The following is a 72,089-nucleotide window of genomic DNA, read 5'->3' as shown; positions in this document are numbered from 1 at the left end:
TAGTAGGATTTTCCTGACATTTACTCAGTTGCCTGCTACAGCAAAAGCCATGGTTCACAGAGAGCTTACAAACCATCAAAGGGATCTCATTGTTCAAAGGTATCAGTCAGAAGAAGGGTAAAAAAAAACTTCCACAGCATTGGCTATACCATGGAACACAGTGAAGACAGTCATCAAAAAGTGTAGAAAATATGGGACAACAGTGACGTTGCAAAGAATTGGACGTCCCTCCAAAATTGATGAAAAGACAAGATGAAAACAGGTCAGGGAGGCTGTCAAGAGACCTACAGCAGCACTGATGGAGCTGTAGGAATTTCTTGCAAATACTGGTTGTGTACTACATGTGACAACAATCTCCCATATTCTCCATATGTCTGGCCTATGGGGTAGGGTTGAAAGATGGAAGCCTTTTCTTACACAGAAAAACATCCAGACCCAGCTAAAATTTGCAGAACAATACATCAAGTCTCCCAAAAGCATGTGGGAAAATGTGTTATGGTCTGATGAGAGCAAGGTTCAACTTTTTGGCCACAACTCCAAAAGGTACGTGTGGCACAAAAACAGCACTTCGCATCACCAAAAGGACACCATCCCCATGGTGAAGCATGGTGGTGGCAGTATCATGCTTTGGGGTTGCTTTTCTTAAGCTGGAACTGGGGCTTTAGTCAAGGTGGGGGGAATTATGAACAGTTCCAAATTCCAGTCACTTTTGGCCCAAAACCTTCAGGCATCTGCTAGAAAGCTAAAGATGAAGAGGAATTTCACCTTTCAACACACCAACACAACAAATACCCCAAGTATACATGCAAATCAATAAAAGAATGGCTTCACCAGAAGAAAATTAAAGTTTTGAAATGGCCCAGCCAGACCCCAGACCTAAATCCAACAGAAAATCTGTGGGGTGACCTGAAAAGGGCTGTGCGCAAAAGATGCCCTCGCAATCTGATAGATTTGGAGCACTTTTATAAGGAAGTGTGGGCAAATATTGCCAAGACAAGATGTGCCATGTTGATAGACTCCTACCCAAGAAGACTGAATGCTGTAATTAAATAAAAAGGTGCTTCAACAAAGTATTAGTTTAAGGGTGTGCACACTTATGCAACTAGGTTATTGCACATTTTTTATTTTTTATATTTTTTTCTCCTAACAGATTTGTTTGTTTTTTAATTGAATTGTACAGGTTATAGATCATATTAAAGGTGGGGAAAAGTTTTGAAATGATTTATTGTGGTCTCATTTTTTTATATCACAAAAACCTGGCATCTTAACAGGGGTGTGTACACTTTTTATATCCAATGTATGTATATCTATATATATATATATATATATATATATATATATATATATATATATATATATATGTATATATATATATATATATATATATATATATATAAACTATAAATGGTCTTGCAAGGGAAGGAATATTGAAAGTTGTTGAATTGCATAAAAAAATCATCCCTAAGACTCAATATTAGAATCTACCCAGGTACCGCTTTAGATATTTATGCAGCTACTATGTTCTTAAACCATTTCTTATGACTTTGGGACTGGCACACATTTAACGTGTGTGTGTCTTGCAGATAAATTGCTTACAACAGGTTTTCATACAATAAATAAAATATATTGTTTTAGTTTAAAAAAAAAACAGGGAATCCCATTTACAATTTCAGGAAATTAGTTTCATGATTAAACCATAGCAAAACAGAGTTAAATCTAATTAAGTAGAAGGGCATTAATAAAATAGCCCATATAACACATTGATATCCTAATATCCATGCAGCAATGTTATAAAGCCCTTTTTCCTATGGGTTTGAAACAAAATATAGTGAAACTGAAGGACCTATAAATCAAGACTTGCAGTGTACGGCAAACCTGTGGTAAGAATAATCCTTCTATCCTGAAAAAGAAATGCTAATATAAGAAATTCTGTAGTCACAACTGCAGTCCTCCTCCCAGCCTTTTCACAGGCCTAATATATACTGTCAATATCTCAAGACAGTCTGAAAGATTTATTTCCTGTATGTATTAAAATATTAACAAATAAAAAACAAAGGAACTAGTGGTCTTAAAACTACATTGATTAGCTCAGTCACAATAATTTCCAAAAATTATGAAACCCATGTAGTGTTCCAAAGCAACAAGCCTTGATTTGTTGCAGACAAGTGATCCTCAGTAACAAAAATTCAGAAATATTTTACAATGTTAAACATATCAGCTTTTATACACTTAAAAGTAGGTGTGGAAAATGTATGTATTGTTTAATTTTCAACCAGCCTATTCATGGTAAACAATAAACAGGCCCGTAAAAGTGCATTTTGCTGTGGTAGCGTTGTCGCCTCACAGTAAGACGCTGTCCGGTTCGATTCTCAGCTAGAGCGTCTTCTGCGTGGAGACATGCGTGAATGGGCGTACCTTCATTGAAGGTTGTGCGTCAGGGCTGATAACTCAGCACGTAAAAATCAACTACCAATCATTAGCGGACCGGAGTTCCGCTTTTGCGACCCCTAACTGGGAAAAGCCGAAAGTCACATCAACAACAACAACCCACCACCACACACTACTACTGATTAGATCAAAGTAAATCCTAGTTAAGGAAAACATTACATATCTATTTGCAACCCACATTCCAAAAACAGGTATTAAGAAAAGCATAAAATACACATAAAAAGACTTTTACCTAAAATCACTTTTGGCTACCTAATGCAATAAAACCTTAATCAGGTCTGTGACAAGAACTAAAATCAAGAAAAACACATAGCTATCTAACCATAAACATAATCTAACTAGAACACTATAAATATAAAAATACATTTGCCTAATAATATCATATAGTAAATATCCATCCATACAAATTAGTGTGCAGAAAAAACTAAGTAATTAACAGCTCAGAAAATATGTCAGTGCTTTGCAAAAAAAAAAAAAACTGTAATGACAGTTTTCATGTTTAAAGCAATGTCTTTTGGATTTTCCTGGTTAGGGGTCACCACAGCAGATCACCAGTCCACAGACTGATTGGCAGTGAAGTTTTTATGGTGTTGAGTTGCCAGCCCAGCACTCAACCTTCACAGAAGGTACACACATGCATGCACCTAACTGCATGTCTTTAAAACTCACTCGACCACAGGGAGGACATGTAGACTCCACACAGAAGGCTCTTCAGCTGAGAATCAAACCAGGGAACTTCTTGTTATGAGGAAACAATGCTAACCGCTGCAGCACTGCGGCCATTACTAGTTTACTTCATCTTTTGTTTTCTGTATTTTTGTTTTTTTTCCACCAGTTTTCATTGCATAAACATGTTTTGGGGCTGTAAACAGGACATATTTCATGTTTACAGCTCCAAAACATGTTTATACTGTAAAAACTAGTAGAAAAAAATACAAAAATACAGAAAACAGCAGATGAAGTAAACTAGTAATGTATAAAAGTGTGCAGGTGTGTGCATGAGTGTGCATGAACATCTACAGGTATGGTAAATGGGGGAATTATACCAATACTTCATGGTAACAGCAGCATGAAAAAATGTGTGTTTTGAATTGACCATTTAAATCTCTGGTGTGATTCAATAAAGCACACTCATGCACACAGCTGCACACTTTTAGACATTACTAGTTTACTTCATCATGAAACCCAGGATCGCTCGTCTGTGACGAATAAAGGCTTGTTGCTTTGGAACACTACCTGGGTTTCATGATTCATGATTTTTGTAAATGAGTGTGACTGAGCTCATCTGTGTAGTTTTAGGAGCACTAGTTTCTTTGTTTTTTATTTTTTCTTCAACACTTATGGTGGTGAGGTTGAGACTCAATGGATTCCAGTGCTTGTTCATTTTTTCTTTTCAAATTGCAGTTTTTATTATCTTGTGCACCAAGTACATCAGGTCAAACGTGAAAGAAGACGAAAAATTACAATGCACATTTTTTACAATATTAACTAATGCTACGCTAAAAAGACTTGCATTACTACTACACAGTGATGTTAAAAACTGTCACTAAACACTGTTCCAATAATCAGTCACCACAGCGGGGAGCTATCGCAATAAAACTGAGGGAATCATGTCTGATGTTTAAAAGAAAAATGAGTGTAAAGAAAAAATAAACAAGCTGGTATCATATCAGACTCTGAAAGCCACCAAACTAAACTTTAAATGTATTGTTTTACAGTAAAACTTAGAAAAGCCATACGTGTCCCAATAAAATTCATATAAAAATAAACATGTAAACTTAATAACAGTATAAATGTTATGCCTTCCATTATATTAGCCCAAGATATGCAAACTCAGTATTTATCTTAACTTAGTTTAAAAAAAAAGAAAGAAAATGCAGGAAAAAGTATTATGTCAGAAAGGCTAGAATAGATGCACATTAAAGCTATATCCCAAATCGTGGACCAGATTCCAAAAGAGTTGCTCTCAGTGTAAGTCTGCCCTGATTCTGAAAGACTTGCTCTTTTTAATTTCTCCAAATGTTTTGGGTTTCTAATACCATAACAGAAATGAACCCCATTCCTAAGTCAAAGTGCAGTTAAAGTCCATGAGATTAGTATTGTTTCAGTCTTTGATGTCAGCCAAAAGTGTTCTTCGCAGCACCCGCAATGTGCCCAGTAATGATCCCTTCTGCAATTCATATGCAGTTACATGCATTGGTAAAGTATTTAAATAGGATTACAGATTCTTTTTTATAAGACCCGTTGCTCCTACCACTATTGGAACTATCTGGGTATCTTTCTTCCACATTGCTCTCGTTTCTGCTTGCAAATCCTGATATTTTATAACTTTGTGTCTCTCTGCAAGCAGGACGCTGTAGTCACTGGGTGTGATGATTTCAATGATCAATGCTACTTTTGTCTTCTTTTCATGGACCACTACATCCAGTTTTCTAGCATCTATCTTTTGAACTGTTGGTAATGGTTGATCCCATTTGATGCAGACTTCATAATTTTTTATGATGCTTTGTGGCTCATGTTTCCAGTGTTTTTCAGCCACTTCAATACCATAATGTTTGCATAATCCTCAGTGCAACAGCCTTGCCACATTATTATGCCTTTCAGTATACAGTCCTTTAGCCATTCGTATGTCACAACCAGCAATGAGGTGTGCAACTGTTTCCGATTTGGTTTTACAAAACCTACATTTGTCTGTTTCTCCCACATGTTCAATGGACTTTGTAAACCAGAGTGTATATAGCCCACTATCTTGAGCCACCGGTATTAACCTTTCATCACTTGGTTTGAATCTGCCTCTCCTTAACCATTCCTGCATTCGTTCATGATCAACATGAGGTTCTTTCATAAGTTTTCTATACTTGGAACTATCTTTATGCATTTTCCACATTTCTTCTTTCTCATCTGATCATTCACCTTATATTCTTTCTTTTGTTTTGTTTTTTTAGAACATTCAGTTGCTGCCTGATTTTTATCTACTTTTGGTTTGATTTACATTCCTGCCTGATGCCAATATGCTTCTGCTAGATTAAGCAGAGAAGTCATTTTAGATTTATTCTCCTCATGTTTCAAAACTTTTACTACATTTGGGTCTTGTGAGGTCAGCAGATATGTGTGGAGTCCCACAAGTGCAGATCTATATATATAATCAGTTTCAAGGAGGCCTGTACCTCCTTCGGAACGGGGAATATATAATCTTGGTATGCACTGATTTTTATAAATCATTTGGTGAGCATGAAGCATCCTTCTTGTTTTCTTATCTAATCTATCCAACACATTTTGGGGCCAGTCAATCACTCCAAAACTGTAAATCGGGAAAGGAAGAGCAAATTGGTTTATAGCTTGAATTTTGTTCCTAGATGTCAGTGTTGTTTTCAGGATTAATTTAAGTCTTCTAAAGTATTCCTTACTAAGTTTTATTCACATTTGTTCGTGTTTTATTGTTGCTTCTTCATCAATTCCTATATATTTATACACTCCCTCTTGCTCAAGTTCTTTTAAATCACATTATTGTCCTAAACTGATGTTTTCCTGGTGCTGCAGTTTTCCTGCTTTAAAGGTTGCTTTTGCACATTTATCAAGACCAAATGACATTCCTATATCATCTGAAAAATGTTGACAACTTGCAGTTGTGCTTTCAGTTCCTCATCTGATGAGCTATACAGTTTTAAATCATTGACAAAGAGAAGATGAGAAGTCTTTACACTTTGTTGTTTCTGGGAGTCAGATTATAGCCATTGCCTAAGCTGTTACGTAGACAGCTTAATGGGTTAAGGGCAAGGCAGAATAGCAGCGGTGACAGTCACCCTGGAATATCCCCCTTTGAATTTTTATCTCTGGGATAATAATTTGTCCTTTATCATGGCTTAATTGCAAACTGGTCTGCCACTGTTTCATGGTCACTGCAATATGTTCGATCAGTGTAGGGTGAATCCTATACATTTCCAAGCACTCTTTTATCCATGAATGTGGGATACTATCAAATGTCTTTTTGTAGTCAATCCATGCCATACTTAGATTCTTCCCCTTTTTACAGTTCTTCACTATGACTTTATTTAACAAAAAAATGATCCTTTGTTCCATATGACTTTCTTTTATTGCCCTTTTGTTCTACTGCCATAACTGAGTTTTCTTCTAAATGACTATAAACTCTGTCAGCATTAATTTCTGTATATAGTTTATGCTTCGTCGGAAGGCAAGTTATTGGTCTATAATTTTTAGGGTAGCTTGCAGGTCCACTCTTAAGTAGGAGCATTATTTTTCCTGTTGTTAGTCAGGTTGGTGTCTGTTTGGGGTGCACATATAAATAGTTCTTACTCATGGCTAAATCTTCGTGCAAAGATATTAATACTTTTAAGCAAAACTTAGGTACTGCATCTGGGCCTGGGGTTTTCCAATTCGTTGCTTTTCTTAACTTTATTTCAATCTCTCTGGCCGTTACTTCATCCCATTTCATATCCTGTACCTTTAAACTTCTTATTCTTTCTTTTACTTTTTCTGTCCATTTAGCATCTTTGTTATGTTCCACAGGATCTTCAGATACTTTTCCAAAATGTATCTTTTTCTTCTTTTTTTGGCAGTTTTTCAATTCCTTTTACCTTGTTTCCTAATTTTCTATAAAACTTTTTTGGGTCCTCAATAAATTGCATATTTTGTACTTTTCCATTATACTTATCTGCGTAGCTTTTAAGTTTTTCCACCTGTGCTGAGATTTTTAGTTTGTTATTTGCATAGTGCATGATAGATCCTGATTTGTTCTAATACTGCACACTGTTTTTATCACATCTATCTTTCTTACTATTTTTGTTGATCTGTTCCCTCTTCTATACTCGTATAACAATGACACTTCTTATCTTAGTTGCTTTATAGTTTTCTCTATTCGATATTTCCATGTTGGTATTCACTTTCGCCCCTTCCTTTCCCTCACTACCCTGCCTTCTTGTGGTAGAACTTTATCAGTTATTAATTTAGCTGCACAGTAATATATCCTGTTTACTTCTGTTATATCACACGGATCTCTATGGACAGTCCTAATTACTGTGTTCATTTGTTTTATCAGACTTCTGACTTTTTGGGTTTTATTGACCTTCTGCAATTTATTTATTTCATTGATCTTAATATAGCTGTCTGGTCTATTAAATGAAGCAACTCTTCTCTTAGCTCATTTTCTTCTAAACTGAGGGCACATTTTTTTGCTCTCATTGTAAGTGACTTACTTTGGTATAAGGCCTATCTATAAACAGACTTACTATGGGGTACAGATTCCAAAACACCTGCTCTCAGCCTGCTGTCAATGTAAGTGGTTATTTACACTGACAGCAAGTCTCTTGGAATTGAGGCCCATGTCAAAAGCCAAAAATCACTGCTCCTGTTAATGTCAGGGAATAACAAAGCAGTGTTCATATAAAATTAACACAGATGGTTAAACAAGGCAGTGACATCAGTCACTAAGTTAGATGAATATGTTGTATTACCCTTTAAATAAATAACGAAAGATGGGTAGGCTATATGAAATCTTTTAAAACCTTTGCAAATTTAGGAAAGTAGCCCTCAGTTTTGTTTAACTTCTTGGAGGAGCTCCAAAAAATAAAAATTGTATTGTTCAGCCAAAAGTAAGGCTGATATTCACAGAGATGCATTTCATTCTGTGTGTGTGTGTGTGTGTGTGTGTGTGTGTGTGTGTGTGTGTGTGTGTGTGTGTGTGTGTGTGTGTGTGTGTGTCTATGTTGGGTGCTTGTGTCACTGCAGTGCAGAACAGATATTAATAACTAAACAAGACCTTATTACATAAAAGCTGCACTTTAAGCAGTTAGATGAGGTGGAATGGAAACATCATAAGTGAAGAAAATTAATGTATCCAAGAGCAGCCAAAGAAGGACAAAATAGTAATCTCATGCCTCATTGTACAAAACTCATGACAGCATATAAAAGAGCTATAGCAGGCAGTGTGAGCAACAGCAGGTTGCTGCTGTGTACATCAAAGAAACATTATACAGTAGCTATGAAAGCCCACTCAATAACACCCAGCATCATATTGGCTCTATAAAATGGGTGTAAAAGGGAGTACAAAAAAGTAGGAAAAGGGGTACAGTATGCAAAGGAACATGCAGCTAGAGCACAATAAGGTAAGGTAGGCATGATGGAAGGAAGGAATGACATTTATGGGTGAAAGACACTCATTTTATATATATCGTTAGAGTATGAAAGGTGGGAGGGATAAAATGCATGAAGGTAAGAAAAAGAGGGCAGGGTAGACAGTAAAAGCACAAAAATACACACAAAAAGTACAAATGAGCAGAGTCAGATGTGCATACACAAGAATGGAGGCAAGTGATACAGACAAGCAGAGAGTAGACAAATGACTGGGGGACAGGATAGGGCACGGACAGCTGCTAAACAGCCCAGAGGAATACTAATTGGGCCTAATACATGTAGGGCCCAGAAACAGATGACCACTGACATGGGCCGCCCAAACCTTGGATGGCCTGATGCCATCAACCATCAGGTCCAGTGAGTCCAAAACCTCCTGCAGAAATGATTGCTGCATGGCAACCCTGTGTGCTATCACCCAGAAATCCACCACCTAACCACATGCTCTACTCCAGATGAGCTGGGTTTAGCAAATGAGGTTGGTTACAGAGCACCTTTAGCAAGACACTCCCACCCTAGTCATGTTTCTCTGCAGCAGCTTTGGCCGGGGTGGCTGCAGGTAGTGACAGATGCATCTGCAACTCACATGGACCATCATGACCTGGAGAAAGGAGACAGAAAGTGAAAGGCACCATTAGTGAACAGGATGTATTGTGGTACACTATACATAGTACAGGTATAGAAAAAGGATGCCACTAACCACGCTGCCACCTTTAACAACCAGCAGTGTTTCTGTCTTACTTTGCCCATACTGAAAGACAAAAGGAATATGGGAGCCATAACATATAGGTATCTTTGAGATATATAGTACAGCGTAAAGCTACAGTTCCATGTATACATGCAAAAAACAGAAACCTGGGATGGTGCCTGCAGCCCCCAATACATGCTTTTCTACCAGGCCTATGTACAATGAATCAGAAGTAGGACATGTTGCTCACAACCAGGGCAGCAATCCATAATGCCATATGTAGGTAAATAGAGCTGAACCAGTAACACTGCTACCCATAATGCCATATGTAGGTAAATAGAGCTGAACCAGTGACACTACTATCCATAATGCCATATGTAGGTAAATAGAACTGAACCTGTGGCACTACTATCCATAATGCCATATCTAGGTAAATAGAGCTGAACCAGAGACACCACTATCCATAATGCCGTATGTAAGTAAATAGAGCTAAACCAGTGACACTACTATCCATAACGCCATATCTAGGTAAATAGAGCTGAACCAGAGACACCACTATCCATAATGCCATATGTAGGTAAATAGAGCTGAACCAGAGACACCACTATCCATAATGCCATATGTAGGTAAATAGAGCTGAACCAGTGACACCACTATCCATAATGCCATATGTAGGTAAATAGAGCTGAACCAGAGACACCACTATCCATAATGCCATATGTAGGTAAATAGAGCTGAACCAGTGACATTACTATCCATAATGCCATATGTAGGTAAATAGAGCTGAACCCGTGGCACTACTATCCATAACGCCATATGTAGGTAAATAGAGCTGAACCAGTGACACTACTATCCATAATGCCATATGTAGGTAAATAGAGCTGAACCAGTGACATTACTATCCATAATGCCATATGTAGGTAAATAGAACTGAACCCATGACACTACTATCCATAATGCCGTATGTAGGTAAATAGAGCTGAACCAGTGACATTACTATCCATAATGCCATATGTAGGTAAATAGAGATGAACCAGTGACACTACTATCCATAATGCCGTATGTAGGTAAATAGAGCTGAACCAGTGACACTACTATCCATAATGCCGTATGTAGGTAAATAGAGCTGAACCAGTGACATTACTATTCATAATGCCTTATGTAGGTAAATAGAGCTGAACCCGTGGCACTACTATCCATAACGCCATATGTAGGTAAATAGAACTGAACCCGTGGCACTACTATCCATAATGCCATATGTAGGTAAATAGAGCTGAACCAGTGACATTACTATCCATAACGCCATATGTAGGTAAATAGAGCTGAACCAGTGACACTACTATCCATAATGCCATATGTAGGTAAATAGAGCTGAACCAGTGACACTACTATCCATAATGCCGTATGTAGGTAAATAGAGCTGAACCAGTGACATTACTATCCATAATGCCATATGTAGGTAAATAGAGATGAACCAGTGACACTACTATCCATAATGCCATATGTAGGTAAATAGAGCTGAACCAGTGACATTACTATCCATAATGCCGTATGTAGGTAAATAGAGCTGAACCAGTGGCACTACTATCCATAATGCCATATGTAGGTAAATAGAGCTGAACCAGTGACATTACTATTCATAATGCCGTATGTAGGTAAATAGAGCTGAACCAGTGACATTACTATCCATAATGCCATATGTAGGTAAATAGAGCTGAACCAGAGACACCACTATCCATAATGTCATATGTAGGTAAATAGAGCTGAACCAGTGACACTACTATCCACAATGCCATATGTAGGTAAATAGAGCTGAACCAGTGACATTACTATTCATAATGCCGTATGTAGGTAAATAGAGCTGAACCAGTGACATTACTATCCATGATACCATATGTAGGTAAATAGAGCTGAACCAGTGACATTACTATCCATAATGTCATATGTAGGTAAATAGAGCTGAACCAGTGACATTACTATCCATAATGCCATATGTAGGTAAATAGAGCTGAACCAGTGACATTACTATCCATAATGCTGTATGTAGGTAAATAGAGCTGAACCAGTGACACTACTATCCATAATGCCATATGTAGGTAAATAGAGCTGAACCAGTGATACTACTATCCATAATGCCGTATGTAGGTAAATAGAGCTGAACCAGTGACATTACTATTCATAATGCCGTATGTAGGTAAATAGAGCTAAACCAGTGACACTACTATCCATAATGCCATATGTAGGTAAATAGAGCTGAACCAGAGACATTACTATCCATAATGCCATATGTAGGTAAATAGAGCTGAACCAGTGACATTACTATCCATAATGCCATATGTAGGTAAATAGAACTGAACCAGTGACACTACTATCCATAATGCCATATGTAGGTAAATAGAGCTGAACCAGTGACACTACTATCCATAATGCCATATGTAGGTAAATAGAACTGAACCAGTGACACTACTATCCATAATGCCGTATGTAGGTAAATAGAGCTGAACCAGTGACACTACTGTCCATAATGCCATATGTAGGTAAATAGAACTGAACCAGTGACATTACTATTCATAATGCCATATGTAGGTAAATAGAGCTGAACCAGAGACATTACTATCCATAATGCCATATGTAGGTATATAGAGATGAACCACTGACATTACTATCCATAATGCCATATGTAGGTAAATAGAACTGAACCAGTGACATTACTATCCATAATGCCATATGTAGGTAAATAGAGCTGAACCAGTGACACTACTATCCATAATGCCATATGTAGGTAAATAGAGCTGAACCAGTGACACTACTATCCATAATGCCATATGTAGGTAAATAGAGCTGAACCCGTGACACCACTACAGATGTTTGCAATGAAGTAGAAGCATAAAATGGTGGTCACAACCCCCAGAGGCACCCTTCAAAACAGCAGAACTCCACAACAATACAGCTGCCAAAAACAACATGCACAACACACAGCCAGTTATGCACAGCACACAACCTTGCATCCTGTGATCCATCTGACGAAAAAAATCTTATTATTAAAACAGCTATGAAAAAGAAAAAAATAAATAACTGCAATAAGAAGCACACTAGAAATGGGAAACACAAACCAAACTATATGTGCATTCCCTACCTCACCTCTGATTTCCATGAGTGGAGATCTTCATGGTGGTGGCAGCACAAGTCATTGTACCCATGCCTGCATTACAGGGGATGCCGGTCACCCTCTTCAGTTGGTCTGCCAGGTCACAGCAGGCATCCAGTTTATGGAATGGACTGCTTAAGGTCCCAGTATCAACTCTCTCAACTGGCTGTGTAGAATAAATAGCATTATTGTCCTTTCCTTATCACACTGGGCAGACATTGTCTACAAGACACTAGTTTGTGCAGTTACAAATCTACAGCAATACAAGACAGCAGGCTGAGAGTCACACCCTACATGAGATTTTGACTCACTTCTAGTACATCATACTATCAAGATGTAGTGCAACATCTGCATGTGCACACACACACACACAGACACACACACACACACACAGACACACACACACACACATACACACACTCGCACACACACACACACACACACACACACACACACACACACACACACACACACACACACACACACACACACACACACACACACACACACACACACACACACACACACACACACACACACACACACACACAGACTCGCATACACAGACTCGAACACAGACACACAGACACACACTCGCACACAGACACACACACACACACACACACACACACACACACACACACACAGAGCCTATCAGCAGAAGGAGATGTGCATGGTATATTGTTGACAAGGGGCAGAGCATGTGTATGCCTTGTTTCACTGATGTCCTTCTGAGAAAAATAGTGATATATTATCACGGAAAAATCTAGAAGGTTTAGTGTATATATGGTATAAACTATCTATTAGTGACTTTATGGTGAATCCATCATGTTTGATGTCAAAATGTGCAGAAAGGAAGAAACAGCAAACTTATCTGAGCAGCTTGAAGGATCATCTGTCAGCACAGAAGAAGCAGTTGAAATTTCAGTACTCCAAATGCCAAGTGCTGACATTCTAGAAAATAACAATCGAAAATAGTGAGGAATCCAGATGAGGTATACAGAGGTCCATATAAGTGCGTTAAGGGCTACTGCAGCAGTGTCATATCAATGTGAATAATAGTCTATGAACAGCCTTTTGTAAAGATATTGTAGGTATGACATGGGCAGTACTATACCTGCCTGCAACATGCACCTGTAGCTATGGAGTGTGGAGATGAGGCACCTTTAATCCTACAACTGTACCCAGGAGAGGGCAGCTGACATTAACAAGCCTACCTCCCAGTCTGGCCTAGACTGTATAACAGCATTGTTTTATACCTGTGTGCGCTGCTTGGGACTAGGCAATGCTAACACTACTGGTTACACAGCTAATTACTGGTTTGGATTCTGTCAGCCTGCTATGATAGCTGTGAGCATTTTAAGGACTGTTGTCCCCTCTCCTACCTGCTCTCCATATAATGTGTTTGTCATGGATGCAGCTGATAAGGCTATCCATGCAAATATTAGCCCTGGCATGATATCACTGCCCCCTTTACCACTCACGGGACCCTGTAATCCATCAAGAAGTCACCACCCTAACCAGGTTCCAGTGGACCCCCTCTGTGTTACATACCACAGCTCTATACCTGCACATGTCCACCCCTGCCACTGCTCATCTCGGTAATCGCTGGGATAACCCAGTGTCTAGCATAGCACCATCTCCTCATTGCAGTCTAACCCTGCCTTGTACTAAATAGCCAGAAAATGTATTCATGGTAGTGCTACCTCACTGTACCCAAACATCACCTGCCTACTAATATGGTCTACTCTCTTCCTAGGTGTACACATGCCTTCCAAAGGCAACAGAAGACAGAGGTTAGATAAGTTCATACCAGCTGAGAACAAAGTCCTACTGCAGGCACACAGGATGCATAGGTGATACCTCTTTGTGAGAGACTTCATCCAGTGGCCTTTGCTTGACACAGTAGTCCACGATGTCAATGGTGTGGGTTGGAGGAATTTTCAACACAGCAATGGTAGAAGTGTATTCATGGCATAATTAGGCACAACTCACAGAAGGCATGCAACATAGTGTTGTAAGGGGGTGCAGTTGAAGAAGTAGCTATTACAGATAATGAGTCATTCCTGGCATGTATTTCTTTATTTTATTTGAGGCTTATTAACTAGGTAAGTGAATTGCACCAAGGACCCTTTTTAGCCACAAACTCAGCTAAGTAGACAAGGGCAGTAGACATTAACAGCAATATTAGAATTAGTCTATCATATACATTAATTTACAAATCAATAGGTTTGTATCTGTCTGTTTATATAGCAGTATGGTTTTCATACTAGTATAGCATGTTGGTGTTGCACATTTTTGCAAAACTTGAGTTTCTACGAAGCACTGCAGTTTTCATATCAGTGCAGAAATAAACCATTCTAAGACCACATATTTTCTTAGAAAATGTAACTATTCAGTAAGGTTCCAGTGCCCTGTACTACAAGATGCTACAGCAGTAAAAATGTTTAACTTTAGTACATTTCAAAAGTGATTGCTTGTCATGTAGTTAAGCACAGTAATGTGTGGAATAGTTTACATATCAATACAGCAGTACAGCCATAGGAGACCACAAAGTTTCAAAACAGAAGTGAGCTAGATGACAAGCTCAAAGTTGACGTTGCTAAGTTTAATGCCACTGACTGTCAAACAACAATGATTAGGAAATGGAAATTAGAATCTAAACAAACTGTAACTCTGGGGTCAGCTTTGACAATGGCTGGTACTTTGAGCCACTGGTAGTCTATCATATGGAAGGCATCGACAAGTCCGCTGTGGTGGGCTGATCTGCTGTCCAGGGCCAGTAACAATGGCAGTACTGTAGGTCTCAGGGGTGTCCCCTTGAGAGGGATGGTGATCAGCTATGCTGAGCATCCTCTAGGCCAGCCAGGTGGGGGGGGGGCAGAATGTCACTCCAGACAGTGGGTGAAGGATCACCCAGGAGGGATACAGATGATATTATTGTGGACTGGGACTATGACTCAGTTTGTGTTTGCTTCATCATCATCACCATCATTCTCATTTGTATGTACTGATATCAACCTGTTGCCCTGGCCCAGTTTTACAGGTCTCACCACAGCAGTGCTCTGTTCTGTGAATACATAATGTATGAAACATGAGAGTGACAGCACCACTCCAGAAGCAGTGATGCATCGCAGTGTTCATTCAAATTCCAGGGGGTGCATGCTTGTAATTATCAGAGACTAAGCTGTTGTGGTGGTCCTCTAAATCCGAGCATCTGATATACGTATGAAACACATAGGCAGTGGTTAGTGCCTGCTCCCTCATATCAGTTTTGGCACAGTTGCTGTATAGGGTCTGCACCTTTCTCCTCTAGGCTTTTTGAATACTGGCTAAGGCTTTGTCTGTCCCATCAGGCATTTTTTAGTCAATGCCAAATTGACAAACCTACTGACATAGCAAAATTAACACAACAGAACTTCAGTGTGTTACCACTCAGTGCCAGGAATCTAAATTAAAAAACTACATTCCCTCCAAGCCCTCTCCACACTTGAGAATATAGACATTTCTGCAGTTATCGAGACATGGTTTAAAGCCGCAGAGAGTACCCTGGCAGTAAAAGGTTTCAGTGCTTTCCACACTTTTAGACTAGTAGCTGCACAAACGAGGGCTAAAGGTGAAGGCATCTCAATATACATCAATAACAAGCATACCTCTAGTGTGGTCAAACAGGATGATGGGCTGGAGTTCCTTAGTGTGCAGATCACCATAGTCAAAATCCCATACCATATCTTACCCAGATATAGTTCACCCTCCATGTCCTAAGAAGCTCACAAAGCATACTTGGACCTACTAGAGACACTTACCTTCCAACCTGACATCCTACTCATGGGAGACTTTAATTTATAAAAATCAGTGCATACCAAGATTATATATTCCCCATTCCAAAAGAGGGATGGGCCTCCTTGAAATTGATTACATGTATAGATCTGCAATCATGAGACTGCACACATATCTGCTGACCTCACAGGACCCAAATGTAGTGGATATTTTGAAACATGAAGAGAATAAATCTAAGATGACTTCTCTGCTTAGTCTAGCAGAAGCTTATCGGTGTCAAGCAGGAATGGAAATCAAACCAGAAGTAGATAAAAATCAGGCAGTAACTGAATGTGTCAAAAAACAAAAGAAAGAATATAAAGTGAAGGATCAGATGAGAAGGCAAGATATGTGGAAAATGCATAAATATGGTTGCAAGTTTAGAAAACTTCTGGAAGAACCTCATGTTGATCAGGATCAAATGTAGGAATGGTTAAGGAGAGGTGAATTCAAACCAAGAGATGAAAGGTTAATCTTGGTGGTCCAAGATAGTGGGCTACATACACACTGGTTTACAAAGTCTATTGAGCATCTGGAAGAAACAGACAAATGTAGGTTTTGTAAAATAGAATTGGAAACAGTTGCACACCTCATTGCTGGTTGTGATATACTATTGACAGAAGGACCGTATACTGAAAGGCATAATAATTTGGAAAGACTGTTGCACTGGGGATTGTGCAAACATTATGGTATTGAAGTGTCTGAAAAACACTGGAAACATGAGCCACAAAGCATCATAGAAAATGATGAAGTCCACATCACATGGGATCACCCATTACCAACAATTCAAAAGATAGATGCTAGAAAACTGGATATAGTAGTCCATGAAAAGAAGACAAAAGTAGCATTGATCACTGAAATCGCCACACCCAATGACTACAGCAGTGGCGGATCCAGGAATCTGTGAAAGGGGGGGCACAGTCTGGTCAGTCAACTACCAGGATGGGAGTGAGAAAATGGGACACTTTTTTTTTGGGGGGGGGGGTGGTATAAAGATCACCTTAAGATGCTCTGACGTGTAAAAAGAAGGCAATATACATTCAGTTGACCGATAAATTTATGGATGATCTCTTAATACAAAGTTCCTGCTCATAATTAATACTAAAAGGTATCTTAAGATACCAAATATAACTGTAGTACAGTAAACAAATGTAGTAGACAGCTGGGGTAGTGGATAGGCTGTGTTTTATCCCCTTCTACACTCAGAGACAATAGGACACCCTGAAGTAACTGCAAACATTCACAGAGCTGAGGAATTTACTCATAAATTAGCCACTATAGACAAAATCCCTACTGCAGATTAGGCGGTACCACTGTAGCTGGGATGTGTGCATGTTGCGGATTCTCCTTGCTTGCTTAGTGGCTATTAAAACATTTTACACCAATATCAATATCACTTTTTTCACATTCAAACTTTTCACCACATTTGACAGGGGATAAAAGGTATTTATAGTGACTGTGTCACATTTACAGATTAGCTAGGAGTCATATGATGTTATCCTATGTGCTAAGAACACACCTTTCCTACTTAACTTCAATGCCTTCTACTTTTGAAAGTCCTTGTGGCTGGTGGAGGGTTGTCTATATTTCTCCAGAACTCCATCATATCTAGGCTTATATAGCAAAATAATGACCTAGAAATACTCCATGTACTGTTAATGTAAATAAGATAATCTGCTACATGCTAGCCAATCACCAAACTCCTTTCATCTCACCAACGCGTGAAGCATACATAAACTGAGGTCACCATACCTCTCAACCTGCAGACATCAAAAATATAGATAAAGGGTCTTGGAAAGCAAATATATCCAACCAAAAATCTGAAACCTAACATCATAACTTCCAACTTAACTATGAGTGTAGGATGGTATCACTCAGAAACAAAGTTTATAAAAAAGTTGAGTGCTAAAAATGACTCCAAATATAGCACAGTTTACTCAAACATGTGACATAACCTAATAATTAAGATAAGCAGTATTTCCATATCTCCGTAAACAAGCACCCTGAAAGATAGGTCTGGTAGAATTTACAAAAGTCAGAATCCCTTTTTTCCCCAATGTACATCTAAATTAATTTGCAATAACTATAAGAATATAGTAACAATAAAGAAATTAGAGTTCATATAGTTGATTTCAGAAATCCGCACAATTAAACAATCAGTTTTTTTTAAAGGAATGATTTAATTATGTAACAAAAACATGTACATCTTGAATGAATCAAAAAGTTTCCATAGCATGCAAGCCTCCTCTGAATGTTTAAAAGTCATAATGAATGATTTGGTCCTTCTGCTACAATTTAGAGGCAACCTTTTTTCACCTTTTATCACTCATTCATCAAGCATGTCTGCATTAGTTTTAACTGCATGAACAAAAGTGGATAAAACTTCTCAAGCCAACATAAACATTTAAATTAAAAAAAAAATACTACTTTACAGTTTTCAGACTTTTACTGTATAATAAAGTCAACACATTATTTTGCACAACAAGATGTATTTATTCCAAAAGCGTACAAGGTATAAACTATGTACCATATGGGATTAGATGTTGCAACTCTTTTGCATCCCCCATAAAACAAACATCTTTGCACAAAGCTCTTCAGGAATACGCATTTGACACAGTTTATATTCATTCATGCCCCACATTTTACATTTTACATTTTACAAACTCACTACACATACTCTGCAAGAAAAGTATTTAGAAAAGTTGAAGTTTTGATGGTAATTATGTAGTTACTAATCCAATACAACAAACTTTCCCTAATGTTTTAAACTCAGTGTGCCCTTCTCATACATTTAAGATCAATTTGTTTGCTGTCAGCTCCATTCCTTCCAAAATGGCAGCCATCAAGCAGGCAGGTAGACTTTGTGGATTAAACCAAGTTATAAACAGAGAGGGAACAAAACAATATCCATAAGGGAACACAGCCTAAATACAGAACACCCCCACATATCCTTAAACTAAATGGACCATTCTAAGTGACTTCCCCTACACAGGAGCATCATCACAGCAACGAGACACAATGTGTTTTAGACAGTTTTGTTATGAGCTCATTGAGTCATGTAGTTTCCAAAAAATTCTTAATAAAAAAGTGTATTTGTTTCACTACATTATTGTCCCTGTGAAAAAAAATGGCAAATGTCCAGAGATTTTCTAACAAAAAAAATTCCTAAGTTTTCTTTAATAGTTGCAAATACAATTTTGTTGTATCTGAAACACATACATGTTATATGAAACAGCATAAGCATCAAGCTCTGCAAAAATAAGTGTTTATTTTGGCAAAAAAATGAAGTTCTCTCTTTTGCACTAACCATGGGTATTATTTGTCCTGCAAAATCTCACATTTCTACTTTGTGCATTTAAAAAGGTGGCAACTCTAATTAATATTCACTTAGAAAGGTGACAGGACAGGAGAATTTATAAGTCTGTAACTGTAATGATTTGAATTATGTATTGACTATAACCCTCACTCATTCTGCCACACATTCTCAAATTTATGAGGTACAACCCAAAATTTACAGGGAAAACCAAGAACACTTGAGAGGTTATGTTACTTAGAACACTGATTCAGTTGCTGCTAAAGAACATGCGGATGTTGCTGCACTTTGCCACTCAAAGCCATAAAGAGATACTGCGCGTTTCAATATTTAACAGTTAGTATGCCTGAATATACCCTTGAATGTGAGACAGGACTACTATAAGCACTAGTGCCCCAGCACTTGTCAGAACTTTTGCATCTCTACTTACTACAAGAAACAGATGTGACAGAGCTTTTAGTGAAGGCAGTATGAGGTTAAACAATAACATTATTACACCCAATAAAATTTTCTGCTTCAGCTCCCTTTCACCTTTACTGACATCACAGTAGGCACAGGGTTTAATCTGGGAGTCAGAACAATTCCTCACCTATACAAAAGGCTGATTGTGGCTACATCCTTTCAGTTATCTTACCTCAAGTCCCTAGATAAGGATGTCAAAACCATGTTGCTCAGTGAAAGGACAGAGACGGAAGGCTAAATGTACAAGATAACAACTAAAGGGGGCAGTTGCTCCAACAACTTGGGCTCCCTTCACTCAAGCAGTTTTTGGCCACCCACAGCAATGTGGGAGTCCAAATGATGAATGGACCCTGGTATCAGATAGGGTGGGGGCAAAGCCTGGGACAGAGTGACTGGCATTTGTATTTTCTTTGCACGGCTACTGCTTAGTTTTCAGGAGATGACTGCTGATTTATTGGCCTCATTGATGTTCATCGTGTTACACTGCTGCAGTCATTACACTTGGGTTATCCTGCCGTCAGGCGGTTCCCCAGCCGGCCTGAGTTCCAAAGTCTTGGTCCGGCGTTGGTTGCTGTCACTTCCTCCCTGACGTCAGTGCGACAGGGGTATATAAAATGCAGCTGACGCCATTTTCTTCAGTCTTTCTTGCCACGCGGTGCCTGAAGCAAAAGCAGTTCGCAAGTGCCGGTCGGCCGACTCCTGAGATTTTCATTCCGAATCCAGAACCAAAGTCTTCTACAAAGCTAAGTACCCCATTGGAGAAACTTTTTCTTGCCTTAGACCAATGTCAGTAAAAGTTAATAACTGTATTTCTTGTGGGAAGCAAATACCTCATAAGGATTTCCATTCTTATTGTATCCCATGCCTAGGCCCAGACCACAACGTCACTGGTTGTTAATTTTGTGCTAGGTTTAACAAGCGCACCATTAAATGTCGGTTTGATTTTGCCCGACATTACTTTGGCAGAAAATTTAATTATACCATGCCGTTGGAACTTCCAATGACCGCAATTCATAAAAAGCGCAAAGACAGACATCCGAGGCCCAAAACTGACAAAGCCTCTTCTAGGCCAGTCGCCGGTTCTCCGGTTTTCAGCGAGGCACCTTTGCAGCCCCTGATGACCACTTCCACAGAACCACAGGCGGCCACCAACTCCCTAGTGGAGATGGCTGGGCCATCGGACACACAAGTTTTACAGACTACCAAAACCGACCCTGCTGAGGGATCTGGAGTACATGAGCAACCCCCTGCTTCAGAGAGTGTCTTCAGACCTACTCAGCTAAGCATAAAACCCACTTCTAAGTCTAAGCCACCTTTAAAAACAAGGAAACAAATACAGTCTCCAGGACAGGCCTCCATGCCTAAGAAACAAATGCTCAAAATGGCCAAAGACCTAATCACTCTGATCAGGGGGTCCCATCCTCCACCTGATAAAAGGCCTAGACAGGATGCAGACTATGACTCATCCGACCAGGTGTCCATTTCCTCAGATTCATCCTCAGACCTAGGTTATTCTTTACCCCCTTATGAGGATTCTGATGCTGAGGAATCAATTCCATCAGCCTCTCCACCAGAGGATTACTCTTTTGGAGAAACTTTACACATCATGAGGGAGCATTTCCATTGGGAAGGCCAGGATTATTCAGAATCCAAGAAAAGGCTCAGAGAATTCCTACTATTGCCTCAACACAGACCCCTTGCTATTCCGCCAGTGTTAGATATTGTGGATGATGTGTATACTGAATCCAGCTTAAATCCTGACTCCTTACCACCAGCTCCAGTTAAACCAGACAGGTAATACAAAGTCCCTGACTCACACAAATTTCTGTATGAAAGCCCAGTGGCAGACCCAGAAACTATTTATCAGGGACCCAAAGGGGTTAAGGCCTCATCAGCAAGAACCCAGTCCCCTCTGACAGTGACTCCAGAGCATTAGACAGATGGGGAAAGAAAGTATATACGTCTGCAACTTTAGCAATGAGAGCTTTAAATTGCCAATTTCACATGCCAAAATATCACCAATTTTTGATGTCTCAGTTGAAACAAAAAATGCTTTCAGATACAGATCCTCCTAATTTTAAGGAAATGCAGGATTTATTGCATGCTGCAGAACAAGTGGGAAAACCTACTTTGCAATGTGGTTTTGATTCTTTAGAGGCCTCCTGTAGAGCAGCAGTTACAGGTTCTGTCATTAGAAGACATGCATGGTTAAAAGAACATATGTTACCAGATCATGTTAAAGCTAAACTACTGGTTGCACCTTTGCAGCATGATGTCTTATTTGGAGTTAAGGCAGAAGAGGTATTAAAGAAAATGGAGGATAAGGCAAAATCTATGCAAACAGTGAAGGATTTCTTACAGGTACAGCCTCCGCGATTTAGCAGAAACTGGCCAACTAAGAATTGGTACTTTCCAGTTACGGACAGACCTCAAAGGGGCAGATACAGACGTCCAAGAGGTAGAGGACAGCCACAAGGTCCTTACAGACCTCGACAATGTGGTGCATCAGGCCAGAAAGAAGGGGAAGACAGACAACAACCTTACAAAACACAGTCCCAATGACATCCCACTGCAGCTGCCAAACATCTCTCTCTTGGCAGCCCCCTTGGGAGGAAAACTGGCTCTTTTCTATCACAATTGGCATATGATCACCAAAGACAAATGGGTTCTCAATATCGTATCTCAAGGTTACAGGTTACACTTTCACACTTTGCCAAGGTTAAAAGGAATGCCAAATCTGCCACCAAATCAGTGGGCAGAGGCTCAAAAACAAATTACAGCTCTCATGAATATGGGAGCTATTCAAAAGGTACCTCCATAGGAACAAGGATTTTACTCAAGACTCTTTCTGGTACCCAGAAAAGACAAAGCCTGGAGGCCCATTTTGGATCTTTCTTCTCTAAAGACTTACCTGGATGTTCCGAAATTCACAATGTTGACATTACAGCAGCTTCTTCCCATGCTGGGCAAGCAAGCTTGACTTGTGACCTTGGACCTAAAGGAGGCATACCTGCATGTCCCTATCAGACAAAACTGCAGAACATACCTCAGATTCATGGCTGGCCCAATGCAATATCAATTCTCTGCACTGACCTTTGGCTTATCTACTGCACCCAGGGTCTTCACAAAGTGCCCGGCACCAGTAATTGCATTTTGCAGACAGAAAGGAATTCAAATTTACCCGTACCTGGACGACTGCCTGATTCAAGCAGAGAGCAATGACATTCTCCTAAAGCATCTGGCATTTGTAAAAAAGTTAAGTTGCCTGGGGTACACAGTAAACGAAAAGAAATCAAAACTAGTGCCCTCACAACAGATAATATTCCTGGGTGCCAACTTGAACACAACGGCCCCGATGGCTTATCTCATGCCAGACAAGCAAGGACAACTGACTCGATACTTTCAACTGATGGCAACGAAGACCCAACTCCCTGCAAGAAAACTTCTGCAGGCCTTGGGCTACATGGCATCTTGCATACTACTAATTCCATATGCCAGACTGCATATGAGTAAACTACAATGGTACCTAAAGAGTGTATGGTCTCAACACTGTCAAAGTTTGGAAACAGTTATACCACTAATACCTTGCCTTCAGAAGGAGTTTCGATGGTGGGCTCAGGCTTGTCACCTCAACAAGGGTCAGCCTTTCACTCAACCCACAGCCAGGCAAACACTGACAACAGATGCATCGGATTACACCTGGGGAGCACACATGGCAGGAAAATGTATTCAGGGCAAGTGGCCCATAGAACAAAGGCATCTTCACATCAACCAAAAAGAGATGCTAGCTGTACAAAATGGCCTTATAGCTTTCAAGGACCTGCTACATCCAGGACAACTTCTACTAAAGACAAACACCACAGTTATGTGGTACATAAACAAGCAAGGGGGAACCCATTCCTACCCCCTCTGCAGACAAGCCATGACCTTGTGGAACACAGCCATAAACTGTCAAGTTCATCTACAAGCACAATTCCTGCCAGGAGACAAAAACACACTGGCAGACGACTTAAGCAGAAATATCATGGATCCCCATGAATGGGAATTGAATCCACAAATATTCAGAATGATAACACAAAAATGGTGGAGCCCGGACATAGATCTGTTTGCATCCCCAACGAATTGCCAGCTACAAAAAATTTGCACAAGGAGTTACCATCCACAAGCATGGAAGGTGGATGCCCTCTCATTCAGCTGGAAAAACCTACAAGTATACGCTTTCCCACCTTTGCCTCTTCTTCCAAAAGTTCTCATAAAAGCCAGGCAAGAGAAGCCAAATATGATCCTGATTGCACCAGAATGGCCACACCAGCACTGGTACCCAATCTTAAAAAACTTAGCACAAGGACCACCCTGGATTTTACCTCAAATACCACTTCTGCTGTCTCAGAACAAGAATCAGATACTCCACAGCCAGCTAAAGACCTTAAACCTAGCTGCATGGAAGATACCTTAGCCAAACAAGCACTGCCTCTCTCCAAAGCAGTTATGGACGTCATCCTGGAGGCCAGAAGGCCCAGTACCAGGAAAGCCTATTCAGATAAATGGAAGAGATCCTGTGCCTGGAACCAGGCTCACAGCCTAGATCCTCTTGTGCCAAACATTCCTCAGATATTACAATATTTGACTGAGATGCTGGACAAAGGCCTTTCCTTTTCATCCATAAAGATACACACCTCTGCCATCTCTGCCCACTACAACACAGATCCACCAATTTTCTCTCATCCTTTGCTGAAACAGTACCTCAGAGGGGCAAAAAACATAAGACCGCCCCGTACAGCACCAACTCCAACGTGGGACCTCAACTTTGTTTTGGAAAAAATTAACCTTACCTCCTTTTGAGCCAGTTAGCACAGCAGAATTAAAATATATCTCTTGGAAAACTGCTCTGCTCCTGTCACTAATATCAGCATGAAGAGTTTCAGAATTACAGGCACTAATGGCAGTGGAACCATTCCTTATTTTCCATCAGGACCGGGTGTCGTTAAGAACTAACCCTACTTTTATGCCTAAGGTGGTTTCTAGTGTGTCTGTGAACCAAACTATTCACTTGCCAACTTTTTATCCAAAACCACAGAATAAAGGGGAGAGACTACTGCACTCTTTGGACATTCACAGGCATTTGCGCTTCTACTTGGACAAAACCAAAGCTTTCAGAAAATCTGAGCAATTATTAGTAGCATATGCTGCAGGAGCACAGGGAAAAGCCATTTCAAAACAGACTATTTCCAAATGGATAGGACATTGCATACATTTCTGCTATACACACCATGAAAAACCTGTGCCTACCAGCATTAGATCTCACTCCACCAGGGCAACAGCCACCTCAACGGCCTACCTCAGAGGAGTACCTACCAAGGATATTTTGGAAGCAGCAACATGGAGCTCTGTGCATACTTTCACCAAGCATTACCACCTGCCTCTATACTCCAAACCCAGAGCTGGCTTCGCCTCTGCAGTGCTGCAGGGCCTTATAGCCACCCCAGATGCATTATAGTACCAGCCACCCTACCTCAGCTTTGGGATTCTACCCAAGTGTAATGACTGCAGCAGTGTAACATGATGAACATAGTACAGTTTTGTACCTACCATAAATGTAGATGTTCGAGTGTATACACTGCTGCAGTCCAGGTTACCCTCCCTCCTTCCCCTCTATATTGCTGGTGCGTACCTAGGTCATCTGCCCTTTACTACCTATGGGGAGTATATGCTGGTAAGTGTAAGTTGTTGTTTGCTTGTCTTACTTATGTTTTATTAGCAATTTGAATTGCCTACCTATTTGGGGGCACTTGACATTTGGGGCAAGAAAAACTGAAGAAAATGGCGTCGGCTGCATCTTATATACCCCTGTAGCACTGACGTCACGGAGGAAGCGACAGCAACCAACGCCGGACCAAGACTTTGGAACTCAGGCCAGCTGGGGAACCGCCTGATGGCAGGATAACCCAAGTATAATGAGTGCAGCAGTGTGAACACTCGAACATCTACACTTATGGTAGGTACAAAACTGTACTTTTTTCTTCTCCAAGCTCTGCCCTTAGCACACATCTGGCTGTTTTGATCAGCTTCATGGGTAATAGAAGGCTAGCTGCTCTTGCAGACCATTTTAAGCCTAACCAATTTCCCTTTCAAAGGGGAGAATCAAATCCTGTTTCTGAGATAAACACCCTAACCATTATGCCAACCACAACCTCATGCTTAAGCAATTTAGTTTTTAACAGACATCTAATCCTAACCTTTACCGGTTCAATAAATTCACGGCTATTTCATTCCCAATACAAGGGTGTGTCTGCTGTAATTGGGCAAATGCAGTACAATCATGTTTTATTTCCATCCTAAGACAATTACAACTGAAAGAACTACATACACACAAAGTTGTGCGCATGTGTACATACGTATAGGTAATGCAACAAAGTACATATACACATTCTGTATGGCAGAGTAGCATGTACAATTCTATACACACTCCACCAAAGAAAGTAGAACTGGTGCCCTCAACAGTGCTACAGGAATTAAAAAAAATGTCAAAGTCATCTGCAATGCGTTTATCTACATCAACCATTTATTCTACCACACATACTTTCACTTCACATTACAAAGTGCCTTAAACACCCTAGATTACAAGGATATTAATATGCAATCACACACATCTAATTCATCCATCCTGTAAAAATCACACCTGCTGAATTATTCAACTACCACACCTCCACAGTTCGGGACAGTACATAAAGTCTGCAATTTCAGCCTATGAAACACTGACATGGACTCAAACAACCTTAAAATGCACACAATACTTAGTACGCTACAACTCCCAGCAGGTTGCACCCACGTAAAAGTAAATGCGTACTTGCTTTCTCAAACAGTGCAGCACCCCCAAAGCACATTTCAAGGAGCAACCAATCAAGCTATATTTCAAAAGCAGGATTCGCAGCTGCAGACTTTTTCAAATAGAGGGGAGGGGGCACGCGTGTTATTTACTATGGTTATTGTGATTACTACCACTATGCAGGAAACAGGACTTAGACGGGGAATTGAGCTCTAGTACACCTCTCATCAGTAAACAAGTCTTCCTACCTGTTGCCCTCTTTCCAGAGGATTTCTACCAACTTGGCTTGACTGTATGGAAGCTTTGTGCAACAGTTTCTTTGGAAAACACGAAGAACAAGCCCCGCTCTGCACCGTTAGTCCCAAATTGAGGTTATTCAGAATTTCTGGAACTGCAAACTAGTTTTGCAGTACAACGCCACACAGTGTTATATAATATTGGAACAAACAGCTGCCCTTACTTCCCAGCCTTTGCTCTACAGGTATACATGGGAGCGTGTTGTCTTTTATCAGCTGTCAAAAGAATTAGCGCATTACCTTAGCAGATCACTCGTAACATAAATAGCACACAAGCATCTCCTGTCAAAAACAGACAAAATTAAATAATTTAGCTGCTCTGTGAAATTGTATAAAATATAAGCAAAAGAATTGACATAAAATTCCATTGCTGTCCTGGGAAAATACTTCTTGACTGTCCAAAAAAAACTTAAAATTTGCCCCAGGGCCCTAAATGACGACAAATCCAAGAAAGCATCCCTAGACAGACAGCAAAGGTAACCAATGAGCATCTACCAACATGCCTGAAAAGCTGGTATTCTTAAAGTGACATACTGCAATTTTCCATAAAAACAGTAAAGACACTAAAAAAATATTAAAAATAAAATGTCTATGTGTGAAAGGGGTCCCCAAAAGTCTTATCTATCTAACAGGAAGCCTTGGTAACTGCTACTCTGGCAAAGTCTCAGAGATGCAGCTGCACAAGATGGCAAGAAAGTATTGAAGGTTTTTAGTCACTCTGGCTGTTTTTGTACTTCTTTCCAAAAAGGATTAGCCCATAGGCAGCCACAGTGGCTGTGTGGAAGGGGGTTTAAAGTTTTGAGAATCAGGCTGGGTGCTGTCTCCTTGGCAGGATACAACCCATAGGCTACAGCAGCACTGAAAATAATGAACATCTTCTGATTACTGATGAATGGCATGGAAACACAGGGCATAAAACTGCCATGGTTTCACTTTGTATATATTGAACCAAACAACTTGACATCAGAATGTAAGCAGAGTATAACCCGAAATATTTATTTATTAGTTTATTGAAGTTGAAGGGCTATATACAAAATATGCAGCCAAAACAGAATATGTGTTGAAGGGCTATATACAAAATATGCAGCCAAAACAGAATATGTGTTGAAGGGCTATATACAAAATATGCAGCCAAAACAGAATATGTGTTGAAGGGCTATATACAAAATATGCAGCCAAAACAGAATATGTGTTGAAGGACTATATACAAAATATGCAGCCAAAACAGAATATGTGTTGAAGGGCTATATACAAAATATGCAGCCAAAACAGAATATGTGTTGAAGGGCTATATACAAAATATGCAGCCAAAACAGAATATGTGTTGAAGGGCTATATACAAAATATGCAGCCAAAACAGAATATGTGTTGAAGGGCTATATACAAAATACGCAGCCAAAACAGAATATGTGTTGAAGGGCTATATACAAAATATGCAGCCAAAACAGAATATGTGTTGAAGGGCTATATACAAAATACGCAGCCAAAACAGAATATGTGTTGAAGGGCTATATACAAAATATGCAGCCAATTCTGACAAGTGTAGTAACTGCATGTGTAGTATATATAATACATGCCATCACTGAGTTATATACAATAGATATGGTACAAAATATTTTTATGGAGTACAATACTGGTTTTAGAATGTGAATGTCTTAGGGTAGTATTTGACAAGTAAGGTGCAATGATGTATGTGAATTAAAAAAAAGGAAATACATTTGAATTTAACTGCAATAGAAACATCTTCCTCAACATTAACAAACTAACTAGGAATATCATATAACTAGCCCTCACTGTATCAGTAAATTAGTAAGTACATTATGAAGAGCTCATGTTGATTCCTTTTATTGGGTGCCACAGAAGTAGATCTGGATGGAAAAAGAAAACTATAGCCAACAGACTATAACACAGCATTTGACTAACTTTGTGCAACAGGCTCCAGAACATAGTAGTCTGCAAGTCTAAGAAACAACACCACGTGCATTGAACTGAGCACGGGCTGGCTGAAAGATAGATGTCAGGGTCGAAAGTTAAACAAGTTCACTGTAAACAAGGAAAAGCAAGGGAAAGAAATAAGTAAGGAATGTGATAATGCTTGGTCCTATTTAAAGCAATTATTTTATCTTGCTGTGCAGCTCAAAGAGAATAAAAAATGTGAAGCATGACAACAAATGTGGAAAGTATGTGATGATGTAAACACAAAGGGATGGTTGTGCCTGTGCTTGTTGCATAGCAACACAAAGTACAAACTGCAGGAAGTGATCTTGGCAAGAATGAGACGGAAATAATTTGTGTTGATGGGACAGGGACCCCTAAATGTAACAAGTGCGTGTAGTAAAGGTAGTGAAGAGGTACAACTGGATATTAAAATTCAAGAGTAAGGGTATCATTGCCAGAATACTTTGATGGTGATGAAATGCCTCACTTGCAGTTCACAGAAAGAGAATGGAGCACAGAAGTGATGCACTACCTTTCATTCGATCAACATAGGTTTTGCAATTATTTGAGGTCTTGGGCTAGCACAAGCCCTTCATCAGATTCTGTTAGCTAGAAAGCTTGAGTAATTGCAAAAAATCATTGCTGGCACAGTAAAAAGGCAGTAATGCGGTGGTGGTGCTGCATTGTCGCCTCACAGTAAGACGCTGTCCGGTTCGATTCTCAGCTAGAGCGTCCTTTGCGTGGAGACATGCGTGAATGGGCGTACCTTCGTTGAAGGTTGTGTGTCACGCCTGGCAAGCTGGTATGTAAAAATCAACTGCCAATCATTAGCGGACCGGAGTTCTGATGCGGCGACCCCTAACCGGGAAAAGCCGAAAGACACAAACATCATATCTATGTTCTAGTTTCTTTTTGTTTTAGGTTAGTGGACAACTACAACATGTATTTATTTATTTATTTCATTTGTTAACCAGGTAATGTCTGACTGGGCACAAGGCCCATTTTCAGCGGAAGCCCGGGGAGAAAAGCTCCTTACATACAGTTGAGACAAATTAAAACCAACTGAATAAACAAAGAGATGAACATTAAAAGTATTTACAGTGTACAATGTACATCCTGAGTGGTAATTTAAATTATAGCAGTAATTAACAAAAATTTACAAAGTTGGCACAGTTTAAGAAGGTATTCAGAAATATAGCATTATTTAACAAAAATGTATAACAATGGCACAGTTTGAGAAGGAACTAGCATGAAATAGTAGTGAACAGTGTGCTACAATTTGACAGGATAAAGAAATGCAGTTACCATAACAGTTGTAAGACCATGCAGTATTAATGTTAATATTGCCAGCTGAGAGAGTGTTGGATCAAATTAGATTCAGGAGATAATAACTGTAGCTGTGGATAGAGCTATTATAGGTAGGAGGGAGGGAGAAGTAGGTGGACTAGCCTGGGGTATGACAGGAGCAGAGCCAGTGTTTTTCTAGATGTACCTTGAGGAGCTGTTTGAACTCATGAATGCTAGGGTTTTTAGCGATATGTTGAGGAAGATTGTTCCAGAGTTTGGCAATTTTATATGAGTAGAGGGCAGTGGCTTGTGTGTTGTGGGGTAGAGTAATCTTAAACATTAGTTCATTAGAGGATCTAAGTGATCTAGGATTTATGTTGGATTGGATCAGGTTAGGGATTGCTTGGGCAGTCATTTGGTTGGTGAATTATTTTGTGGGTTATGGGCAGTTGTTGTAGAGTTAGAAGGTTTGGGAGTTCTAAGCATTTAAGTTGAGAGAGTACTGAGCAGTGGTGGGCTCTATAAAGGTGGCCTGTAGTGAATTTGGCAATTTTGTTGTAGCAGGATTCTAGGTTATTTAGGTCTGATTTACGTAAGTTTGTAAAAACGTGGGCTCTGTAGAGGAGTGTGGATAGTGGTTGTGTGCGGGCAGTGGCTAGTCCGGCGCTTTCTGTAAGGTATGGTTTTATTCTATATAGGGTGCCTAGTTTGGCATGGACTTTTTTTGATGGTGAGGGATATGTAGCAATCAAACCTTAGGCTTTCATCAATAGTGAATCCTAGGAGTTTGGATTGGTTAGTGGATTAAATTTTGGTTCCGTTTGTGGAAAGGATCATAAGTGGGGACTGGTGTGTTTTGTATTTGTTATAATTGAAAATGATTAACTTGGTTTTGTTAGGGTTTAATATAAGTTGATGGTTAGTGAGGTAATTTTCTATTTCGTGGAAAGATTTTTCCATTTTTGTTTGTAGGTCCTGGGGGGTGGGGGGGGTAGAGGCTGAACAGATACACGTGGAGTTATCGGTGTACTGGATTATGGAGGCTAGTTGGGTTACAGAGCTGAGGGTGTTAGTAAAAATAATAAAGAGTAGGGGGCCAAGAATGGATCCCTGGGGTACTCCTACATTGATAGGAAGAAGGGGGGACAGAGTGTTTTCCCATTTGATGACGTGCTGACAGTTAGAGAGGTAACTATGGAACTAGGAAAGGGCAGATGCGGTGAGGCCATGGGATGCCAGTTTGTTTAGTAGGATTTGGTGGGAAACGGTGTCAAAGGCTTTTGACATGTCAAGGAATATAGAGGAGACAATTTGGCCATCATTAATGAGACCTTGGATGGTATTTGTAAAAGATAATAGGGCAGTGCTAGTGCTATGTTTTGGCCTAAATCCATGTTGAGTGGGGGAGAGAAGGTTGTGTGTGAGGAGGTGGTTGAGGAGTTGGGATTGAATACATTTTTCAAATATTTAAGCTAGTGGGGAGAGGATGGCTGTGGGATGGTAATTAGTTTTATTTTGAGAAGCCCCTTTTGTGTAGGGGGATGATGTGAGATATTTTCCATAAATAGGGGAATATTGTTCAGACATTGAGCATTTCTTAATTTAACTTATTAGTGTCAGTGGCTTAACGGTGCTGCGGTAGTGTTGTCGCCTCACAACAAGACGATGTCCCGTTCGATTCTCAGCTAAGAGAGTCTTCTGTGTGGAGGCGTGCATGAATGAGCGTGCCTTCGTTGAAGGTTGTGCATCAGGGCTGGTAACTCGGCATGTAAAAATCCACTACCAAACATTAGTGGACCGGAGTTCAGCTGTGGCGACCCCTAACCAGGATAAGCCGAAAGACACAACAAGTGTCAGTGGCTTAACAGGTAACAAAGTTGCCTTTTGGTTTTGGAAGACTAGAAGGCTGTAGAGTCTATTCCCACTCCAGGAGATTGGGTCGCTGATGCAGCAGTGCTGCATTAGGGTGCTGCTGCTGCACTCCCAAGTGTGTCATCCTTTTGATGAGATGTTTAACCAAGGACCTGTCTGCTTAAGTTGGTAGTAGCTCAAGTGGATGTAGAACTTCCCACAGCGCCCATTGAAAAGAGTAAGGGATGTTCCTCAATGTCCTGCCCAAACGTTCCCTATTAGTATAAATACCTAAGGTCTTCCTTGAAGATAGGCTAGAACTGCATAGTGGGACTAACCCAGTCAACAAATGAAAAATATTTTTTTCTAGTCTCTTGCAGTTCAGTCATTCTAGACAGTTGATTTATCTTAAGCTTTAGAACACCTGTTGCACCTTATATTTTATCATAACAGAATTCGGCAGCAGATTGTTAAGTTATCCTTTGACCAAATGACTTTAATCCTCACAAAAGGAAGAGAGAATAATATAAGGGGAAATAACTGTCAAACACAGCTGCATCCAGTAAGTAAATGAGAATTAGTCAGTAGCTATAATTGAAAGTATATGCCTTTATCTTAAATACTACTAAGTTTGCTAACTGCATTAACCACAAAGCAATGTCTGCTTCAACTGAGTATAATATACGTTAAATGTATACACCTGAACAGCAACTGTAAAGTATTCAGTTATTTGATGGAAAGTGTCCAGGTTATATGCACTAGCTAAATTAGGAAGGCAGTGCAAAACCACGGCCACTAAAATTTACTACACCAGTAATTTTGCTTGTCCTAAGGCATCAATTAAAGTCAATGAGGTCCCATGCAATGAAACTGAACCCTTTCTCAGAAAGCTTTTATTTAAATGATAACTGCATCCTCCATATAATTATACATATGCCTCTTGTTTAATGTAATTCTGCATTTTATGCTGTTTACTTTTTTCTAGTTTTACATCATAATTGTTTTTTCAGCTCCCTGACACCACATGGCTGTTTTGTTTTCTTAACTGGTAACACATGTTGCAGAGAAATAAACTTTAAGTTTTACCATGATGTTGCATTGTGTAGTTCCTGTTTGTTGATTTTATGTGTTACAACCTGGTAGCAAATATACACATACAGCTCGAGTAGAAAAGTGCGCACTACCAGGTCTGACAGCTAATCAGTACCCACACTCTCATTTATAGAACTATTCTTCTGTCTGTAGTAACATGTAGCCTCTCTATCATACATCTGCCCCATGCCATCTTTTAGGATTGTTGTCTTGTTAGGTGATGTCAGGTTGCCATTTCCCACTATTTTCCAGTGAAAAACAATTCTAAATGTCTTTTTTAACTTTAATTCCTTCTTGTCTTGTTCTTCTTACATATTTATTAATCAGCATTGCAGTTTTTAGCCAGGAAAAGCTTACATGTAGGAAGAGATTGATAGGTATTTAGCTACTATATTTATATGCAACTTCTGAACTTTAAATATTTTCTCAGCTTGTTAGCACTTTCAGGAAAAAGTCTGATATTTAAAAAGCTTTTAGAAGACAAATATGTTTAGGGAAGAAGTAGATCGCTGACAATGCAGTGTAACATTGAGGGGCTACTGCACTCCTGAGTATGCCATCCTTTGTTTGAGATGTTAAACTGAGGTCCCATTTGCTTGACTTAGTGGCAGCTCAGATGTATATAAAAGATCTCATGGCACCGATCCTGATGCCCTAGACAAATTTCCCCTAGTACTATAAATATCACCTCATGTCTCCCATGAAAAGAGATTACTAGCCTAGTGGGACTAAATTAGTTAACAAATGGTAAATAAAATATAAATAATTAATATGGAGAAAAAAAAAAAAAAAAAGAGTCAAAGAATGAACTCCTTAAAAAGTCATACTTTGGTAGTTAACCTATGTATGCAGGCAAAAAAGTATGAGTGCTCAAACACGCAAGTGAGCACACACACACACACACACACACACACACACACACACACACACACACACACACACACATTCTGACTGAGCCATGAAAAAAAATTTTCATCACTAGACCAGGGAGAAAAGCTCCCCAAAACTTAATAATGCAAGTTGAAGCTTAGATTAACTTAATACAATGAAGTGGTAGAAAAACTTATATTAAGCAATACAATATAAAGTTACAGAAAATATCAACAAGTAAAATGTTTTCAAAAGAAGCTAAGATTACTGATAATAGTTAAGCCGTACAGTAAATAGTCGAAGAAACGCATCTGAAGTTTGCAGTGCCGTTATTTACACATATTTACAGCATGTGGTTATCTGAATACAGAACGTTTCTCACTATTACTGTGTACCTTTTAACAAGACATTCATAATATCCGAGTAACAGACATCATAGAATTAAAAAAACACCAGAAATAAGCCAAAAATAAGCTAGAAAAAATACACATCATTCTTGAAATTGTGGCATATATAAGGAAACAACTGAATAATATTCATTTAACAGTCAGTAAGATGATGATTCAAAGCACTGCCTGGTGTGTTTTGAATATAGTACTTAACCCATCAATTGAATATAAGAGATTGTTACAAAAAGATGCTTGAGAAATCAGAGATTCCTTTACATGCACAAACACCTAGGGGCAATTTTTTGAACACTACCAGCTTGGGTTCCTGCATGTCTCTGGGATGTAGGGAGAAAGAAGATCCCCTGATGACAACCAAACTGCACATAGGGAGGAGAAGCAAATTGCATGTCAAGGCACTCCAGCCAGCAACTAAACTGAAGAAAGTATAGTGAGACAACACTAACCAATGAAAAAAACAACTGATACTAAATTAATTAATTATCATTAATTAATTAATTAATTTTCTTAGTGAGATTCCCGTCTCGTCCATCTAGTTTTTATTTTAAAATTGAACGAGCTTGTCTTCCGACAATAGCTTACCCAACGATTCCTGTCAGCTGTCACCAACGCGCCTAAATTACAACAGGAGATGCAGTTGGAGGAGGACCATTATGTTAATAAAAAAAAAATCATCATCTGACACCAACCTCCAATCACATCTCCGATGTACTTGGCGCATTGGTGACAGGATTCTTCAGGAAAGATGCACCTGATTTTCAAAAAAAAAAAAAAGAAGAAAGTTTTAAAAGGGGCGAGCGCGAAAGAAGAAAGTTGAAAAAGGGGCCGGCGCGCGCCCCTGTGCTCATGCCTAAATCCGCCACTGTACACTGTCTTGCATATCAGGATTTGCAGGCAGAAATGAGAGCAATGTGGAAGAAAGACACCCAGACAGTTCCAATAAGAGTAGGAGCTATGGGTCTTATAAAAAAGAATTTGTAATCGTATTTAGATATGTTACCAGTACATGTAACCCCATATGAATTGCACGAGTCATTACTGGGCACAATTTGGGTATTGCAAAGAGCACTTCTGGCTGACATGAAAGATTGAAACAATACTAATTTCATGAACTTTAATTGTACTTTGACTTAAGAATGGGGTCCATTCCCACCATGGTATTAGAAACCCAAAAGACTTGCAGAAATTAAAAAAGGGAGACTTTAATCGCACACTATAGATTGTGAATCCTACTTGGCCTCAAATCTAGAGGTGAAGAGATCTCTGGACTTCAGAAATACAAACACCCCTGACCAAATAGTAAATACGCCCACTAGAGCCTTCAACATACTAGACCTCTTACTCACAAATTTGGGAGAATGCTGCACCCCCCTCTAGTTGTCTCTTCCTCCTTGGTAATTTCCAACCATAAAACTGTCTCCTTCGAAATCAACTCTGTAATCCCATTACAACCAGTAACATTTAGGAATTATTCCATGGCAAATGACCTGTTATTAGGTGATGGTTTGTCAGAATTCAATACCCCTCCAAACCCTGAGAAAACACCTGCTTATGCTGATTTTCTCTGAAACTATGTACAAATATGTCAATGGCTGCATAGAGGCTGCTGTACCTATGAGAAGTAAACCCAGAATTAGACCCAGAAACAAACCACCCTAGTGGCATCCCAAATTAAACAGGATATACAACAAATGGACAACATATGGCAAAAATCAAGAAGGGGAATTCCTATAAAGATAAAAACTCTCTCAAAGTAAATAGGCAACTAAAAGAGCTAATTAGGTCAAGAAAAGCCACCTTTGACATTAACATATCCTTTCAGGTGAAAGGTAACCATAAGGCCTTCTACAGCTATGCCAGAAACCTCAAAGGCAGCAGATCGCAATGTGCTGAACTGGTGGTTAATGATGCCACATTCCCCGAGCCTGGTGATATAACAATGTACTGAACTGGTGGTTAATGATGCCACGTTCCCCGAGCCTGGTGATATAACAATGTACTGAACTGGTGGTTAATGATGCCACATTCCCCGAGCCTGGTGATATAACAATGTACTGAACTGGTGGTTAATGATGCCACGTTCCCCGAGCCTGGTGATATAACAATGTACTGAACTGGTGGTTAATGATGCCACATTCCCTGAGCCTGGTGATATAACAATGTGCTGAACTGGTGGTTAATGATGCCACGTTCCCCGAGCCTGGTGATATAACAATGTGCTGAACTGGTGTTTAATGATGCCACGTTCCCCGAGCCTGGTGATATAACAATGTGCTGAACTGGTGGTTAATGATGCCACATTCCCCGAGCCTGGTGATATAACAATGTACTGAACTGGTGGTTAATGATGCCACGTTCCCCGAGCCTGGTGATATAACAATGTATTGAACTGGTGGTTAATGATGCCACATTCCCCGAGCCTGGTGATATAACAACGTACTGAACTGGTGGTTAATGATGCCACGTTCCCCGAGCCTGGTGATATAACAATGTACTGAACTGGTGGTTAATGATGCCACGTTCCCCGAGCCTGGTGATATAACAATGTACTGAACTGGTGGTTAATGATGCCACATTCCCCGAGCCTGGTGATATAACAATGTACTGAACTGGTGGTTAATGATGCCACGTTCCCCGAGCCTGGTGATATAACAATGTGCTGAACTGGCGGTTAATGATGCCACATTCCCCGAGCCTGGTGATATAACAATGTGCTGAACTGGTGGTTAATGATGCCATGTTCCCCGAGCCTGGTGATATAACAATGTGCTGAACTGGTGGTTAATGATGCCACGTTCCCCGAGCCTGGTGATATAACAATGTGCTGAACTGGTAGTTAATGATGCCACGTTCCCCGAGCCTGGTGATATAACAATGTACTGACCTGGTGGTTAATGATGCCACGTTCCCCGAGCCTGGTGATATAACAATGTACTGAACTGGTGGTTAATGATGCCACATTCCCCGAGCCTGGTAATATAGTGAACAATTATCGGATAAATTCAATTCCAACTTTATCCATCCCCCAAACAATACCCTCAAACATAACCCCACCAACTATAACTAGGGATCATATACTTGCTGCACTCACTAAAGCCAAGAACATGGCCTCAACTGGCCCTGATTAACATCCCAGGATGCCTTCTGAAAGGTCAAAAATATGACTTATCAGGACCCTTGGAATCATTATTTAACCATAGTCTTAAAATAGATTTTGGGTCATATGAATGGAGGACTGTGACAGTCATTCCACTTCATAAGAGTAGACTTTCAACAAATTTTGGAAACTACAGACCTATTAATCTAACTAGTCTTACTTGCAAAGTCATGTAAATTGTCAGTAAGGGCATAGGAGACCTCCAGACACCGGATCCATCCCAGTTTGGCTTTGTCAAAGGGAGATCTTGCTTACTGAATCTGGTGGACGTCTTTGAAAAGGTCACCAAGGCAATGGATAACCCTAATCACCTTATCAGAAACAGTCAAAGAATTAAGAAATGAAAGTACTCACAATGCAAATTAATGGAGGGATTAATGAAGAGATACTTCTGCACTATATGTCTTCATAAACGTACATCAGGGAGGAGAAAACTTTACTGTTAAACAGAATCATGGAGCACTGCACCTCCTCAGACCATAATAGTGATGCAGGAACATTAGTTCTGCAGAAAAGATAAAAAATATTGAAGAATATTTTACAGTTTTGGGTCTGTTGCTCTTTAAGGCTGTAGCAGAACAAGTCCCCTTGAAGCCTCATACTCACCGGCAGTTACACAGAGATCTAAATATGGATACTTAAAAAGCTGCCATCTTAATATAAGCAGGAGCAGCTAAACTCTAATTTACAATACAAGCATATGTTACCATGTAGCCTTAGTGCTTATTGATGCATCGCATATGTTACCATGTAGCCTCAGTGCTTAAGGATGCATCGCATATGTTACCATGTAGCCTTAGTGCTTAAGTATGCATCGCATATGTTACCATGTAGCCTTAGTGCTTAAGGATGCATCGTATATGCTACCATGTAGCCTTAGTGCTTAAGTATGCATCGCATATGTTACCATGTAGCCTTAGTGCTTAAGGATGCATCGCATATGTTACCATGTAGCCTTAGTGCTTAAGTATGCATCGCATATGTTACCATGTAGCCTTAGTGCTTATTGATGCATCGCATATGTTACCATGTAGCCTTAGTGCTTAAGGATGCATCGCATATGTTACCATGTAGCCTTAGTGCTTAAGGATGCATCGCATATGATACCATGTAGCCTTAGTGCTTAAGGATGCATCGCATATGTTACCATGTAGCCTTAGTGCTTAAGGATGCATTGCATATGTTACCATGTAGCCTTAGTGCTTATTGATGCATCGCATATGTTACCATGTAGCCTTAGTGCCTAAGGATGCATCGCATATGTTACAATGTAGCCTTAGTGCTTAAGAATGCATCGCATATGTTACCATGTAGCCTTAGTGCTTAAGGATGCATCGCATATGTTACCATGTAGCCTTAGTGCTTAAGGATGCATCGCATATGTTACCATGTAGCCTTAGTGCTTATTGATGTATCGCATATTTTACCATGTAGCCTTAGTGCTTAAGGATGCATCGCATATGTTACAATGTAGCCTTAGTGCTTAAGGATGCATTGCATATGTTACCATGTAGCCTTAGTGCTTAAGGATGCATCGCATATGTTACCATGTAGCCTTAGTGTTTATTGATGCATCACATATGTTACCATGTAGCCTTAGTGCTTAAGGATGCATCGCATATGTTACCATGTAGCCTTAGTGCTTATTGATGTATCAAAACAGAACTGGATACCAAAACCAGGATCCACAACGATGAAACAAACAGACAATTATCCACCACAGCAATGGAAGAAAACAGTTGCAGCAAATACGAAAAGAAATCCTTTATTGCCACAAGATACAGACTTAGCGCTTTCACCAGTAAACTGGTATCCTCAGAGTCTGTTCTAACACACTTCCTTCCACATTAAATACAAAAAGTACATACCCAATCATCCAATTAATCACTTAATTAAGCAATTGTGTCCTAGTTCATCATTTTTTAAAAAATAAATAACATCTTGTTCATACTCAACTATCCATATTATATATACAATCAGTATGATATTTGTATAATAAATATAAATATATAAATTACATGTAAATTCTGATAGAATATTAAATTAATCAAATAACTTCACACAAATCATTTTCACTTATATATATAACAAGATTGTTACTAGAATTGATGTAACCATTTGTAAGCAAATGTGTGTATGTGTAAATAGGAAATGAGATAAAACTAATATTACAACCCAGTGTATACTAAAAGTAACCATCCACATGCTTTTTCTTCTTCATGTCCCTATTAAGTACCTTAGGAACTTTTAATTCTAATGTGTTGCATTATATTATAGCAGCCTTCCATTTTAGGTGAGGTTTTAAGGAAATATGGTCATTAAGACCAGGGTATTTGGTGGCATTGAGTCTTATTTGCCACTCTGTTTCCAATACCGCCACCCTGTTATTTATATCTCCTGTTGCTGACGCATAACCCTATCTATAATGAAAAACAAAAACTTTTTAAAATTATTACAAAACCTACTATGTAAGTAAAGGGCATTATGCTCATCTTTGTTCTTAATACTTCTAACATGCTCACCTATTCTTTCACGTAGTTTACGTGTTGTCATGCCAATGTAGTAAGCCTCGCATGACACACAGGATGCCAAATAAACGCAACACTTAGTGTTGCAATTGCAGATGCCAGGACATGCCAAGGCGTGGTAACCCCCCACACATGTGTAACCACCTTCTGCTATAAATCTACACGCAGTACAATTCCCACATTTGGTCATCCTAGATTTAATATGTCCTTTGTTTTCCCTCTCAAGTATATTTTTAATGTTCTTCCCCCTACAAAAAACAATTTTGGGGTTGTTCCCCAAAATTTGCCTCATTTGTTCAGTGAAGCAATAATTCCAATTCAACCTTAAACTCTCACTAAAGTCTTTAGCCATTTCATTATAGTGTAACACAAAGGTGAGACTCTCTCTTTCCTTATCTATGTCACCCTTCTTCTTAATTTGGTTGGTTGTCACTGTTCCCCCACAATTAAGTATAGGTGTATAAATTGTCCTTCTTTTCCTATATATTTCTTTCTTCGTTCTCAATAATAATTTCATGGGGTATCCTCTTTCAAGGAATAATCCAATGAGGACATACATCTCCTTCTTGAAAATTGTATCAGAACTCACCAACCTAGAGAGTCTCACCATTTGCCCCTTAATGAGTCCCTTTCTTTGATGGTACGGGTGGCAACTCGAAAAATGCAGCATAGAGTTAGAGAAACTAGGTTTCCTAAAAATGTTACTTATTAATTTTCCCTCCTGTTTAAAGATGTTAATATCTAGGAAGTTGATTGATGTTACATTCCAATTGTGTGTAAATTTAAAAAACTCCGTGGCCTGGTTTAAATAAGCCATGAATTTGTTTATGTCCTCCTCACTTCCTTTCCATAGGATCAGGATGTCATCCAGGAACCTGCTGTACAACATAATATGTAAATTAAATGCAGATGTTAAAATGTATCTTCTTTCCCAGGCTAGCAGAACTAGATTTGCAAACACGGGGGCACATCTTGCCCCCATTGCCACTCCTTTTGTCTGCTGATACATCTCCCTCAAAACTTAGAAAATTACTAGTCAAGATGATTCTCATAGAATCTATCACTAAATTGAGTTTACCTTGGTCAAAACATTGACTGTTTCTCAAGCTCTCTTCGAATAACTCTATACCTTCTTCGTGTGGGATGGTAGAAAAAAGGTTAACCACGTCTATGGTTAAGAAAACATACTCTTCCACATCTACTTCATTAATTGTTCTAATCCTTTCAAGGCAATGCCATGAATCCTTGATAATGTGTGGTGTTTCCATAACCACACCTTTGCATGTCTGGTCTACGAGGACTGCCATGGGTTCGGTCTTGGAGCCCTTAGCCGATACTATGGGCCTACATTCTAGGTGTTCTAACCCCTTGTGTGTCTTCGGGATTCCAAATAATACTGGTAATTTGGGAAATTTCACATACAAAAAATCAAACTCCTCCTCATTTATGACACCTTTATAAAGCGCATCACGTAGAAATACGTCTATTTTACTATATTTCCAATTTATTTCGTTTCTTGATACCCTACTGTATGTTTCTGTGTCATTAAGCATCCTCATCATGATCCCATTGTAGTCAATCTTGGCCATAATTACCATTCCCCCTCCTTTGTCGGGGCGCATACACCTAAATTCATTGGTGTCCGTGATGTCTTGAATGGCCTTCCTCTCCTCTACAGTCAAATTATCTTTCATTTGATTTTGTTGTGCACATAGTCTACGAAGATCTCTCTCTACCATTTGCTCAAAAGTGTTGATTTCATTATTTAAAGGGGGCATGAAGGTACTTTTTCTCTTAAGACAGGTAGCACCAAGCACATTTTTTGCAATCAATTGAGTTCCCTCCCCACCTGTGTAATATAAATGCAGGTTCAATTTCCTAGTATAATGTTTCAAATTAATCAGCAATTGTGTTATGTCAATTTTAAACGAAGGAACAAAACTGATCCCCTTACTGAAAATTTTAAAATACACATTGTCAATTGTCATGTCAGTGTAATTATAAATTACATAACCTTCCCTTTTAAGAACTTCACATTTCATTTGTGAACCATTCACTTCTTTTCTAAAGACCATTTGTTGGTCCAAACACCGTGAGTTACTTTTTATATCCATCAACAATGCATTGGCCACTTCCAAACTGGGGATCTGATCCTTAGATGTCACAATTTTTAATTGATATTCACTACTTTCAAGTTGTTCAGAATTAGTATCTAAGGTTAACTGTTCGTTAATTTCAAATCTACACATACTAGGCCTTTGTTCAACATCCACACCACATTCATTCCCTATATTTGCTACATTCTCAATTTTGTAAAAACAAGAGTCCAAAGAAAAATGTAAATTAAAATCAACTAGAAATTCTAAACCAGATACATTGTCTATTGATAGTGCCGATTTCCCCTCCTTGGGGGTACATATTCGACATTCCCCCTCTGTTGATTTCCTTTGCTCAAAAGTCTCTTTGACCTGCGGGGGAGGTTTTCGTTCTCTAAAAAAACACCATCGTCATCCTCTATGGCGGAAACCGCCACTGAGTCCATCCTTTCAACAGTGTTGACCCTAGAATTACGGGTATCAACACTGACTGATTTTGAACCTGGTGGGTAAGCAGTCCCATTTTGGTATTCAAGTGTATCTCTAGTAAGCTTTTTATGCTTGACAGTTTTACTGCTTTTTACAAAAATTTCAACTTTTTTAATGACTTGTTCAAAATTATTCCTGTAGTCAAAGAACAACAAGTCAGTCGTAATGCTCGTATATAAATGACTAATTTCATTACGTAAGGCAGACAGTTTGTTGCTGTTATTACGAATAATAATGTCAAGCATAAGCATACCTGTGTTGTCATATAGAGATATAAGTTCTTTGAAACATTCGGAACCAACTTCGATACCCATAGGCAGTTTCCATATACGCAGTCCTCTAGGCACTTGCTGCAATTCTTTAGACTTGGTCAAGAATAAATTGTCGAGCTGCATAGCTCTGTATTTACGGCAAAGCTTCTCATATTTGTATATTTGCTCCCGGAGTGAGAGCGAGTACTGTTGTTGAACTCGCCCGTTCGTTGTCCTTATTTCCGGTGCCTCCCAGTTAGTGGCAAAACTCGGTGCCTCAAACCATGAACCCAAGACATGGTTCCGGTCGTTCCCATTCGGGTTAGTTGAACACGCCGGTCCTTCTGGATTTACCCTTTCAGGTCTATCGTTGGTTAAAGTACCAATAGGGCTCGAATGAATATCCCTTTGCCCTGGAGTGATACTTTCGTTTGAATACAAGGTATATAACCGTACCTCAGAGTCCTGGGCTAACACCGTTTGTGTTAGCCTGTGATTTAACCTCCGTATATACTTTAGTCAGTTTTTTAAGTACATTAGACAATTCAACCAGGATATCCTCCATATCTGTTGCTCTACTCTCCAACACACTGCTGAGTAGAATTAAAGGTATGAAAACAGAACTGGATACCAAAACCAGGATCCACAACGATGAAACAAACAGACAATTATCCACCACAGCAATGGAAGAAAACAGTTGCAGCAAATACGAAAAGAAATCCTTTATTGCCACAAGATACAGACTTAGCGCTTTCACCAGTAAACTGGTATCCTCAGAGTCTGTTCTAACACACTTCCTTCCACATTAAATACAAAAAGTACATACCCAATCATCCAATTAATCACTTAATTAAGCAATTGTGTCCTAGTTCATCATTTTTTAAAAAATAAATAACATCTTGTTCATACTCAACTATCCATATTATATATACAATCAGTATGATATTTGTATAATAAATATAAATATATAAATTACATGTAAATTCTGATAGAATATTAAATTAATCAAATAACTTCACACAAATCATTTTCACTTATATATATAACAAGATTGTTACTAGAATTGATGTAACCATTTGTAAGCAAATGTGTGTATGTGTAAATAGGAAATGAGATAAAACTAATATTACAACCCAGTGTATACTAAAAAGTAACCATCCACATGCTTTTTTCTTCTTCATGTCCCTATTAAGTACCTTAGGAACTTTTTAGTTCTAATGTGTTGCATTATATTATAGCAGCCTTCCATTTTAGGTGAGGTTTTAAGGAAATATGGTCATTAAGACCAGGGTATTTGGTGGCATTGAGTCTTATTTGCCACTCTGTTTCCAATACCGCCACCCTGTTATTTATATCTCCTGTTGCTGACGGCATAACCCTATCTATAATGAAAAACAAAAACTTTTTAAAATTATTACAAAACCTACTATGTAAGTAAAGGGCATTATGCTCATCTTTGTTCTTAATACTTCTAACATGCTCACCTATTCTTTCACGTAGTTTACGTGTTGTCATGCCAATGTAGTAAGCCTCGCATGACACACAGGATGCCAAATAAACGCAACACTTAGTGTTGCAATTGCAGATGCCAGGACATGCCAAGGTACGTGGGTAACCCCCCACACATGTGTAACCACCTTCTGCTATAAATCTACACGCAGTACAATTCCCACATTTGGTCATCCTAGATTTAATATGTCCTTTGTTTTCCCTCTCAAGTATATTTTTAATGTTCTTCCCCCTACAACAGTACTCGCTCTCACTCCGGGAGCAAATATACAAATATGAGAAGCTTTGCCGTAAATACAGAGCTATGCAGCTCGACAATTTATTCTTGACCAAGTCTAAAGAATTGCAGCAAGTGCCTAGAGGACTGCGTATATGGAAACTGCCTATGGGTATCGAAGTTGGTTCCGAATGTTTCAAAGAACTTATATCTCTATATGACAACACAGGTATGCTTATGCTTGACATTATTATTCGTAATAACAGCAACAAACTGTCTGCCTTACGTAATGAAATTAGTCATTTATATACGAGCATTACGACTGACTTGTTGTTCTTTGACTACAGGAATAATTTTGAACAAGTCATTAAAAAAGTTGAAATTTTTGTAAAAAGCAGTAAAACTGTCAAGCATAAAAAGCTTACTAGAGATACACTTGAATACCAAAATGGGACTGCTTACCCACCAGGTTCAAAATCAGTCAGTGTTGATACCCGTAATTCTAGGGTCAACACTGTTGAAAGGATGGACTCAGTGGCGGTTTCCGCCATAGAGGATGACGATGGTGTTTTTTTAGAGAATGAAAACCTCCCCCGCAGGTCAAAGAGACTTTTGAGCAAAGGAAATCAACAGAGGGGGAATGTCGAATATGTACCCCCAAGGAGGGGAAATCGGCACTATCAATAGACAATGTATCTGGTTTAGAATTTCTAGTTGATTTTAATTTACATTTTTCTTTGGACTCTTGTTTTTACAAAATTGAGAATGTAGCAAATATAGGGAATGAATGTGGTGTGGATGTTGAACAAAGGCCTAGTATGTGTAGATTTGAAATTAACGAACAGTTAACCTTAGATACTAATTCTGAACAACTTGAAAGTAGTGAATATCAATTAAAAATTGTGACATCTAAGGATCAGAGCCCCAGTTTGGAAGTGGCCAATGCATTGTTGATGGATATAAAAAGTAACTCACGGTGTTTGGACCAACAAATGGTCTTTAGAAAAGAAGTGAATGGTTCACAAATGAAATGTGAAGTTCTTAAAAGGGAAGGTTATGTAATTTATAATTACACTGACATGACAATTGACAATGTGTATTTTAAAATTTTCAGTAAGGGGATCAGTTTTGTTCCTTCGTATAAAATTGACATAACACAATTGCTGATTAATTTGAAACATTATACTAGGAAATTGAACCTGCATTTATATTACACAGGTGGGGAGGGAACTCAATTGATTGCAAAAAATGTGCTTGGTGCTACCTGTCTTAAGAGAAAAAGTACCTTCATGCCCCCTTTAAATAATGAAATCAACACTTTTGAGCAAATGGTAGAGAGATCTTCATAGATTATGTGCACAACAAAACCAAATGAAAGATAATTTGACTGTAGAGGAGAGGAAGGCCATTCAAGACATCACGGACACCAATGAATTTAGGTGTATGCGCCCCGACAAAGGAGGGGGAATGGTAATTATGGCCAAGATTGACTACAATGGGATCATGATGAGGATGCTTAATGACACAGAAACATACAGTAGGGTATCAAGAAATGAAATAAATTGGAAATATAGTAAAATAGATGTATTTCTACGCGATGCTCTTTATAAAGGAGTCATAAATGAGGAGGAGTTTGATTTTTGTATGTGAAATTTCCCAAATTACCAGTATTATTTGGAATCAAGACACACAAGGGGTTAGAACACCTAGAATGTAGGCCCATAGTATCGGCTAAGGGCTCCAAGACCGAACCCATGGCAGTCCTCGTAGACCAGACATGCAAAGGTGTGGTTATGGAAACACCACACATTATCAAGGATTCATGGCATTGCCTTGAAAGGATTAGAACAATTAATGAAGTAGATGTGGAAGAGTATGTTTTCTTAACCATAGACGTGGTTAACCTTTTTTCTACCATCCCACACGAAGAAGGTATAGAGTTATTCGAAGAGAGCTTGAGAAACAGTCAATGTTTTGACCAAGGTAAACTCAATTTAGTGATAGATTCTATGAGAATCATCTTGACTAGTAATTTTCTAAGTTTTGAGGGAGAGATGTATCAGCAGACAAAAGGAGTGGCAATGGGGGCAAGATGTGCCCCCGTGTTTGCAAATCTAGTTCTGCTAGCCTGGGAAAGAAGACACATTTTAACATCTGCATTTAATTTACATATTATGTTGTACAGCAGGTTCCTGGATGACATCCTGATCCTATGGAAAGGAAGTGAGGAGGACATAAACAAATTCATGGCTTATTTAAACCAGGCCACGGAGTTTTTTAAATTTACACACAATTGGAATGTAACATCAATCAACTTCCTAGATATTAACATCTTTAAACAGGAGGGAAAATTAATAAGTAACATTTTAGGAAACCTAGTTTCTCTAACTCTATGCTGCATTTTTCGAGTTGCCACCGTACCACCAAAGAAAGGGACTCATTAAGGGGCAAATGGTGAGACTCTCTAGGTTGGTGAGTTCTGATACAATTTTCAAGAAGGAGATGTATGTCCTCATTGGATTATTCCTTGAAAGAGGATACCCCATGAAATTATTATTGAGAACGAAGAAAGAAATATATAGGAAAAGAAGGACAATTTATACACCTATACTTAATTGTGGGGGAACAGTGACAACCAACCAAATTAAGAAGAAGGGTGACATAGATAAGGAAAGAGAGAGTCTCACCTTTGTGTTACACTATAATGAAATGGCTAAAGACTTTAGTGAGAGTTTAAGGTTGAATTGGAATTATTGCTTCACTGAACAAATGAGGCAAATTTTGGGGAACAACCCCAAAATTGTTTTTTGTAGGGGGAAGAACATTAAAAATATACTTGAGAGGGAAAACAAAGGACATATTAAATCTAGGATGACCAAATGTGGGAATTGTACTGCGTGTAGATTTATAGCAGAAGGTGGTTACACATGTGTGGGGGGTTACCCACGTACCTTGGCATGTCCTGGCATCTGCAATTGCAACACTAAGTGTTGCGTTTATTTGGCATCCTGTGTGTCATGAGGCGTACTACATTGGCATGACAACACGTAAACTACGTGAAAGAATAGGTGAGCATGTTAGAAGTATTAAGAACAAAGATGAGCATAATGCCCTTTACTTACATAGTAGGTTTTGTAATAATTTTAAAAAGTTTTTGTTTTTCATTATAGATAGGGTTATGCCGTCAGCAACAGGAGATATAAATAACAGGGTGGCGGTATTGGAAACAGAGTGGCAAATAAGACTCAATGCCACCAAATACCCTGGTCTTAATGACCATATTTCCTTAAAACCTCACCTAAAATGGAAGGCTGCTATAATATAATGCAACACATTAGAACTAAAAAGTTCCTAAGGTACTTAATAGGGACATGAAGAAGAAAAAGCATGTGGATGGTTACTTTTAGTATACACTGGGTTGTAATATTAGTTTTATCTCATTTCCTATTTACACATACACACATTTGCTTACAAATGGTTACATCAATTCTAGTAACAATCTTGTTATATATATAAGTGAAAATGATTTGTGTGAAGTTATTTGATTAATTTAATATTCTATCAGAATTTACATGTAATTTATATATTTATATTTATTATACAAATATCATACTGATTGTATATATAATATGGATAGTTGAGTATGAACAAGATGTTATTTATTTTTTAAAAAATGATGAACTAGGACACAATTGCTTAATTAAGTGATTAATTGGATGATTGGGTATGTACTTTTTGTATTTAATGTGGAAGGAAGTGTGTTAGAACAGACTCTGAGGATACCAGTTTACTGGTGAAAGCGCTAAGTCTGTATCTTGTGGCAATAAAGGATTTCTTTTCGTATTTGCTGCAACTGTTTTCTTCCATTGCTGTGGTGGATAATTGTCTGTTTGTCTTATTGATGTATCGCATATGTTACCATGTAGCCTTAGTGCTTAAGGATGCATTTCATATGTTACCATGTAGCCTTAGTGCTTATTGATGTATCGCATATGTTACCATGTAGCCTTAGTGCTTAAGGATGCATCGCGTATGTTACCATGTAGCCTTACTGCTTAAGCATGCATCGCATATGTTACCATGTAGCCTTAGTGCTTAAGGATGCATCGCATATGTTACCATGTAGCCTTAGTGTTTAAGGATGCATCACATCTGTTGCCAAGTAGCCTTAGTGCTTAAGGATGCATCTCATATGTTACCATGTAGCCTTAGTGCTTGTTGATGCATCTCATATTTTCCCATGTAGCCTTAGTGCTTAAGGATGCATCGTGTATGTTACCATGTAGCCTTACTGCTTAAGCATGCATCGCATATGTTACCATGTAGCCTTAGTGCTTAAGGATGCATCACATATGTTACCATGTAGCCTTAGTGTTTAAGGATGCATCACATCTGTTGCCATGTAGCCTTAGTGCTTAAGGATGCATCTCATATGTTACCATGTAGCCTTAGTCCTTGTTGATGCATCTCATATTTTCCCATGTAGCCTTAGTGCTTAAGGATGCATCACATATGTTACCATGTAGCCTTAGTGCTTAAGGATGCCTCCGGGTTTGGGTGTTATGCACTACCATTACTTTATTAATATTTTCTGTGTACGTGATTAAGGATGTTTGTAAAAAGTATGAATACATGATTAATAGAAATGGACATTTTATACCTTGTTTTAGTGACAATAAGGTTGGCCTTATGTTTTTTTTTATTTTTACAATTATTTCACACAAAGAAATTTTAATGAATGGTCCATTTAAGGACACATGTTCATCTAATAGATTATTAGGTTTTTCATTGATTTATTGGTTTATTTGTTTATATATAAGCACGGGGCAGTATTCATTTGTTATATTTGTTCTTATGAAGTCCCTGGATATTTTGGGATGAAATCTCTTAACTGTTAGTGTTATTAAACAATGGGGCACAAAAACCATGTTGGTTTAGATTTGAATTACAGGTTTAAATGTATCTATCCTTAGGCAGCTGACACACAGATTGTGGTCATTTTTCAGTTGGTTTAGTCCTGTGCAGCCATTGGATTTGTTTGATTTTCTGTGTTATTAGTACAAGTCAAAATGTGTGGTTTTCCCTGTGCTTGTGCGTTCTGTAAAGATGGGGTACACTTCTCTTGTCAGGGGAGTAACTAAGCCGTCACTGCCAGCTTGTTATCATGCTCACAGAAAAAATTAAAGCTTATCTTCATGGATATGAAACTCTTTTTCAGGAAACCTGCCTCCTTTAACTTTGACAGATGGGAATGAACTCTACTATTTAAAAAAAAGCTTGAATTTATTTAGGAATGATGTCTACTACACATGAGAAGGGGCTCTAACACTGTTTTGATATGCTGTTTAATGCATACTATTATCTATATCAGCTTTAAATGATATTTATACTGGTTTAAAAACCAAGCACCATTTAACAAGGGGAAATATTTATCTGAATAACTAACATTTGAACAAAGAACCAAGAAAGGAGATTCTCTTGTATGTGAAACACAGAGCAGGGTAAAAGAAATGAGCATTTCATTTGAACAGCAAACAGTGGAATTCAGTACCACAATAAGAGCAAAACATGCAAAAGCAACAGATTAGAATAATGATTTCATCCCACTCCTCACTCTCCAAACCCACCCCACCATGTGAACAAGGCCTTTTAATAAAAAAAATAGAATTATGTATAAAGCAGTAGTTAACAGTGAGTTTAACAAACTTTTTTGGAAACATTATACAACTACTGGTGAGATAATTTCAAACCAAACAAGATCTAGGAATAACAATAAATGACCTATGGCCAGCACCAAGCAAAAGTGTAAGTTTCAAAAACGCTTGTCTGATAAAAATTAAAAGTCAACTAAGTTGCTGTCAGTTGCATTTCTTCAGTATGTTACGGAGACCCCGTAACTCAAGACTTTGCCCAGCAGCCTTTGTCACTAACTTTCAAAAAATATCAAAACCTGATCCATTTGGCTAAAATAGTAAAGCAATGATGCCTACTGAACCCCCCAGGATCTCTTCTCTGTAACATGGTGGCATAAAGGTCATAACAATGTCTACGTATGTGGTGAATAGGATTCAGTGCCACGCATACCTCTCAACTGTCTAGATTTTCTCAGTGTCCAGATTTTTGCCTCATATTTTTGATCTGTTGCTCATAAATTTGTAGTTTTCTGGATCTTTCTGGCAAATCAGTGAGGACTGAAGTCACTAAATAATGACAGGCAATCGAGTTTTTGACTTCATATACTTCAGAAAATGCATGGTACTGCAAAACTTTTTTATTCTAGCAACTTTCAAAGTTTATAAGAGCAATATTGTAAATCTGTCCCTATTTTTGTGCTGAGTTGAGAGTTATTATACCAAGTTTATAGCATTGCCCAGTAAGAGTAACAAAAGCCATTTACTGCTACTAGACAAATAAAAAAAGATACTGTTTATAGAGTTTAGTGAAATGTCTTTATAGTCATATGGCACTTGGCAAAAATCCATACAGACATGAAATATTTCAGATAAAAGCTGAAATGGAAAATTAAATCCTGTAAATCAACAGCACTAACTACAGTATCTGAGCTGCCCATATTTGTAATGCAGTTTTTGTTTTCTGGCTTTATCCCATGAAGTCACTGGCATAGAATTTACATTGACTATGGAAAATCCATTCACAGTACTAGAGAATTTCACCTACTCTTTCTACTTTTTACAGATATACATTTTTTAATATAAATTACTGAAGTATTTTGACTGCCTTGTTGGTTTATTGTTTCCTCTCTTCTTTTTGATAAGTACCATGGAATTCTTAAAAATCTTATCTAAAGGATAGCTCCTTCATTACATCACACTACAGCATAGAACCCATGTCATTCTGATATTCCCAGTATCAAAGGTGGCTACTTCAACCACCAACCCACTGACATTGCAGTTGTCTTACGGTTCAGAATAAATTACCATTCAGGGAAACATGGATTCTGCTTACTTATATTCTGCTGTATATTTTGTGCACTAGTGTATAACCCCTTTTAGACATTTAAACTAAGCAGTTACATTTCTATTATGCAGTCAAAAAGGGATGTTCTCCCTGCATTATCCAGGAAAACTCCAGACTCGTCTCTCAGGCTGTCCTCTTGGAGCCCCCTAGTGGTAGGTTTCTGCTTCTGCTACACACAAGAATTCACAATGACCTGCTCTAGTATGTCAAGGCAAACCTGAATTCTGCCCTTAGTTAACTGTCCTCCAAAGACACACATCAGAAAACTAGCAGATCCTTATGCTGGAGGAGAGCTTAATTAATGTGTTGAAATTAATCAGATATGTAACACAACTGCACACTTATTCCTAGTGACTAATGCCCTATACATCTTTCAAAAATAAAATATTTCTGCATACTTCTGAAGATGAACACACACAGACTTCCACACTGCAAAGCTACTAATTTATCTTAAGATTTCTAAGGGCTAATATATCCTATGTGTAACATGCCCTGATTTACATCTGAAGAGCTAATGACACTACAAACATGTGCATGTTTTCCAAGTAATGGCATTACAGCTTTCTCATGGGTGCACTTATCTTAGGGGTACAGATGAAGCAGCTCTTTCCTGCAGAAGAACAAGATGTAAAGTTTGCTGCTGATGCTGTTGCATGTCTTCTCTTAACAGAAAACAATGCACTGTGCTAGATATTCGGATAACATTTCCACATGTGATACTCTGAAGGAAATAAGTGTTACAAAACAAAATATGTCAACATTACATGCCCAAGTTCTTTAGTTTATGCTTAAAAATGCAGCAACAGAATATTGCAGGGATTTCTGTCAGCAGGTGTGCATTGTTCATATCCCTTCCTCCTTTTATACTTTTTTTTTTTTTTTAATTATTTATTTTTAAAGTCCATCCTGGATATCTAGTCAGGGCGCAAAGGACTAATTTCTTCAGTGGATAGTTACAGAGTTTTGAATTCTGTTTATTGCTTTTTAAGGCATGCAGCTTATATCTGTTGACCATTGGTTCCCCAGTCCTTTATTTTAAAATAAGTGCCTTTAAGGTACTCCATGATAAGTACTCCTAGGGTCTAGTGGTCCCTCCATCCACCGACCCACATTTTGTTTACAAGCTGCTTAGACAATCCTTTGAAGAGTTATTCCTGGTGTCTAGTCCCTTCCATCCCCATTCTGTTTATGTGCTGCTCAGGCACACCTTTAAAGAAATATTCCTGGTGTCTAGTGTTCTTCCTCCCACCCCACCTCTGCTCCCTGTTCTGTATGTGCCATTTGGGCACACCTTTAAAAAGTTATCTCTGGTGGGTTGTGGCAACCCACCATCACCCTGTGTTACAGACTCTACTCATTAGTCTAGGGTGCATGGAAGTATGACAGCCACCCCAACCCACCTACACACACACACACACACACACACACACACACACACACACACACACACACACACACACACACATACACACACATACCACACACATGCACACGTGTACACAGACACACACACGCACGCACGCACACACACACACACACACACACACACACACACACACACACACACACACACACACACACGTGCGCGCGCGTGCGCACATGCACATACACACGCACATACACACGCACACACATGCACACACACACATACACACACGCACATACAAAAAAACAAACATATTAGCCATCGCTGATTCCATCCTGAGACACACAGATGTCACTCTCACCAGGCTGGATAAGGAAATGGTCATGGTCAGCTCTCTGTCAGGTGCTAGGATGCGCCATATCACACATACACTGAAGTCTCTCAAAAACAGGTACTTTTTTTGACTATGTCATAGTCCATGTTGGTGTGAATGACTTGAGACATACCTCTCTGGACTATATGATGAGGGACATAACTAAGCTCTCGTGCTATGTGTCTCAGGCAGGTATGTCCATAGCCTTAAGCAGCATTTTACCTTCACTTAGAATGATGCCTCAATATAAACAGAAAATGATTGACTTCAATAATTGGCTTAGTTTCTGGTGTCATTCTAAGGGGATCCAGTATCTGTCAGCCTGGGAGGACATGATCAACAGACCTCGATGCTTTTCCAGAAATGGTCTTCATCTGTCACCCCTGGGATTTTGGCTACTGGATAAGGCTCTTGCCACCTCTTCTTCTTCTTTCGGCTTTTCCCAGTTAGGGGTCGCCATAGCGGATCACCTGTCCACTCATGAGTGGAGTTTTACAGTGTTGAGTTGCCAGCCTGGCTCCCAACCTTCCACAGAAGGCACACACATGCACTCACTCATGCCTGGGGTCAATTTAGAGTGTCCAATCTACCTTTGTTTCAAGGACAAAATTCCCGACATAAAAACTCCATCTAAAACAACCTCAAGGTTATGCTGCTAAATGCTAGGAGTCTTAAAATGAAACTGCACTCAATGAAAACAGTCCTCACCTTGGAAGACACAGACATTTGTGCAGTAAGGGAGATGTGGTTCAAGGCTGTGGAGAGCACCCTAGCCATATCAAGTTACACCTCCTTCCACACGTTCAGACCACAAACTGATGGTGTAAAAACTAAACGAGGAGGTGTATCAATATTTATTAAAGATAAATACACCTCCAGATTGGTTGTACAGTATGATTCCCTGGAGATACTTCAGATGCAATTAACTATTGGTAGGACACCTATTCAAGTCATTGCCAGCTACAGGACCTCTACCCTGAATTAGGACACCCACTCTACCTATTTGGCTCTACTTGAGTCTATCAAGATACATCCGAACAACATGGTTTTGGGGGCCTTTAACTACCCATCCATTGACTGAGTAAATTACTCGTGCTCAAACTCACTTAACCAAAGGTTCCTTGACTTCTTTAACTCCAAAGCCCTGGACCAGCTGGTTGACACCCCCACAAGGGGTGCCAGCATCCTGGATCTGGTGCTTACCAATATGGGGGACCACTGTAGCATCCCCACTGTGAGGCCTTCCCTGGTGAGATTTGACCAAAAATCAATTTAATTCAAAGTAACTATCAGATCTGAACCCCCCCCCCCCCCCAGCAGCAACTAAACTAAAAAACTTCTCCAAAGCAGATTATAACCTCTTACAGGATGGTATAAATAGCTTCACTGCACATCCTCCCTCAGATGGAGCTGGCAACTATGCCAAGTTTTACACCAAAGCTTCATACAAACACCTGTACAACTGCACTGACACAGACATACCTGATAGGACCAAAACAAGTTCCTCAAGGAAGAGCAAACCTGGCTGGTGGACAACTGCCATTAATAGGCTCTACAATAAGAGAAAGAAATTGCTATCTAAGAGTAAGAGAGAGTGAGCCCTAAACTGGAAACATTCCCTCCTCAGCTTATACAAGCAAATAAGACTTCTTGTAAATCCAAATTAGCTTCCTCTACTATTGTCAACCATAAGGTGTTCTTTAGTTACATCCATAACCTAAAAGGAAAGACCCAGATTTGTGCCGAACTGGTAATTAATGATACCACATATAATGAGACTGTGGACATAGCTCACCTGTTGGCTGACAGGTTATGTGAAAACCTCACTCCCCTGTCCCTGCTGGACATACCCCATGACATCCCTACCACCTGTCCGTAACCCTGTATCTCTAAAGAGCAGGTCGTAAACGTCCTCTCTATGGCCAAAAACACAGCATCTATGGGACCTGATAACATCCCAGGCTGCATCCTACATGGGCACCAATAAGAATTAACATGACCATTGGGTACTCTTTTCAGTCAGAGTCTGAGCACCAGCGTCATCCCAGCTGAATGGAAAATGGCCACCATTATTCTCTTGCACAAACGTGGTACTTCCACTGACCCCAGGAACTATATACCTAATAGCCTGACTAACAATAACTAATTAATTAAATAACCTAACTAATAATGGTCTGCAAGGCCATGAAGCAAATCATGCACATTATCAACAAAGATACAGGTAATCTCCAAACACTTGACCCTACTCAGTTTGGATTTGTCAAAGGAAGATCATGCCTATTAAACCTGGTGGACTTCTTTGAGATAGTCGCCAAGGCCCTGGATGAGGGGAAATCTGTGCATACAGCCTACCTAGACATAGTCAAAGCTTTTGACACTATCTCCCCCTCAGACATCATTGACAAACTCACCCAGTTAGGCATCAACCCATATATCATTAGATGGGTCACTAACTGGCTCACTGATAAAACTCATATAGTCAAAATAGGGGAATCCACCTCCAACAGCAGACCAGTAACCAGTGGTGTTCCACAGGGATCAGTCCTGGGACCTCTACTGTTTGGAATCTATTTCTCCGAAGTACAAGCAAAGACTAAAGGTCTGTAGATGACAACGTTTGCTGATTACTGCAAATTGGGAGCTGTCATAGAATTTCCAAATTATGTCAACATCCTACAAAAGAGTCTTACACAAATAACTGAGTGGTGCCAAAGTCATGGCCTTAAACCCAATGCAAAAATAGGTATTATCATCCCTTTCAGTAGAAGTGATGTTCCTGCTAACTACCACATCAATAGCAACACCCTAAGGATGCACTCAGTGGTGAGAGACCTGGGCACACAGGTTGACAGCAACCTTACCTTTGACCACCATGTCTCCACAGTGGTAAGAAGGGCATTCTATATTGCTCATCTCATAAGTAAGGGCATTGAATCCAGAAAAAAAAGAAGTTATAACCTCCCTGTACTCTTCCCTCATCAGGCCAATGACCGAGTACAATGCCCCTTTTGGTATGTACCTTTCCAAGCACCTGCATCAATTGGAGAGACCACAAAGGTTCCTGACAAGGAAAATTCAAAGTCTTCAGCATCTGTCATATGTGGATCATCTGAAATCACTGTCACTTTATTCTGTTTTATACAGACTAATCAGAGGTGATCTCTGCTTTGCATATAAGGCAATCTCTGACCCTACTTTACTGGAAATGCTGCATCTCTGCAAGTCAAATGGTACACGAGTTTCTCGCTCTAAAGACCTTGAGCTGGTATGTGACATTAACAGAACCTGCTGGAGGGACAGATTTGTCCCTCAGAGGTTACCACGCCTTTGGAACAGACTCCCACTTCATGTCAAACAGAGCATTTCAATGGCCCTCTTCAAACGTAATCTGGATGATTGGATGGGTAACTGTAAATTCACCCCAGGGGTTCTACCTCTGTCCCTCCTGGACAGGGGCAATATGTGCTTGTCATGGAAATAAGGGTAGAACTTTGCTAGGCTTGTATGAGCACTAGGGCCATTAGCCTAGTAACTCTTATGATCCTATACACGCACACACACACACACACACACACACACACACACACACACACACACACACACACACACAGACTCACTCACTCATTCCACAGCACACACCCATCAACCTAACTTACCCCCTTAACTCCTCTATCACTATCTCCTAGGCAGACACACACTCACACATGTAGCCCCTCTCATAAATTTATGCACACCCCTCCTAAGCCTGCCTTACCACTAACCTGCCCAATACTTACCTCCATACCCATCCTAAGCCTGCCTTATCACTAACCTCCCCAGTACGTACCTCCATATCCCTCCTAAGCCTATCTTACCACTAACATCCCCAGTAGCTACCTCCATACCCCTCTTAAGCCTACATTACCACTAACCTCCCCAGTACTTACCTCCACACCCCTCCTAAGCCTACCTTACTACTAACCTCCCCAGTACTTACCTCCATATCTCTCCTAAGCCTGCCTTACCACTAATCTCCCCAGTACTTACCTCCATACCCCTCCTAGGCCTGCCTTACCACTAACCTCCCCAGTATGTCCCTCCATACCCCTCCTAAGCCTGCCTTACACTAACCTCCCCAGTACTTACCTCCATACCCCTCATAAGCCTGCCTTACCACTAACCTCCCCAGTATATACCTCCATACCCTCCTAAGCCTGCCTTACACTAACTTCCCGAGTACTTACCTCCACCATGATGAATAAACTATTGCAAGGTGCAAGCATACTAATCTAACCAGCTGAGCAGTCCAACAGGCTCTCCATATGAGCTCATTCCAACCAGTCCAAACCGGTTGAGGGGAAGGCCCAAGATGACCTGATTTATGACCAAGTGAGTCAAGGGGCCTCTCCCTAACACCAGGCTGGGCATTGAAGAACCAAGGCAGAAAGACAGCATGATGGTGGAGTGAATATCCCATGATGCATCTTCCAGTTCTGAATTATTTGAAGTAGAGTGGGTAGTGGACTATGGGAGGAGACCACATTGTTCCATAATTTGATCTATTAAGAGAGGCAAGTGCACATCTAAATGATTTAGCGATTTAAGCTCATTGTAACCAGTCTTGATTAGGCATGAATGGTTTTATAGCTACTGTATTACTATAAAAGTCTGTTTAACCAGTTCATACCCACACAACCCACAACCTGCTGCTGCAGTCCAGGGTATTGTACCTCACCTGCACAAGTGCTGTTCAGTTTCCTTCTGACCTGCTCAGGTCATGAAAAATGTTGGTCTCTTTCCTCATTTTCCTACCCAGTTTACTGCAAACAACTGTTCAGACATATTTTTCTGAATGGGCCAAGCGTTTGTGAGATGCTACAGCCTTATATGCATTTGTTGTGGGACACACTATAACATCATCATCATCGTATGTTTACATGGATCTGTGGCTAATAAGTGTGTAATGGTTAAATATTGGTGGGCAGAGGCAGTGTGTTTGAATGGATAGTGCATTGAACAGACACCATGTCAAACACAAAAACATAGACTCTGCTGATATAATCACTTGTGGTATAAAAGAATGGAGACTGCCTACCCCGCCATTGTTGTGCATTGCTATCAAACACCAATTATGGAAGACATGACCCCACTTTAAACACCTGGCATCATCAGAGAAGTGTGCAACATCATACACAGAAGATTATTGCTAGGTACGAGGGAAAACTGTAAAGCAAAGGAAGTACTTCACATATAAACAAAAGTCAGCCAGTAAATATTGTTTTTGTTGTCACTACTTCTGAAATGTGTGATGGTGAAGTCCTACAGAAGTTCACCATGCACCATCCTTTGCCTGGACTGTGCAAGGTGGAGAAATAGGCAGTGATGCAGTGAATCAGGCAAAGGGCATCTGTCTGTAGGGTCACACCATGCATCATAGTGGATGATATAATAGCAGGTACATCAACTGTAGCATCGTCAACATTACCAACCTGTAAAGTGATAGTACAGCATGTAAATTGCTTCCAGCAAAGGATGTGGTGTAGCCCTGGCTCACCGACACTGACAATAGAGGAGATGGATGTCGCGATGTGGAAGTTCAAGTATGTCGAGTTCACTGTTAAGTAGTTCACAGCTCCAACATGTGGTGTGACAGCAGTTGTATTCTCTAACTATCAGCATCTAGAAAACCCACCAGCTGGCACAATCTGGATGATGGATGGGACATACATAATGAGAGGCAGAGTTTTTAGATAATTTTACTCTGTGCATAGGTTTATGACATACTGTAGGCTGACCATAGCTGTCTCTTTCAAGGGTACCTTAATGTGACATAAATCGTACAAGGCTTGTAATGTCTTATGGCAATATACGTATAATTTGCTTAATGCATTCCATTTGACTTCATAAGTGAAGTACATGCTATGTGACAATCCTGTGGCTATGAAAAGTATATGTTCCTTCCACTTTGCTCAAAATGTGTGGAGAAAGATGCAGGCTTTAGGACTGTCGGTGTCTGATGGCACACCCACTGAGTTTCAGTTCATTTGCACAGCCCTAGCATTTCTTATCACTTTTGAGGTATATGATGCCTTTGCAAATAGTTGGTACATTCCCATCTGAGGATGCTATGCCTCTGTGTTATTTTGTGGAAATATACATCCTTGGCAAACTTCAAAAGTTTGCAAATAAGACTAATTCAAAGGTATGGTTACCATAGTTTTCATAGATGTGTGGAATGCTGTTTATCTCATATGCAAAATTCAGTCAATGCTTGGTAAAGGTGACTTAGATGTCTGTTGGGTAGGCATGTTGTTGATCTTAATTGTGTGATGACTGCATTGGTAAGGGAGCAGAACTGAATGGATGAGATGTGTCCTTGGCCAGTTGCTGGTATTCCTCCATTACCCATGGGGAAAAACCCACAGAAGCAGGAAGAGTGCTTTAAATGTGTACAGGGCAATAAGGACTCATATGACGTGCAGAATTTCTTGAAAGTTGTTCATAGGTTCATAGGTTCATACTAGGCTATCTGCCCTAGGGCATTTACAAGCCTAGCCAGAGTGTGTTTGGTTTTCGCCACTCATTTTAAAATGAATTTTGCTATGCCCTTTTTCAAGGTTAGTATACTGTGCCTCTGTCTAACAGTGACACAGAAGTGATACCCGGAGTAAATCTATGATCTCTTGAAGAGAGTCAATGAGGGACTCTGCCTAACCTGGACTGGGATTTTATTCCAGAGTGAAGGGAGCCTCTGGGTTATGAATCTGTCCCTCCAGTATGTCCTATTTATTTCAGTGCTGAGTTTCAAGTCTCTCGAGTGCATAGCTCGATGGGATTTGGATTTTTTGAGGTGCAGCATGCCCATTAATTCCAGGTTGGACATGGCTTTATACGACAGGCACAGATCGCCTCTGAGCAGGTGGTATGCCACTGAGTAGAGCTGGAGTTTCTTTAACCGGGCAGCATATGGCATCTGTTTGAGCCCTTTGATCCTCTTGGCGAGGTACTTTTGGGGTCTTTCCAGTTGCTGCAGGTGTCTGGTAAGGTACATCCCAAAAGGGGCATTGTACTCAATTATGGGCCTGATGAGGGATGAGTAAAGAGGCACGATGACCTCCCCTGATCTAGATGTGAATCCCTTCATGATTAGGTGGGCTATATAAAATGTTTTTTAACCACTTTGGCCACGTGGTTGTCAAATGAGAGATTGCTATCAACTTGGGTCCCCAGGTCCCTAATTACTTCTTCCGTACTTAATGGATTACCATCTATGTGGTAATTTGTGCTCACTTTGTTTTTGCCAAAGGGGATGACTATACACTTTTTGGCGTTTAGCCTGAGGCCATGGCTCTGGCACCAGTTGTCTGTTTCTATGAGGCCCTTTTGTAGGATGCTTGTGTCGGCTGGAGAGTCGATTATGGTGCCCAGTTTGTAGTCATTTGTGAACTTGGTCAGCCACAGTCCTTCCATGTTGGCCTGTACCTCCGAGAAATATATACCGAACAAGAGTGGTCCCAGGACTGAGCCTTGTGGGATGCCACTTGTAACTGGTTTGGAGTCTGACATGACTCCAGCAATTCTAACCATGTGGGTTCTGTCCTTGAGCCAGTTTGCAACCCATCTAGTGACATAGGGGTTTATATTTAAGCTGGTGAGCTTATCTATAATGCCCAAGTGGGGTATTGTATCAAAGGCTTTTGCGAGGTCCAGGTAGGCTGTGTGGACCACCTTCCCCTCGTCAATGGCCTTGGTGACTGTTTCAAAGAAATCGACCAGGTTTAAGAGGCAGGATCTGCCCTTAACAAAGCCGAACTGGGTAGGATCCAGTGTCTGTAGGTCCCCAATATCTTTATTTATGAGGTCCATGATGATCCTTTCCATAGCTTTGCAGACCAAGCTAGTCAGGCTTATGGGGCGATAGTTTCCAGGATCCATTGAGGCACCACCTTTGTGGAGAGGGACCACTGTTGCTGTACACCACTCTTTGGGTACATATCCTGTAGTAAGGCTGAGATTGAACAGTAGTTTTATGTTTGGGTTTAGCTCTTCTTGGAGTTCATGTAGGACGCAGCCCGGGACACCGTCTGGTCCCATTGATGCTGTGTTTTTTGCTTTGGAGAGGGCGGCTCTTACCTGAGCATCTGAGATGTCAGGGGGGCAGCACTCTGCTGGGATAGATATTTGCCCTTTTGGTGGGGAAGGGGGGGAGAAGTTTGCGCTGAACCTGTCAGCTAGGATGTTGGCAATGTCTGTGGGTTCGGTGTATTTTTTTGTAATTTTGGACTAATTCTGAGCATATTTGGGGATTCCCACCCAGGTTCCTAACATAACTAAAGAAAGCCTTGTGATTATCCTTAGTGTCATAGAGACAAAAGAGAGACTTTGGAGTGATTAAGTATCATTTGTCTGCATTTTCTTGCTGCCTTTAGTTAATTCTGCCTAAAACGCAGATTTTTTTAGAGTTTCTGTGATTTAAAAAGCTTGTTTCAGCTACATATTGTACTTATTTTACTGCCTGCACTTTAACAAAGTCAATTGTGTGTTTAAATTGCCTATTAAACTGTTGTAGGCTACACAGTCAAGTGTGATAGCCATTTATGTGCATTTGAAGTGTTTTTTTATTGCATCTGCTTTATTTTCTTAAACAAAACACAAAAAAACAACAAAAAAAAACTTGTTTTCCTGCCTTTTTAAGATAGTATAGTCTAGTTGTCAGGTTAGTGCTGAATTCAGGGCTGTGTTACAAGTTTCTGTGTTTGCCCATACCTTTCTTGGATAGAAGGTAGTTTCTCTGTTCACTGTGAGAGAGGGTGCTTTGAGCATTGGGTTTCAGCCCAGAAATTAGTAGTTTATTGGCCATTTTGGGCTCATTTCTATCTCTTTCATTTCCCTGCTATAAACTTTCATCTACCGGCCTTAAAAACCCGCATTTGCTCATTTTTGCACTTGTATTCAACTCAACTAGGCTCTTCGTGGTGTCCTGTAGAGTACTACAAGCAGCAGAGAGACAGAGAGACTTTCAACTGATTTAAGTATTTTTTTGCATTTTTCTCCTGCGACTGCTAGTTTTCGCCTAAAACGCGATCTACTAGCATTTCTGTACTCTAAAAAGCTATTTTTTGCTGAAATACTTGCTTTTTTGCTGTTAGCACTTTCAGTCATTTAAAGTCATTTTCTGTGTTAAAAACATCTGTTTAACTGTTGTAGGCTACACACTCAAGTGTGCTAGCCTGTTTAAAGCATTTAAAGGGTTTTTGTGTAGTGTACTGTTGTATCTGTAAAAAAAAGAAAAAACAATTCTTGTTTCCCACCTTTTCTAAGCTAGTCCAGTCCTGTTTTCAGGTTCTGCTGAATTCAGGGCTGTGGTACAAGTTCCTGTGTTGCCCATACCTTACTTGGATAGGAGGAAGTTTCTCTGTTCACCAGTGAGAGTGGGGAGCTTTGAGCAGCCTATCTGTCCCTGGAGGAGTGGTCTCAGCCCAGCAACTAGTAGTCTATTGGCCGTTTTGGGCTAATTTCTATCTCTTTCATCTACCTGCCTTAAAAACCTGCATTTGCATGGTTTTGCGCGCTTTTGCATGTCTCGCACCTCTGCTCAGCGCCATTTAGCTAAGATTAAACTATTCCCGGCTCCACAAAGTCTGCTCTTCAAATTTTCTCTTGGAACCAGTCAGACTTTCAACTTAAGCACTCTAAACAGTTTCTTTTCAGTCCAGCACTTGCCCAAAACTCCTAGTAAGCACTAATAAACACTAGCACTACTCCCCCTGATACTATACAGAAGTACAGGGCTCTCTATTCGTCCCTAACAGGACAATCAGTAAAACTTCACTTTATCTGTGCAGGCATGTCCAAAGGGCAGTTTCAGGTGTACTCTCCAGTCCAGCTGGTGAATCTGGGCATTTTGAAGCAATGCCACAATTGCCTCATGTACACAGACAACCCTCTCCTCCTTCCAACAAACACAAATGTATGTGAGAGATGCAACTTTACAGCCAGACTGGAGGCCAAGCTCTCTCAACCCAAGACTGGAACAGTCAAACATGAGGAGAAGGGAAACACTTGCACCACACTACCAGTCTCACATAGACCAATCATATCAGCACTGGCCAATAACACACATAAATACACAAAAACCTACTCGGAGGCTCTAAATAGAAATCTGCCTAAAGCAGCAGAGACCTCCAAAGCAGACATCCAAACAACCCCCACGCCCCAACAACAACCACAAATCACATACTTCACAAAGTCAATGTGCCACGCAATCACAGCCCTTAAGGCTAAACAACACACCCAATACTTTAGTAATAGGAGACTCCATTGTCAGGCACACTGACGTCCCTCTCACTGGACTGAACAAGGAGAAGGTTACTGTAAGCTGTCTGTCGGGTGCCAGGATCCACCACATAATACAAGCACTCAGGTCACTCCATAACAGGTACAAATATGACTGTCATTGTCCATGTTGGTGTGAACGACCTGAGACGTACCTCCCTGGACGACATGAAAAGAGACATAGAGGAGCTCTCTGATCATGTAGCCCAGGCCGGTATGACCCTGACCCTGAGTAGTATCTTGCCCTCACCAAGAATGATGCCACAGTATAAAGATAAAATGATCGATTTTAACAATTGGCTTAGCTTTTGGTGTCATTCAAAGGGGATACAGTGTTTGTCAGCCTGGGATGACATGCTCGACAAGCCACGTTGCCTCAGAAGAGACGGCTTGCACCTGTTGCCCTTGGGCTTTTGAATACTGGCCAAGGCTCTTGCCACCCTCATAGTGCCTTTTTTAGGAAAGGCTCTAAAGACAAACCCACCTCCGTAAACAACACACGCAATAAAAAACTGAGGGTAATGCTACTCAATGGCAGAAGTCTAACCTCAAAATGCACGCAGTCGAGGCACTCCTCCGCAAGGAGGGAATTGATTTATGTGCAGTAACAGAAACCTGGTTCAAGGCTCCAGAGAGCACCCCAGCACTACCAGGCTATAACTCATACCATACCTTTCGGCCCCAGAACCCTGACCGAAATACAAAAGGCGGTGGTGTATCAATTTTCATCAAGGATTCCCATATCTCCCAGGCTTGTGGCCTCGGAGACCATCCATGTGCAACTAACAGTGGGCAAAACTGCCTTTCAGTTTGTAGCCTGCTACAGATCACCCACCCTGTCTGAAGACCCTCACTCAGCATTCCTGAGAACACTGGAAAATATGAAGATCCTACCCAACACCACGATATTGGGTGATTTCAACTACCCAAACATAGACTGGGAAAACTACTCAAGTACAAACTCCTTTGCGCAACGCTTTCTAGAGTTTATAAACTCAAACACCTGGAACAACTGGTTACCACTCCCACGGGAGGTGACAACATATTGGACTTGATCATCAGCAATATGGGTGGCCAGTGTTCCACACCAGAGGTAAACCCGTAGCTGGTAAGATCAGATCATAAACTAATCACACTAGACATCCACATCCCGACCCCACCCCCAGTCAAGGAAACAACTGTAAAAAACTTTTCAAAAGCAAACTTCACACTTCTCAAGACCGAGGTGGAAAGTTTCAAAGCCCCACTGCTAAAGGATAATGCTGCCCAAACCGCAGAATCCTTCACAAATGCATTCTATGTGCACCTACAGGAATGCATGAATCGAGCCATCCCAAGTAAAACAAAGACTCATTCCTCCAAAATGAGGAAACGAGTCTGGTAGACCCAGGCCATAAATAAGCTCTACAACAGAAGGAGGAAAATACTACATGACAGAGCAAAATCCCAAAAAGGGAAGTTATCCCTAATCAGTACCAGCAAGAAACTATGATCCCTCATAAAATCATCCAAGGCCAACTTCGAAAGAAAAATTGCCAAAGATGCTAAAAATAATCACAAAGCCTTCTTTAGTTATGTCAAGAATCTAAGTGACAGCTCTCAGATCTGCTCTGAGCTAGTACAAAACGAAAAACAAAACACTGAACCAACAGGCATTGCCAACATCCTGGCTGACACGTTCAGTGCAAACTTTACCCCCCCCCTCACCCCCTAAAGGGCCTGTGTCCATTATAGAAAATTGTAGAGCCCCAGACATCACAGATACTCAGGTGAAAACAGCCCTTCCCAAAGCCAAGAACACAGCATCTATGGGACCAGATGGCATCCCAGGCTGTGTCCTACATGAGCTCCAAAATGAACTAACCCCTCACCTAAACTCACTGTTCAAGCTCAGCCTCACCACAGGCTATGTACCCAATGAATGGCATGCAGCAACAGTTATCCCGCTCCACAAAGGTGGTGCAACAATGGATCCTGGGAACTATCGCCCTATAAGCCTGACTAGCTTGGTCTGCAAAGCCATGGAGCGCATCATCATGGAACTCATTAACAAAGACATTGTGAACCTCCAGGCACTGGGACCTACCCAATTCGGCTCTGTTAAAGACAGATCATGCCTCCTTAACCTGGTTGATTTCTTTGAAACATTTACCAAGACCATAGATGAGGGAAAGGTAGTCCACACAGCCTACCTGGACCTTGCAAAGGCTTTTGAAACCATTCCCCACTCTGGCATTATAGAAAAGCTCACCAGCTTGAACATTAACCCCTATGTCATGAGATGGGTTGCAAACTGGCTCATGGATAGAACTCACATGGTCAGAGTTGCGGGTGCTATGTCCGACTCTAAACCGGTTACAAGTGGAGTCCCTCAGGGCTCAGTCCTGGGACTCCTCCTGTTCGGTATATACTTCTCTGAGGTACAGGCAAGCATGGGAGGACTATGGCAAGTTCGCAGATGATTGCAAACTGGGGGCCATAATCAACTTCCTGGCTGACACAGACATTCTCCAGAAGGGTCGCATGGAGATGAATACCTGGTGTCAGAATCATGGCCTTAAGCTAAATGCTAAGAAGTGCATAGTCATCCCCTTTGAGAAAAAATAAAGTACCCACAAACTATCACATAGGAGGTAATCCACTAAGTATGGAAGATGTAATTAGAGACTTGGAGACCCAAGTAGATAGCAACCTCTCCTTTGATAACCACATTGCCAAAGTGGTTAGAAAATCCTTCTATGTAGCCCACCTAATCACAAAAGGGTTCACATCTAGATCAAGAGAGGTTATTGTGCCCCTCTACTCATCGCTCATCAGACCCATAATAGAGTACAATGCCCCATTTGGGATGTACCTTACTCGACACCTGCAACAGCTGGAAAGACCGCAAAAGTATCTCACAAAGAGGATCATGGGCTTCAAACAAATGCCCTATGCAGCCCGGCTAAATTAACTCCATCTTTACTCAGTTGCTTACCGCCTCCTCAGAGGAGACCTCTGCCTTATGTACAAGGCCATGTCAAACCCTGAATTAATGGACATGTTTCACCTAAGGAAAACCAAATCTCTTAGAGCCACTCGCTCTAGGGATTTAAACCTCAGCACAACAATAAATAGGACATGCTGGAGGGATAGATTCCTGTCCCAGAGACTTCCCTCACTCTGGAATAGAATCCCAATCTATATTAGGCAAAACCCCTCATTGACTCTCTTCAAGAGAAATCTTGACGAGTGGATGGGAAATCGTAAATATACACCTGGGATCACATCAGTGGCTCTGCTGGACAGAGACCCAGGAAACTAATCTAAAAGGGAGATGAAAGCCAACACATTCTGGCTAGGCTTATAAATGCCCTTGGGCAGATAGCCTAGTACCTACCTATGAACCTATGAACCTAAAACCCACATTTGCAAGGTTTTTGCACTTGTATACAGCTCAGCAAACTCCTGCCTGGTGCCCTGTAGAGTTCTACAGCAGCAGAGAGACTTTGGAGTGATTAAGTATAATTTTTCTGCATTTTCTTGCTGCCTTTAGCTAATTCCACCTAAAATGCCGATTTTTTATAGTTTCTGTGATGTAAAAAGCTTGTTTCGGCTACATATTGTACTTTTACTGCCTGCACTTTAACATAGTCATTTTTGTGTTTAAATTACCTGTTTAACTGCTGTAGGCTATACACTCAAGTGCAATAGCCATTTCTGTGCATTTAAAGTGTTTTTTTGATTGTATCTGCTTTATTTTTCTGAAAAAAAAAAAAAACAAAAAAATATATACTTGTTTTCCCATCTTTCTTAGCTAGTATAGTCCAGTTTTCAGGTTAGTGCTGAATTCAGGGCTGTGTTACAAGATTCTGTGTTTGCCCATACCTTTCTTGGATAGAAAGAAGTTTCTCTGTTCACCTGTGAGAGAGGGGAGCTTTGAGCAGCCTATCTGTCCCTGGAGGAGTGGCTTCAGCCCAGAAATTAGTAGTTTATTGGTCATTTTGGGCTAATTTCTATCTCTTTCATTTACTTCCTATAAAACCCACATTTGCATGGTTTTGTGTGCCAGGCAGCACCAGTTAGCTAGGGTGTAACTATTCCCGGCTCCACAAAGTTTGCTCTTCAGTTTTCCCTTGGAACTAGACAAACTTTCAACTTAAGCACTCAAACCATTCACTTCTCAGCCTGGCACTTGCTCAAAACTCATAGCAAGCACTAACAAACCTTAGCACTAGACCCCCCATACTGTAGAGGACAAGGCTCTCTATTCGACCTTACCATCCAATCAGTAAAACCATTCACTGTACCAATCCAGGCATGTCCAAAGGGCAGTTTCAGGTGTACTCTCTGGTCCAACTGGTGAATCTGGGCATTTGAGGCAATGTTACAACTGCCTCATATACACAGACAACCCTCTCCTCCTACCACCAAACCCTACTACATGCGAGAGATGCATTTATGCAGCCAAACTGGAGGCTAAGCTCTCTAAACCTGAGACTGGACTAGACAGTCAAGAGGAGAAGGGAATTACTTGCATCACACCAGCAGTCTCACATAGACCTATGAAACCAGCACTGGCAAAAAACACACATAAATACACGAAAACATACTCGGAGGCTCTAAATAAAAATCTGCAAAAGCAACAGAGACCTCCAAAGCAGACATCCAAGCAACCTCCACCCCCAATATAAACCATGAAACACATACTTCACTAAACCAGTCTGCCACACAATCACAGCCCTTAAGGCAAAATAGCATACCCAACAAACTAGTAATACATGACTCTATAGGTGACTTTATAGTCAGGCACACTGACGTCCCACTCATTAGTCTGAACAAGGAGAAGGTTACTGTTAGCTGCCTGTCAGGTGCCAGGATTCACCACATAACACAAGCACTCAGGTCACTCCAGAACAAGTACAAATACGACTCTGTCATTGTCCATGTTGTTGTGAATGACCTGAGATGTTCCTCCCTGGACTACATGAAAAGAGTCATTGAAGAGCTCTCTGATCACGTAGCCCAGGCTGGTATGACCCTGACCCTGAGTAGCATCCCGCCCTCACCAAAAATGATACCATGGTATAAAGAAAAAATTATCAATTTCAGCAATTGGCTAAGCTTCTGGTGTCATTCAAAGGGGATCCGGTGTCTGTCAGCCTGGGATGACATGCTTGACAAGCCACGCTGCTTCGCTAGAGATGACTTGCACCTGTCACCTTTAGGCTTTCGAATACTGGCTAAGACTCTTGCCACTCCCATAGTGCCTTTTTTAGGCAAGGCTCAAAAGACAAACGCACCACCGTAAATAGCACAAGTAACAAAAAACTGAGGGTAATACCACTAAATGCCAGAAGTCTAAACCTCAAAATGCACACACTCGAGGCACTCCTCAGTATGGAGAATATCAATATATGTGCAGTAACAGAAACCTGGTTTAAGGCTCCAGAGAGCACTCCAGCACTACCAGGCTACAACTCATACCATACATTTCGGCCACAAAACCCAGACCGAAGTACAAAAAGGTGGGGGCGTATCCGTATTCATCAAGGATACCCACACCTCTAGGTTAGTGGCACAGCATGATGCTTCAGAGATCATCCACGTGCAACTAACAATGGACACAAAACTGCAATTCAAATTGTAGCTTTCTACAGATCACCCACCATGTCCCAGGACCCCCATTCCGCATTTCTGGAAACACTGGGAAACATAAAGGTCCGACCAATCACCCTGATATTGGGTGATTTCAATTACCCAGACATTAACTGGGAGAACTACTCAAGTACTAACTCCCTTGCCCAACATTTCCTAGAATTTATAAACTCAAATGCCCTGGATCAACTGGTCAACACCCCCACCAGAGGTGACAACATATTGGACCTGGTCATCACCAACATGGTCGACCGGTGTTCCACACCGGAGATCAACCCCTCGCTGGTTAGATTTGATCATAAACGAATAACTCTGAATAGCCACATTCCGCCCCCCACCCCCGGTCAAAGAAATCACAGTGAAAAACTTTTCAAAAGCAAACTTCACTTTACTTAAGACTGAGGTGGAAAGTTTCAAAGCCCCCATGCTCAAGGATAATGCTGTCCAAGCTGCAAAATCCTTTACTAATGCACTCTACGGGCACCTACAAGAATGCATGGATCATGCTATCCCAAGCAAAACCAAGACTCACTCCTCCAAGAAAAGGAAACCAGTCTGGTGGACCCCTGCCATAAACAAGCTATACAATAGAAGGAGGAAACTAGTACAAAAAAGAGTAAAATCCCAAGAAGGGAAGACATCCCTGATCAATATCAGTGAGAAACTACGATCCCTCATAAAATCATCCAAGGCTAGCTTCGAAAGAAAAATTGCCAAGGACTCCAAAGATAACCACAAGGCATTCTTTAGCTATGTCAAGAATATGTGGCAATTCTCAGATCTACTTGGAGTTACTGCAGAATGGCGCAAAATACACTGAACTGATCGATCTCACCAACATCCTGGCAGACAGGTTCAGTGCAAACTGACATACAAGGCCATATCCAACCCAGAATTGATGGACATGCTCCACCTAAAGAAAACCATATCCCCTCGAGCCACACGCTCTAGGGATCTAAACCTCACCACAAACAATAAATAGGACATGCTGGAGGGATAGATTCCTGTCCCAGAGACGTCCCATGCTCTGGAACAAGATTCCAATTTACATTAGGCAGAGCTCCTTGCTAACCCTTTTCAAGAGAAACCTTGACGAGTGAATGGGAAACAGAAAGTTTACCTCGTGGATCACTTCTATGGCTCTGCTGGACAGAGGCACAGGGAACTAATCTAAGAGGGCGGCGAAAGCCAACACATTCTCGCTAGGCTTATAAATGCCATCAGGTAACTAGCCTAGTACCTACCTATGAATCTATAAGATCACACTACAGTGGAGATCTGGAAATGTATTCTTTTCCTCACTGTAGGGAGATCTCCGAGTTTGTATATTTAAGTAGCAAGGGGTGCCAGGGGGCTTGCCCCCTGCAAAACTTTGGTTGGAAATTATTGGACTGCAAGGTAAATTGGGTAATGTTGACAATGTCGAATATGGATATGTCAACATTATTGTTTTCATCATTTTGCCTAGGCAATGTTTTTATTTTCAGTATTTTTTTTCGATTAAGTCATCACTCTGAGTGATTTTCAGAAATGTGATAGTAAACCTATATATATATATATATATATATATATATATATATATATATATATATATGTATATATATATATATATATACATATATGTATATATATATATATATATATATATATATGTATATATATATATATATATATATAGTTTACTATTGAAATTTTGAACCAGCTTCAGTCCACCGTGTAAAATGTCAACCCAAAATGCTGAATCCAAAATTTTGAATAGAAAACCACACTGTAAATAAATACATCGACAACCGTGGTTCGATGTACTTGATATAGCAGGAGGTGACATCACTCATCTCCTGCTATGCACATTAACGTACTGTTGAACTCTACAGTCAATGGTACATTAATTATACTATTTTGCAGGAAGGACTATGCCCCCCAGGACCCCCATGTGGAGGGCTGCACCCACCACAATCCTTACACATTAAATATACCAACTCCGAGATTGCAGTACAGTGAGGAAATGGGCTAATTCCCTGTTCCTCACTAAAGCACGACCTCCCTTTACAGTGTCAGCACATCACATGTCAAATGGTAGCGTGCACCAGGCATCTCTATCATGCATGCTCGATCTTTGTTGGTTCGAATACATGCTCCTTGGAAATCGTGATTTTGTCCATCGGAGGTTCAACTGACTGCCATTCGGGTAAGTCATAGTAAATATATATAAATATCGATATATATGTGTATATATATATATATATATATATATATATATATATATATATATATATATATATTATATATATACACACACACACACACACACACACACACACACACATATATATATATATATATATATATATATATATATATATATACACACACACACACACACACACACATATATATATATACACACACACACACACACACACACACACACACACACACACATGTATATATATATATATATATATATATATATATATATACACACACACACACACACACACACACACACACACACATACACATATATATATATATATACACACACACACACACACACACACACACACACACACACACACACA

Source organism: Protopterus annectens, chromosome 11.part0, assembly GCF_019279795.1.
Source record: "Protopterus annectens isolate FY-2018-M chromosome 11.part0, PAN1.0, whole genome shotgun sequence".
Taxonomy (NCBI): domain Eukaryota; kingdom Metazoa; phylum Chordata; order Ceratodontiformes; family Protopteridae; genus Protopterus; species Protopterus annectens.
This window is presented reverse-complemented; position numbering follows the sequence as displayed.